We start from the raw sequence: 70380 nt of genomic DNA, 5'->3' as shown, positions 1-70380 counted from the left end.
GCACGAGAATCACTTGAACCTAGGAGGCAGAGGTTGCAGTGAGCCAAGATTGCACCACTGCACTCCAGCCTGCTGACAGATCGACTCTTTCTAAAATAAATAAATAAATAAATAGTAATAGTATAGTTATTTAGGCTTTTAATTCAGTTTCAAAGAGAAAGACAAACTAAATCTTTTTTTTTTTTTTTTGGGTGACAGTGTCTCGCTCTGTCGCCCAGGCTGGAGTGCAGTGACGCGATCTCTGCTCACTGCAAGCTCCGCCTCCTGGGTTCACCCCATTCTCCTGCCTCAGCCTCCCGAGTAGCTGGGACTACAGGCGCCCGTCACCACGCCTGGCCAATTTATTTGTATTTTTAGTAGAGACGGGGTTTCACTGTGTTAGCCAGGATGGTCTCGATCTCCCGACCTTGTGATCCGCCCGCCTCGGCCTCCCAAAGTGCTGGGATTACAGGCGTGAGCCACTAGGCCTGGCCCTCAAACTAAATCTTATACGTACAACCTTTGACAGTCCCTTCACAGTTAAAGTGAAGATCACAAACTGGTAGCACAGTGGGCTAAAAAAAAAAAAAAAAAAATTGGCCAGCACAGTGGCTCATGCCTATAATCCTAGCACCTTGGGAGGCCAAGGCTGGAAGATCACTTGAGCCCGGGAGTTCAAGACCAGCTCAAGCAACACAGCAAGACTCCATTTCTAAAAAAAACACAAAAAAACTGAAGTTGAACTCATTTAGACAGGCCTTGGAAACTCCAGTGTGGCACAGGACCCAACAGATTTACTTGTCTCTTTCACACTGACTACATAGCCTTGAAAAACCTATTTGAGTTTGGAACCCCTGACTCACTTAATGCCAAAAATAAGCAGGATTATGGGGAGGAGAAGAGAAGGAAGAGGCATTTTCAAAACATGCTGAGTTTTGAGGGCATTATAGAGGCTGAAAGTTTCTGCTTTTAATATATTCTCTAGTTTTAAAATCAGAATACAAAACTGGAAGACAAACACTGAACCAAACATTTCTGTATCAATAAACCTCATATAAAATTATTCTGCTGTTTGATTATATAACTATTATGTTCTATGGCAACCTACTGATGAAATACGGGAATACCAAAAATAATTAACTACTTTTCTCCATGTCATTATCTCCACCATATTAAAAAAAACTTTCTTGAAAAAGATGCTATTGTTATTTTAATTACTCACATGAGACTATTTCAAATTCTTAATTTTAGTTCTAGTAGAATACTTATATATTTAATATATGGTATAAATATTAATTATATAGTATAGTCTACTGTATATATATCAAAATCTTTTTTAGGCAATATAGCAAGAAATAAGACACATCTAGAATGGACACAAGTAATCTTCAAAAGCAGTGTGCACCATGCTTTCACATACTCTTTGGTCATTGGGTTAGAAGACCATGTGCCAAGAAGGAAATGGTTCTGGGCTGTGCTTCAAAAGGCAGAGTGAAAGATTTCCCAAGTAACATGAAGATTTTCATGAGCCATGGATAAGCAACAATAAACAACCACCTGACAATAAAAACAGATCCATATACCATTTTGGGGATGAAAATATAGCTAAGGATTAAATGTGATTAAATATATGATATATATGATATACCATATATACATGATGTATCATATAGATACATAATACATTAAGTACAGCTAAGATTAAATATTTCTAATCTAAACTGTCACCTAAATGTAAGAAATCTCCAGCTCTCTTAAATGTCCAGTTGATGTGCATAACTCCATCTGCCAGCCATGCTATCTGGCTGCTCTGAGGGACACATGGTATTCTTGCTGGAGTCATGTAGTTGATTATACTTTATACTCAGGTCATGTCATCTCATTTAAAGGGAATACCAGTTCACTCTACAAAGCTATCAACTGTAATCCATAAGTGTAAGATCTTTAGTATGGTTCTACTGGAGTAAATCTCGCATTCCTACTACAAACCAGGCACTGTATTAGCAGCTGGAGATATAAAACTGCAAAACAAGTCCCATAAATCCCTGCCCTCAAAGAGCACCCAGTTTAATTGAGAAACAAACTAATACAACTTTGACATTCAAAGAAATGTTCACGAAAACCAAACTTTTCAAGTACTATTGGATACCATTATGATTTATTATACAGAATACAATTAAGACAGAATTGACAATGAGATTCCTTCAAATCTTGATAAATGTATAAAAACAGAATTAACGCTAGCTTCCTTCTGAATACCATTTTTCACACGGAAAGTCTTAATCCCTTCAGGAGAGCTGTGGCCTACCTAAAGCAGAAAATAAAGACAGAATTAGATGCTAAGTGAGGCTTGGCTCACTGAACAGCTAAACTGAACTTAGTCCTGCTGCCACTAAACTCAACTGGGTAAATACAGATGCTCCTTGCCCTACAATGGGGCTATATTCCAATATACCCACCATAAATTGAAAATATCATATAAGTAGGAAATGCATTTAATACACTTTACCTACCGAATGCCACAGTTAGCCTAGCCCACCTTAAATGAGTTCAGAACACTTACATTAGCGTACAGTTGGGCAGAATCACCCGGCAACACAGTACACCATGGAGTACAGTCATTTACCCTCCTGATCATGTGGCTGACTGGGAGGTGTGGGTCAATGCTTCTGCCCAGCACCGTGAGAAATTGTCACACTGCCTATCACTAGCCTGGGAAAAGATCAAATTTCAAAATTGGAAGTACAATTTCTACTGAATACGTATATCACACCAGCTTTCCCACCATCGTAGTATAAAAATCATAAGTTGAACCATCATAAATCAGGGACCATCTATAATGTGAATCCATGCTTCAGTAAATTACATACAGTTGGCCCTTTTTTTTTTTTTTTTTTTTTTTTTTTTTTTTTTTTTGAGACAGAGTCTCATTCTGTTGCCCAGGCTGGAGTGCTGTGGCAGGATCTTGGCTCACTGCAACCTTCACCTCCCGGGTTCAAGCAATTGTCCTGCCTCGGCCTCCAGAGTAGCTAGGATTACAGGCACCTGCCACCACGCCCAGCTAATTTTTCTATTTTTAGTAGAGACAGGGTTTCACCATATTGGCCAGGCTGGTCTCAAGCTCCTGACCTCAGGCAATCTGCCCACCCCAGACTCCCAAAGTGCTGGGATTACAGGTGTGAGCCACCGCGCCCGGCCCAGTTGACCTTCTCTATCTGTGGGTTGCACATCCACAATCAAAAAAATAAATAAATAAAACCATAAAATAAGAAACAAATTTAAAAATACAGTATAACAGCTATTTACATAGTATTTGCATTGTTTTAGCCATATAGGTAATCTGGAGATTATTTAGGGCCTATAAAGTACACAGGATGATGTGCATAGGTTACATGCAAATATGCCATTTTATATAAGGCACCCGAGTATCCCTGGATTTTGATCTCCATGGGGGATCCTGGAATCAATCACCCGAACATACTAAGAGACAACTGCATTACTATACCTTTTGGACTATCAGGATCCTTCTGAGACTATAAATGTTTAATCTACACATGCCAATGTGTGAATTATCATATGATGTAAGTGTATGAATTATCATACAATAAGTGATTTGACAGATATAAGCACAGAATCTACACTGGGTCAGACTTGGAGTAGTCAGTAAGGAAACGCTGACTGGAGGAGCTGATCTCTATCTGATAAATTATAATGTCAAGTAAGAAGGAGGGAGGTGGGCAGTCCAACCAAAGACAGAGAGCAAGAAAGAGCACAGCACCACCAAGGATCAAGGGGCAGTGGGCTCAGGGAAAAGATAAGGCTACCAACATTAAGAGGAGTTGGATCATGAGGGCTTGCTCTGTTAAGGAGTTTGGATTTTATTCATAGAATCTTAAGTTGGGAAGTTAAAGAGATCACTTTTGGCAGTCATCTAATCAATGACTTGGAATAAGAAACTAATAATGAGTAGACAACAAGGGAACCTGCAGCAGTCATCTAGGTGAGAAGCAGCCTGAATTAAGGGATAGGAGAAATGGTAGAAAATAGGCAAATTTGAGAAATGTTACAGATGTAAAACAGATAGGAACAGATCACCAACCAGATGAACAACATCCAAGTTTCCAGTTTGGGTCACTGTGTTGTGCCATTCATCAAGATAGAGATTACAAAAATAACACACTGAAAAGGAAGATGAGTCAGTTCTGAGACTGTTGCAGGTACCTGGGAGATAGCCCAATGGAGACCAGCAGGCTGTTGGCTGTCATCCAGATGGGTTCTGAGGACAAAGTTTCTCCTAATTAGCACGGAAGCTGAAACCATGGACATGTGCTTCCAGGAAGAATGTGTAGAATCAACACAAGAGGGCCAGAGATGGAATCTTTGGTAACGCAAACAAGGAGTGGTCAAAGAAGAGGGGCCTAGGGAACTGAGGAGTGGCCACAAAGATAGAAAGAGGAAAACCAGGAGAATGTGTCACATAACGCAGGGAAAGATAGTTCAGGGAATAAAGACTGTAAAGTTGATCACATTTACTCAGTTTTTTTCTCTCTTCCCTCTCCCATCCTTTTCACACTCTCCCCTGTTAAAATCAGAAAGGTAAAAAGTTATTCTGTGATAATTCAAATAATGCTACACTGTGCCCCAAATCAACTACTAGCAAGGGAAGACAGAGAATCAAGATCATTATATTTTCTAACATTTATTAAAGATTTACTATGTGCTAAGAACTGAGCTAAGCATTTACCACGCACTATCTAATGCTTAAAACAAACAAATACATAGAGTACTACAGCTGAACCCATTTACTAGGTGACAAAAGTGAGTCTCAGAAGAGCTAAGTATTTTGCCCAAGTTCACAAAAAGCATGGCAGGCATGGAATATGAACCCTCGTCTATCCAACACCCAAAATTAAAATAACTGTAGGGCCTGATAAGGAATATATAAAAGAAACACAAAATCCAATTTGACCAGGAAAAAAAACTGATTGAAGGGTTATTTTTGAAGAAAAAGCCAGGCATGGTGGCTTATGCCTATAATCCCAGCACTTGGGCAGGCTGAGGTGGGAGGACTGTTTGAGGCCAGGAATTTGAGATCATCCTAGGCTCATAGTTAGGCCTCATCTCTACAAAAAAAAAAAAAAAAAAAATTAGCTGGGCATGATGACGTAGATCTGTGGTCCCAGCTACTTACTCAGGAGGCTGAGGCGGGAGGATTGCTTGAGCCCAGGAGGTCAAGGCTGCAGTGAGCTGTGATTGCACCACCGCACACCAGCATGGGCAACCTGCCAAGACCCTGTCTCAAAAAAAGGTATGGGGGATTGCAAAACAAACTCTGAACATGGATTCCCCCTTTGATGCCACATTCAGGACTCTTAACATAAGGAAGGGCACAGCATCTCTCGAGTAGAATTATCCTGGAAACACAGAGCCCTTAGTTCCCTTTCCCAGTCTCAAATCTCTGACCAATAATAACTTTATCGTGATTCTGTATTTTTAATTTGATAACCATGGCTTTCTGAGATGATAAAACTGTCCTCCTTAATTGGGTAAGTGGCATCACAACCCCAGAAAGAAAAGACATGAGCAATAAAGTGAGGTATGGCGTATCAAACTCATGGTACTACTAGTACTTTTGTATTGTTTGGGACATGTGTTTTTTAAATGTTGGTAATTCAGATTCAGCTAACGAAAAGCATTGGAAGTCTTAACTGAAACCTGCTTTACTATATTTACAAATTTAATTTCTTAGTATCACAGATTGCCCAAGAGCTTAAGAAGATTCTGTTTAAGGTGGTAACTCTGACCTGTCAAGGACTGACTGTGTAAATGTATTTTAAACATCTAAGGAAATTTAATTCACTAAGTAAGGGCCCTGGAGCAATTAAATCTGTTAAACTTATATTAACTTAATTGACAAGCAGGTGAAAATTACTGTTCTTATTTCTATACAAAATGCCTATGCTTACAAGTACAGTAACAAGACTAAAAGAAAACTGGGTTTTAAATTTACCACTTTAATACATATTAACTTAAAGCCCAAGTAATTTTTAAATAGTCCTTCTGTACACAAAAGCCCCTTTCCCACATCAAAAAAACTTACACATATAACTGAGCTGCTCTATTAACCACTACTTGCTCAACAAATGCCCTCTTCAAAGTAGAACCTTTGAAAACTTACCAAGTACAACTGGATAAGTATGGATGGTTTAAGTAATCTCTCCCACTAACATTGGGGAAACCGAATTGAGCTCCACTTAAGATTCCACCCAAAGGTAAGAACATCTCATCTCAATCTGCTATAACATTCACCCCTTTTGATAAACATAAAACTCTCCTATCTTCCCTTATTGTTACTTGAAATACCAAACTTAAGTAACTCACATTTTATGGGCATGTAGTATTTCAGGATGGTTTCACAAATATTGCTCATAGTACTTGTGGATGCCTATGGAAAGGGAAAGCTGGAAGGCAGGGGGAGAGGAAACTACCTTTTACTATATATGCTATATATACTATTAGACCTACATACTTTTAGAACTATTAACATGGACACATATTATTCAAGTATATACATAATTTTAAATTAAGCAAAATTTTGAGACAAACACTAACAAACCTTTTTTTTTTTTTTTCAATGCTTTTTCTTTTTGAGACAGGGGTCTCACTCTGCTGCCCAGGCTGGAGTGCTGTGGTATGTTCACTGCAGCCTTGACCTCTTGGGCTTAAGCAATCCTCCCACCTCAGTCTCCCAAGTAGCTAGGACTACAGGTGCATGCGATTACACCTGGCTAGCTTTTATTTTTCTGTAGAAGCAGGGTCTCACTATGTTGCCCAGGCTGGTCTCAAACTCCTGGGCTCAAGTGATCCTCCCATGTCGGCCTCCGAAAGTGCTAGGATTACAGGCGTGAGCCACCACACCTAGCCTGAAAATGCATTTTCAAACTTACGTCTTCCCCACCATGTCAGTCATATTGAGAATCACTGACTTAGGGGTTCACAACTGCTGCTGATGGCACTACTGCTCACTGGGCATGAAATACAGGAAGAAAAGGGGTTTTCTTTGTCTTCCACCAGCTGGTAGCAAGAACCTAGCCCAGATATAGTCTCCCTGAGCTGCTTCTATTTCTCATCTGTGTTTGAGGGCTTTGAAGGACCATTCTACCTACCACCCCAAACTGGGGAGAGAGAAATACTGGCTGGAAATCACTGTGAAATCTGTCCCTGTTAACAAAGTGGGCAGGCCCAAGAGGTATGAGGCACTGGAAGGCAGTGATCTCACAGACAGCGTGAGCAGAGGCACTGAGTCAGGGACATTCACATCACTGGGGACATGGGGACCAGGAGAGCAGAAGTATCCCTGTAAAAGCTTGGGCCTCCAGTTCCTTTTAGACAGTGAAAGTCCTGGAACTATCCCATACTGCTCTGGTAACAGTGCTGCTAACATTATCAAAGGAAGACATTCTCTTAATTAATGGTAGTATCAATGCATTTACAATATTGTAATAAGCCACTTGTCAACCAATATTTGAAAACTAGTTACTTGTTAAGCTATCTGTCAATCAATATTTAAGAACTACTTGCACAATTCACAGGGGCCAGGTTTCAACTTCTTTCCACACACAAAAGCTCAGTTCATTAACTAGCAATCATCTCTTCCAAAAAGCTAGAAATCTAGAACCCTAACGCCTCTACTGCTTAAATCATACTTGTCCATGTATCTCCATCCCTATCACCACTCCTCCCACCCTAAGCCAATCCAGAACACCATCATCACTGGCAACATTTGCTCTAATAAACACCAAATAAGTCTCTGTACCCTGCCCAGTCCATTCTCCACAAACAAACCTTTTACTGCACATCCACCAATAAATAAGTGACAAACCTTTTGACTGCACATCCGCCAATAAATAAGAGTCTACATCCCCAACACATGTTCATTTATAAACAGAACAGAGGTACTAATACCTATAAATACTACAAAACATTTCAAACGAAATAAATAATGATCACAATAATAGTACTCCCATCAATTAAAACAGTAATATAAAACCCATCTTAAAAATATTTTAGTGTGCTCCATATGATTAAATATTTCTCATTATGTTTGAAAAATCTCATTTTAATATTTTACGATAGAGCAATTTAAAAGTCCTATTCCAAGTCAATCCTTGGTTTTAATGCTATCATAACCAAAAAGAAACATGAATCCAAAGGAAGAAGCACTATGGCTGTGTTTACTAAATTGTGATAATCATTTTTTCGCCCCATTATACAAATATTTGCTTTTAAATATGGCTAGCAAATATCCATCTTCTATGATATAATTACTTTTGAAAGTTAATCAAAGATACTACATTTTTTTTTTTTTTTTTTTTTTTTGAGACGGAGTCTCGCTCTGTCGCCCAGGCTGGAGTGCAGTGGCGCAATCTCGGCTCACTGCAAGCTCCGCCTCCCGGGTTCACGCCATTCTCCTGCCTCAGCCTCTCCGAGTAGCTGGGACTACAGGCGCCCGCCACCACGCCCGGCTAATTTTTTTTTGTCTTTTTTAGTAGAGACGGGGTTTCACCGTGGTCTCGATCTCCTGACCTCGTGATCCGCCCGCCTCGGCCTCCCAAAGTGCTGGGATTACAAGCGTGAGCCACCGCACCCGGCCTACATTTTTAAATTTTTCTTTTTTTTTCTTTTCTTTTTTCTCTTTTTGAGACAGAGTTTCACTCTAGTTGCCCAGGCTGGAGTACAATGGTGCGATCTCAGCTCATGGCAACCTCCACCTCCCGGGTTAAAGCAATTCTCCTGCCTTGGCCTCCCGAGTAGCTGGGATTACAGGTATGCACCACCATGCCCGGCTAATTTTGTATTTTTTTTTTTTTTTTTTTTTTAGTAGAGACGGGGTTTCTCCATGTTTGTCAGGCTGGTCTCGAACTCCCAACCTCACGTGATCTGCCCGCCTCGGCCTCCTAAAGTGCTGGGATTACAGGTGTGAGCCACCGTGCCCAGCCACATTTTTCTATTTCTAACAAATGGACTTGAAATCCACTAAAACTCTTCCCTTACAGTGGTTTCTCTTTTAATTTTTTACTATGGGAATTCTCAAACATATATAACAGTAGAGAAAATACTATAATAAACCCTTATATACCTATTATCCAGCTTCAATAATTATCAACGTATGGCAATTCTTGTCTCATCTGTAATCCTCCAAACACGCTGAATTATTTTAAAGCAAATTCCAGATATCAACATCATTTAATCCAAAATACTTCAGTACTTATCTGTAAGAGAAAGGAGTCTTTTATGTAACCATACTACAATAATACCTTTAAAAAATTAAAATTGTTTAAAAATCATCTAATATACAAGTGGTTTTCAAATTTAAATTACTCCCAATGGGCTCATAAATAACTTTTTACAGTTGGTTTGAATGAAACAGGATCTAAACAAGATCTATACTTATGTTCAATTAATATGTTTCAAGTCTTTTTTATTTTTTCCAAGATGGAGTCTTGCTCTGTCACCCACGCTGGAGTGCGGTGGCATGATCTCACTGCAACCTCCGCCTCCCGGGTTCAAGCAATTCTCCTGCCTCAGCCTCCCAAGTAGCTGGGATTATAGGTGTGTGCCACCACGCCCAACTAATTTTTGTATTTTTAGTAGAAACGGGGTTTCGCCATGTTGGTCAAGCTGTTCTCGAACTCCTGACCTCATGATCCGCCCACCTCGGCCTCCCAAAGTGCTGGGATTACAGGCGTGGGCCACCACGCCCAGCCTCAAGTCTTTTTTAATCTGTAGCAGTTCGTCTACTTTTTTTTTTTGCCATTCTTTTGAAGTAAATGGGTTCATTTGTCCTATAATATTTTTCACATTCTAAATTTGCCAATTATATCCTATAAACCGGTAATCAGATCTACACTAATCAGAGGAAGGTTTGACTCTGTTTGTTGGGGCAAGCAAGACTATTTCATGAATGATATGTTCTTCCTAGTATCACATAGAAAGAATGTAAGATTTGGTTGTCCCAATTTTAGAGATGTTATGATTGATCAGAAGATTGTCAGACTGATCCCTTTATTATAAAGTTCCCTAATGGTTTTAACAGCCACTGGTGATCAATGCCTAGATTCTTTATTTCATTAGATCATCTGGAAATGTTTTTAGAAACACATTTGGAGATTTTTATTAGGTTACAAAACTGTTTCTAAGTTTTTCATGTGTAAAATTATGAGAATTTTATAGATGCAACAAAATCACAGTGAGATCATGAGTCATTAAGGAAATGCAAATTAAAACCATAATGCAATACCACTTTACACCTACTAGGATGGCTACGGTTAAAAAAGCAAACAATAACAAGTGTTGACAAGGATATGGAGAAACTGATACACTCATACACTGCTGCTGGGATTGTAAAAAGGTGCAGGCGTTCTTTTTATTCCTCAACAAAGTTAGTGGTTCCTCAAACTGGGCGCGGTGGCTCACGCCTGTAATCCCAGCACTTTGGGAGGCCAAGGCGGGCAGATCACAAGGTCGAGACCATCCTGGCTAACACTGTGAAATCCCGTCTCTACTAAAAATTCAAAAAATTAGCTGGACGTGGTGGCGGGAGCCTGTAGTCCCAGCTACTCGGGAGGCTGAGGCAGAATGGCGTGAACCTGGGAGGCGGAGCTTGCAGTAAGCCGAAATCGTGCCACTGCACTCCAGCCTGGGCGACAGAGCAAGACTCCATCTCAAAAAACAAACAAACAAACAAAAAAAACCCAACATAGAGTTACCATTTGACTCAGCAGTTCCACTCCTAGATCTACCCAAAAGGATATGCCCACGCAAAAACCTGAACACACAACCCACAGATGGGAAAAAATATTTACAAATCGTATATATGATATGGGACTTATATCTAAAAATATGTAAGTAACTCAAAAATAAAAAGAGCAATAACTAAATGTTAAAATGAGCCAAGTATCTGAATAGACATTTCCCCAAAGAACATACACGAACGGCCAACAGCACATGAAAAGATGCACATCATAAATCATCATGGAAATGCAAATAAAAACCACAATGAGATACAACTTCACACCCACTAAGATGGCTATAATCAAAAAGAGAGTAACAAATGTTGGCAAAGATGGGAGACATTGGGACCCGAGCATTGCTGGGAGAAACTGGACCCCTATTGCATTGCTGCTGGAACCCTTGTGAGTTGCTAGGAATGGGTAGTCACTTTAGAAAACAGTTTGACAGCCCCTCAAAGTTAGTCACCGTTTAATCCAGCAATCCTCCTAGGTGTGTGTGTATATATATACCCAAGAGAAATTAAAACCTATGACTACACAAAAGTTTATACATGAATATTCATAGCAGCATTATTCATAAAGCCAAGAAGCAGAAACAAATAAATGTCCATCAATTGATGAACCAGTTAGCCAAATGTCATATATCAATATAATGGAATATTATTCAGCCATAAGAAGGAATGAAGTACTGATACATGGTACAACATGAATGAACCCCAGAAACATTATGCTAAGTAAAAGAAGCCAGCTACAAAAGGTCACATATTGTATGATTTCGTTTATATGAAATGTCCAGAATAGGCAAATCCAAAGAAACAGGAAGATTAGTAGTTGCCAGGGACTGGAGGGAGGAGAGAATGGGAAGTGAGGCTAATGGGTGCAGGGTCTCTTTTTGGGGTGATGAAATGTTCTTAAACTAGACAGTGGCAAAAGCTGCACAACTCTATGTATATACTAAAAACCACAGAACTATACACTTTAAAAGGGAGAATTTTATAATATGTAAGTTATAGCTCATAACGATTACGTGTAAAAAAAATTACAAGGAGGAAAATGCTCTACCATTGCACATTTCTTTCTAAGAAAAGAAGTAGTTCCTTTCTCATTCACTATTTAAATAATACTTTTACTTGAAGAAACAGATTAAGATATTATTTTTTCAAATGATATTTGCTAGGTTCAGGTTGAGTATTCCTTATCTGAAATGCTTGGGACCAGAAGTATTTCAGATTTCAGGTATTTTTCAGATTTTGTAATATTTGCATTATTCCTACTGGTTGCAAAATTAGCTGGGCATGGTGGTGCATGCCTGTAGTCCCAGCTACTCAGGAGGCTGAGGTGGGAGGATCACCTGAGCCCAGGAGGTCAAGGCTGCAATGAGCCATGATCATGCCACTGCACTCCAGCCTGGGCTACAGAGTGAGAACCTGTCTCAAAAAAAAAAAAAAAAAAAAAAAAAAAAGTGTTGGATTTGGGAGCCTTTTGGATTTCATATTAGGATTACTCAAACTGTAGCCACTTATCGTAACAAAAAGTTGGCATTTTTTTAAAAAAGAAAAATGCAAAACTCATCAACAACTCTACCACAAGATAATTAACAAATAAGTGGACTCAACAGCCTGCCCATAGAGAAGTAATGAATGAATTTCATTCTTTTGTTCAGTCAAAGCAGCTGTTCCATTAATTTACATTCAGTCTATTATTCCATATAGTAATGTTCTTATGAAGGCAATCATTTACTATTAAGAATATGTCTTCTCCAGTACAACTTTCCTCCAGTAGCTCACAAAAGAAGTGGTCCTTATTCTTGGATGTAACTATTAAAAGGTAATCTAGGCCTAGCACAGTTGGCACGGTGGCTCATGCCTGTAATCCCAGCACTTTGGGAAGTCTTTTGGCAGGTGGATTGCTTGAGCCAGGAGTTTGAGGCCAGCCTGGGCAACATAGTGAGACCTCATCTCTTCTAAAAATAAAAAATCAAAAAAAATAGGTATGGTGGTGCATGCCTGTGGTCCCGGCTACTTGGGAGGCTGAGGTAGGATAATCATTTGAGACTGGGAGGTCAATGCTGCAGTGAACCATGATGGTGCCACTGCACTCCAGCCTGGGTGACAGAACAAAACTGTCTCAAAAAAAAAAAAAAAAAAAAAAGAAAGAAAGAAAAGAAAAAAGAGAATCTAGCAATACTGAGACATGCTAGAAGCTTCTGTACTTTTATAACCATATACCAAACTTTCCACACTGCAAAATTTGTTCTAATATTGTTTGTTCACATATTCAGCAACGTTTTCTATACATCTTCCAATGGTATTTTGATTTCCTGACAAAATTATTTTCCATGTAGTACATCAGTCTGTCTTTTGTTTAAATGGGCCTTTTGGAGGTGGGGCAGGAAGAATCTGCCAAGGGTATGTGTTTTTTTTGTCTTTTTTTTCCCCCGAAACAGTCTCGCTCTGTCTCCCACGCTGGAGTACAGTGGCGCAACCTCAGCTCACTGCAATCGCCACCTCCCAGGTTCAAGCGATTGTCCTGCCTCAGCCTCCCGAGTAGCTGGGACTATAGGCACGCCCACCATACCTGGCTAATTTCTGTGTTTTTAGTAGAGACAGGGTTTTGCCATGTTGGCCAGGCTGGTTTCAAACTCCTGACCTCAGGTGATCCGTCCACCTCGACCTCCCAAAGTGCTGGGATTACATGCATGAGCCACTGCACCCCGCCCCATTTTGTCTTTTATAAGAACAATAAACTTAAAAACTGGCCAGGCATGGTGGTTCACATGTGTAGTCCCAGAGCTTTGGAAGGCCAAGATGGGAAGATCGCTTGAGCACAGGAGTTCAATGCTGCAGTGAGCTATCATTGTGCCACTGTACTCCAGCCTGGGCAACAGAGACCCTGTCTCTTAAAAACAAAAAACCCTCAAAATACACATTTTAATCACCGAAGTCAGCAAAATTTTGTAAAGCATCTGATGGAATATCCTTTATCTTTAAACATCACTGCAAAAAAAATGTAGAGGTTCTCTTTTGTTCCAAATTTTTGGTTTTCAAATGCCTTCATACTGGTGATAGCCTCATATTTTATTATTTAATATCTCAAAGTTTTATATACTTTTTTTTTTGGAGACAGAGTCTTGCTCTGTCACCCAGACTTGAGTGCAGTGGCGAGATCTCGGCTCACTGCAAATTCTGCCTCCTGGGCTCAGATGATTCTCCTGCCTCAGCCTCCCAAAGTAGCTGAGATTACCCAGAGGCACACACCACCACGCCCTTGTATTTTTAGTAGAGATGGAATTTCACTATGTTGGCCAGGATGGTCTCGATCTCTTGACCTTGTGATCCACACGCCTTGGCCTCCCAAAGTGCTGGGATTACAGGTGTGAGCCACCACACCCGGTCCTTTTTTTTTTTTAGACACAGTCTCCCTCTGTCCCCCAGGCTAGAGTACAGTGGTGCAATCACGGCTCAATGCAGCCTTGAACTCCTGGGTTCAAGCAATCTTCTGCCTCAGCCTCCCAAGTAAGTGAGACTACAGGCACGTGACACCACATGGCTAATTTTTTATTTTTGGTAGAGATGGGGTCTCACTATGTTGCCCAGGTTTGTCTTGAGCTCCTGGCCTCCTGCACCTCAGGCTCCCAAAACAGTGGGATTATGGGTGTGAGCCACCGTGCAGCTGGGTTCTACATACGACCAAAAGGAATCTTAAAGCAAAATTCCTATTAATGACAGATCATGAAAGTCCATGTTTCTTATAAATTTCCTGATACTTTCCAATTTAGTAAGAGCTGACTTATTTGAATAGCTCACCAAGAATTCATCACAGGAGTTGGACTAGTGTCAGCTCTGACATCTTGTTTGCTTGTGCTTGCATTATTAGTATTTTCTTCGATCACTGGTTTCTCTGCATGTCCATTTTGTAAAGGCTAGTTCAATGAAAACTGGTTAATATAAACTGTTAACAACATGTTGCAATACATGGAGAACAAATGTATAAATATGTCTCTGCTCACTGCAGAATTCAGTCTCTTCCTTCAGGACACCCAAAGGTCTACAGTTAACACTTTAACTGTTTGACCTATAGACCCAAGAAGATGCCAGTGACAATTCCCAAATTAAATGTTTTATCTTATCTTTTAGATAAAAACAATAAAAAGTTCTAAATTTTCTTCCAGTTCCCCTGGATCGTCTTATCTACCTCAATTTGAAAACTACTGCTCTGGACTACAGCCACAGCGAACTTTTTAACAATTGCAAATCAGATCAGTTCACCCTCCTGCTTAAAAATCCTTCAAAGATTTAGCTCTGCCTTCAGGATAAAGTCCAAAATCCTTGCATGCCATACAGGACCCTCAACTCTGCCCCTTGCCATTCTCTAGTCTCAACCCTGTCCTTAGTCTCTAGTTCTCAACTGTGGCTACACATTAGAATCACCTGGGGAGTTAAAATATATATACAGGTATGCATCACTTAACAATGGGAATACATTCTGAGGATGAGTCCTGATGTGATTTCATAATTCTGCAAACATCATAAATGATACTTACACAAAATGAGATGGTACATACAGCTTGCTACATATCTAGGCTATATTGTATAGCCTACTGCTCCTAGGCTACGAACCTGTACAGCATGTTACTGTACTGAATACTGTAAGTAACTGACACAATAAGTATTTGTGTATTTAAACATATCTAAAAATAGAAAAGGTATAGTAAAATTATGGATTATAATCTTATGGGACCACTGTTGTATATGCAGTCTCTCCTTGATGGAAACATCATTACACTGTGCATGACTGTATACACATTCTCAGGCCCCAACTGAGACCAATTAAATCAAAATGCCTGCAGGTGGGGCATTTGCAGCGCTGATTTTTCTAAGTTCCCCAGGTGAATCTAAAGTGCAGCCTAGGCAGAGAATTACTCTGTCACTGCAAGCCACCTGCCCCTTCCTGCTCACCATGGTCAGCCAGTTTTAGGTGCTCACCAAGCTCTCAATTAGGCCTTGCTACGCCAAGTGTGATCCACCCACCAGCAGCATCTGCCTCACCCAGGAGCTAGTTAGTAACACAGAATCCCAAGTCCCACCCCAGACCTACTGATTCAGGACTTGGCATTTTAACAAGATTCCCAGATGGTTCATGAGCACATTCAAGTTAGCAAAGCGCTGCCCTGAGCTACCAAATCCCTTCTCAGCTGAGGGCCTTCACAAATGTTTAACTGCAAATGTTGTTTAGCTGCTGAACTTCTCTGGCACTCCCAAGACACCCTATTCTTCCCCTTTCATCACATCTATAATTACCATAGATGATTTTAATGTCTGGCTACTGCACTAACCCAAAAGTGTCATGAGGACAGACATCACGTCCATGTTACTCTGGGGTGTCCCCAGCTTCCGGCACAATGCCTGGTATTTCCAACTGAACAGCATCTAGTCATGTTTTATACTGCTATGATCCTATTCTAAACTTCCACAATATTTCAATCTCATCAACCAAATCTTTCTTCAACCACAAGCTGGATTTAGTTACATAAATCTTGGAGATAATCTATATCACAGCACTGTACTTCTTTCAAAAAATCTAAATTAGCTACCGGTCTCTTTTTCCAAAGCAACGTAAATTAAACCTAATTCAAGGTATCATTACATCTCTTTGTAATAGCACTAGATGGGTTGTCAAGAAATGGCCCCATAAATTGCTGATAGTGTTGGAAACTAGTTCAACCTTTACAGATTGCAATTAGGCACTGAAACTGTATCCTCTGACTTGGTGAGCCCAGGTTGGGAGTAAGAGTCCAAGGAAATAATCCAAAAGAAGTATTTGAATAAAGGGTATAAAAGTACCATTTATAATAGCAAAAAGGTAGAAAAAAATAAAAGAATAAAAAGGATTGCACCAACTACAGCTGTTGGCTGAGAGTGGTGGCTCACATCTGTAATCCCAGCACTTTGGGAGGCCAAGGCGGGTAGATCACTTGAGTCCAGGAGTTCAAGACCAGCCTGGGCAACATGCAAATGTCTCTACAAAAAATAAAAAAATTAGCTGGTTGTGGTGGCACAGACCTGTGCAGTCCCAGCTATTTGGGTGGCTGAGGTGGGAAGATCATTTAGCCCAGGAGGTCAAGGCTGCAGTGAGCTGTGATCATGCCACTGCACTCTAGCCAGGGTGGCAGAGTGAGATCCTGTCTCAAAAAAACAAAAACAAAAACAAACAAATAAAAAAACTACAGCTGTCGATGCATGCAATACTATACTGTGATTTTTTTTTTTTTTTTTTGAGACAGAGTCTTGCTCTGTCGCCAGGCTGGAGTACAGTGGCAAGATCTTGGCTCACTGCAACCTCTGTCACCTGGGTTCAAGTGATTCTCATGCCTTAGCCTCCCGAGTAGCTGGGATTACAGGCACGCGCCACCACACCCAGCTAATTTTTGTATTTTTAGTAGAGATGGGGTTTCACCATGTTGGCCAAGATGGTCTTGATCTCTTGACCTTATGATCCACCCGCCTCGGCCTCCCAAAGTGCTGGGATTACAGGCGTGAGCCACTGCACCCAGCCTGTGATTTTAAATGAACAAATACTTAAATGAGTAAATATAAAATATTTTATGCTATTCAAGAATTCAAAGATCATATTCTATATGTACTGACTGCTACTATAAAAATTATGTCTTGTACACTGACACAAATGGATGTGAATTTAGAGTAAAATAAATATAGTTCTACATTTAATGGATTCTCTTTTCCATAGAGAATACATTAAAATAAATTTTAATGTTGGGCTATTTTTGGGCCTGCTGTTCAGTTTTATTAGTGTTATATTATTGCTATTTTTGGTGTACTCAGACTCAATAAAAAACCATTTCTTCACCGGGCACAGTGGCTCATGCCTGTAATCCCAGCACTTTGGGAGGCCAAGACCAGTGGATTACCTGAGGTCAGGAGTTTGAGACTAGCCTTACCAACATGGAGAAACCCCGTCTTTACTAAAAACACAAAATTAGCCAGTTATGGTGACACATGCCTGTAATCCCAGCTACTTGGGAGGCTGAGGCAGGAGAATCGCTTGAACCCGGGAGGCAGAAGTTGCGTGAGCCAAGATAGTGCCATTGCATTCCAGCCTGGGCAACAAGAGCAAAATTCCATCTCAAAAAACAAACAAACAAACAAACAAAATTTCTTCAGCTTTGTCATTTGGAAACATTTATTATTGCACTGGAAGTAAAATCACAAGATTCTATATTTGGCCAGTTTCCCTCTCATAACTCAAACTTCACCTGCATCTCATTTTTTTCCATGTGAAAATGGAGAAAAATAATGCAATAATGTTTACAAACTGACACTGAGCACCTCCAATGAAAGGTGCTGGCAAATACAAACATGAGGGGTGCAAAAATACAAAACAAAAAACCCACCACCACCCGCACTGATCATCTTGCACAAGTTACTTTTATCCTTCTGGGCCTCAACCTCTCCCTCTGTAAATTCAAAGAAACCGGCTAGATTCGCATAGGGTGGGGGAGGATTTGTGGAGGAAAAGTAGGCATATAATAGCTGAAAAAGCATCATAGTTGATCCTCCTGAATTCTCTGAAGATCATCTATCCAGCTATACATTTTGGGGGAGAGGATAAATTGGTACAGCCCCCCGAAAAGGGATGGCAGTCTGGCTCCATGTCTGCAAATAAAAAATGCAGACATATCTGTTGACCCAGTAATTCCACTTCTAAAAGCATACTGTTCAGATAACTTTGCAAATGAGCACATAACACAGTATGTACGAGGACATTCATTGCTGTAATAGAAGAACCTGGAAACAAATATTTAACCCAAAGATGTTACAGTACAGCCATACAACTAAGTAAGTAAAAGAATGTCAACAGAAAGAACAAATAACTCTCTATATAAGTTGATAATAGAATGATTTCCTAAATATGTTAAGTAAAAAAACCCAGTAAGGTGTGAGTGGTACGTCCCATGGTGGCAGAAGTATGGATAAGCAGGCACATATTTATAAAGGAACAGTGTCTATGGAAGGCCATATAAACTGAAAACTTCAGCCATCTCTGGGGAGGAGGTTAAGGAGACAGGAGACTTGGGGCCAGGGTAGGAGGGACATTTTTCTCTACATACTCTTTTGTATTGCTAGAACTTTTGAATTTTTCTCTCATCTGCATTAATTATCTTTTCCCAAAATTGAGCAGGATTCTCTCTACACCTTCCTCTGGGTCTAAGAGGCTGTGATTCTACCTCTGTCAGACCCAACCAGTGCCTCCTATATTGCAGGGGCATCTGCATTTGGCCCTATACTGCCCCCAAATGATCTTTCCAAAACTCTTTCAGCCCAAGTCCTTGACCTCCTTTAAATCTTCTAGTAGCTCTCCATTGTCCTTATCTGATCCAGCTGTGATTAACCTCTTCCCTCCTCCCCAAGGACAGTGGATTCCTTCCACCACCAAGTTTGCTTGTGCTGCCTCCTCTTGCCTATGTGTGCAGTCCACCACGCACAAACTCTTATGCGTCCTTCATGATCCGAAGGCCTTCCGTCCCAGGAAAGCTTTCCCAAATCACCCAGGCAGGGGATGCTCCCTGCACAGGCTGGCAGAGGCTCTGCAAATACACTGCCAAAATTCAAATCTTGACTATTCCCTCATTTGCCCACTGTTTGGCCTCAGTTTCCAACCCTGTAGAGTAAGCATAAGCCCTTTTATGACTGTTGAAAAGACTGAGGGAATTCATGGAAAACATTACATAGCTTGTCACAAGGCAAATAAAAAATAGCTATTATTATTATTACAATCTTATAGCACCTGTGATGTATTTATATCCACCTATCCTACATTAGACTCTGAGTTCCTCAAAGGTAAGGACTGACTTCTTCACTTTTGTATCCCAAGCAATTCATCTGGCAAAGGAAAGGCACATGAATGTACTTAAGTCAGAGGGTTGGTTTTTCTGGTTCTGTATTTCACCCAGATGTTAAGTGGCTAAACAGAGAACAGGCCCTGGGATCCTACCATGCCTTACAATGCACGGTATCAGCCAGGCCACTTTAAGCAGGCAGAGGTGAAAAGAGACTGAAGGGCTTTTAGTCTTTCAGAGACAGTTTTCTGGAGGCCAGTGGGATATGGGACTTACCAGTTCCCACCTGCTGACTGCTTATGGGGGCTGGGTGGGATGGACATGAGGAAGTGGGGAATCAGAAATACTAAAAGTCCTGGGCATGTACTCCAAGCAGGCCTTCAAAACACGAAAAAATCTCTTGGCAAGTGGATGCCGGGAAATAAACAGAGCCTAGGCATAAGAGAGAAGAGATTGGAAAGAATCTACAAGACAACTTGGAGGAAGAATTCTCCCACCATGGGAGACAGAAAGGTGGGCAAGACACAGCTCCTGCCCGTAAGAAGTTTCTCAAATGAGAAGAACTTTAAAAGAAAAAGTGGAGCTTGGCAGGTAAAGGTGGGGAAGAAAGAGGATCACATAAAACAAAAACATCCCAACATGTGAGGGGGCAGTCAAGCAGCTCTGAATACCAGCCAGCAAGCGGGATGAGGGGAAGGAGAATTGAAGGATTAGATTAGGCTAAAAGTAAAGGAGTAAAATGAGGCAAGATTGTCAAGGGCTTTGTATGACCTGATAAGGCATTTTAGGCTTCATTCATCCCATGGGAAAAAGAAAAGCGAGGGAGTTTTTAAGTAAACAAGTGACAGCATCAGATCTGTGTTTCTGAAAGGAGTGGCCAGGCAGGAAGATGTTCGCCCTTTCCTAGTCAGTCCTCCTCTCGCCCACCATCTTCTGTTTCTCAGGCTGCCTGCACAGCTAGCAGGTGGCAAACGAAGCCATCTCCAGGGTGATGTGACTGGTTCTAGAGCCGGAATCCCTCTGCTGAGCAAAGGCTTCTGATGGCGTTCACCCTGCAGAGGGTGGATTTGCACATTCTTCTTTTCCTGTCTTACAAATATCATCAGTGATCTCAAAAATAAAAACGAAACCCTCAAGACAGGACTCAGCTCTGCTATTTTTTTTTAATCTTCAGGAGATATAATTAAGAACGAATTTTTTCAAAAAATTTTTTTTATTTACCGAAAGTAAAAAGGGAGGGGACCTGCGTTCTCAATTGGCCTATTCTGAATTCTGGGCAGCTCTCAGCCCTTATTTCCCTTCTTAAACAGCCTCAACAGTTAGGAGAGGGCAGCAAGGAGAGGGACCTAGAAGACGGGCCGGGGGACCGAGGGAGGTGGACTTGAAGGGAAAGAAAAGTTGGTCACTGCAAAAGCAAATTTTCTCATGCCAAGAGTTTTCCTCTTTCCTCCTATTAAATGGACCTGAGCAAATTCTGCTCTCGCCGTTCTAAGTTTCTTCTCTGAGAATGAACTCTGGCAGTGCCCTGGCCTGGTCCCAGGAGGACGCACGCAAAGTTCCTGGGCAGTCGCGAGGGGTCGGCACCTGGGCCGGCACGTTTCCGGGGACCCCCTCCCCGCGACGCAAGGATGCACAATCAAACTGCAGGCGCCCGCAGGCTTCTACCCGGAAAAGAGGGCTTCGGTCTCCGGGCTCCCGGCTCCGGGCTCTGGCCCGGGACCCCTCCCACCGCCCCCGGGAGCCGCCCCCCTTCCGGAGCCCACCCGGGCGCAGCGGCCGCGAACACTCACAGAGTCGGGCGTTGGGCGGGACCGCTGGGGACGAGGACGGCGGCTCCGCCTCGGCTCCGCGGCGGCGTTTCGGGCCGCCAATCGCCCTCAGGGCCGCCGCCCGGCCCGCGGCTCCGAGCCCCGCGGCGGCGGCGGCGGCCTCGCCTCCATGGCGAGGGGAAGCGGCTGAGGGGCTACTGGGCGGGCAGCGGTGATGGCGGCAGCGGCCGGGGTCCGAGCGCGATCGCGCGCGCGCGCGTCTCTGTCAGCGCCGCACTCGCCGCAGCCTCGCTCCCGACCCGGCCTTGGCTGTAAGGCGCGTGTTCATTGGCTGTTCAGAGACAGGCGCTGGTTGGCCGACAGCGAACGGGCGTCTCCGGCCCGTGCGGGCCCCGCCCTTGCGCACCGCTGGGCGCTCACTCGCCGGCTGGGGCGCCGAACCCGGTCGCACGGTCTCCGGGTAGCTCCAGAGGGGTTCGCCCCGGGGCTGCCCAATCCTTCGGGAAGCTGGACCCCAGAAGGACCGGCTGCGAGTGCACCAGTGCCTTCCGCCACTCTACAGTCACAGGCCTCAGGACTTGGGCCTTCTTCCCAGTTTACAGATGAGGAAACCGAGGCCAGGCACAAACTACACCAATGTCTAGCCACCAGGGCGGCCTGGAACTCGACAGCCATCTTCCTAACCCTCTCCAAACGTGATACTGTGGGTCTTTTTTTCCCTCCCCTAATTGCTGCAAGGAACGACGGATCTCACTGGGGAGGGAGAGGAACCTGCCAAGTCCCTAGAACGGGTCTGGCTCCGTGGGTATCGTCTTACATCAAGTCAGCCCACGCGATCCCCACCCGAGCTCCAGGGTAATCTTCCCCGCTTTCCAGATGCGCATGCTGGGGCCCGGCTCGCCACCGAGCTGAGTAGAAGCACAACACATGGTGCTCTGCGATGGGGGTGCCTTTTGCGATAGGCCTGGCGGGGGAGGGGAGGCTCAAAACGCAGAGAGGAGCCAGAGTGCGCCCTCCTCCGGCCGGGGTTGGGGCGCGTACCCCCATCCCGGCGCTCCCGGCACAGCCTCTGGTGCGTGACACCCGCGAAGCAATCTCTCAGTGCATCCAGTGGCAGCAGGTTCCTACGCGGATCCCCGGGGGCGCTGCAGGACCTGAGCGTCTGCGGCTAAAAGCCGATTACGCAGTCGTGATAGGTGGTGGCAAATGCGACATTTCGCCGGGTTGTGATCCCCAGTAGGGACCCCTGGACATTCCGAGACCCGCGCAGGGCGAGCGGCTGGGCGTCTGCAGGCAAAAGACAGATTGCACAGTAGCGCACAAACCGAGCTTGCGGGTAGAGGACGCTTTATCCCAGACCCAGAGTCTGCGGTTCCCGGGGTAGGTGGCGGCGAGTCTCTCCTCCAGACTGGGCAACCCCTGAGTGCCCCTCACGCACCCCAGACCGGAAGGAGTCCCACATTCGGGGCGCCCCCGGGGAAGGGTTTGTGACTGGCGGCAACTCTTCATGGCAGGGAACATTTCGGCGCAAAAGGGGCTCACATCAGCAGCCCCTACCATCGCCAGTCCTAAAATCTCCGGTCCCCACCACTGCCTTCTGTTGGGGCGCCAGTTTAGGACTCTGTGCCCCACTCCTCCGTATTGTAGAATAAGTTAGTCCATGCGAACCAGAGCCATGGCCTGGGAATATGGGTGGGGCTGGCCTCAGGCCGTCCCCTCCCCGGCAAGGAAGTCACTCCTTGAGTGGGAGTTGTGACTCTCTCTCCTCTCAGCAGGGCCAGCTTAGAGGTGTAGGTGAAATGGCCGAACCCGACGCCTCTGACCAATAGACACTCCAGCCCGAAGGCCCAGAGTCCACACGCCTACTCTCCTAACGGTCAGACCCCAGTGAGGGTGGATCCTTCCCCACGCCCAACATTCACATACTCCCTTAAGTCTAAACTCAATCTATCCCACGACACTGAATGGAAAAGTGAAAAGCGGGAAGTCAAAGTGTGAAAACCCCTAACAAGTAATGACTGCAAGCGCAGGAGGTACCTCAGTAGCTAGGATGGCAGCCCTATGCTCTAGAACCAAACCCCACCAGCTTACTTTTGCCTTATATCTAATTTACACTATTATTTCCTAATATGTGTCTTTTAGTTGATTAGTTTTTTTTACTTGTAGTTTATTTGTATTACCCTAGAAGGGGTTGACATGCTACTTATATTTTTAATATAATTGAAATAGTGATTGCAGTAAGTGTTCATCTTTGAGATTATCTGAAGGACCCCTTTTGGATATGACCACACTTGGAAAAACTGTTGTTGGGCGTGGTAGTCAGAGAGCCCGGGGTTTCCAACCCCACCATGTGCTGGGTGACCTGAGCCTCCCTCTGCAACTCTTCCTGGAACTTCCCAGGGCTGTATTGAGAATTAGGCATGTTCAGCTTGGCAAGTAACCCATTCGCAGGAAATGAAAGTTCTTTCTCTCCCCATGAGACAGCTGCACTATGGTCAAAGCATTTGTGGGGTGTGCACAGGGGTGACAGAACTACAGACCAAGAATTACAGACCCTGGAGACCCTGGGAAGGAGGGTTCAGCTCAGCAACCACACAGATGCTGTTTCCATTGGAAGAAGACAGAGCCCCCTCCTCAGCTGCCTGCCTGTAGAGACCTGCCCAGCCCTCCATCCTACTTGGCTCCCAGAGTGTCCTGAGCTCCCTTGCCCATCATCATCACAGAGTAAAGGGTTATCCTGGGAGAGAAGAGAACTGAGGAAGGGAGGGGAGGCAGTCTCCTGTGCCCAAGCCTACCCAAATGGGGGAATGCAGAGCCCTCCTACTCCTAGCCCTGCATTAGTCTCAACCCACAGGAGCACATACCTACAGGCAGGCATTTCTCAGCCACCCCATAGGTGCCCCAACAGTCACAGGGTTTATGAGCAAAGGAGAGGACCAGGAGAGCTGGAGGATGGGGGGAAAGGACTCCTGTTTCTTTAGGCAAGTCATTTCCCCTCTCGGGGCCTCCTTTCCCCTTCTAGTAATGGAACAATGAGTCATTCTTGCAACAAATACTTATTGAGTGCAGACCATGTGCTGGACACAGCAGGGAATAAGACAGAAGAGGACAGAAGAGGCCTCTGCTCTCAGGAGCTTACATTCTGGATAGGAACACAGAAAATAAACAAAGGAACAAGAAAATTTCCTAAATGCTGAAATGAAAATAAAGCAAGGCAATAAGATAGAAAGGTGAAGTAAATGACAGCCAAGTCCCTTTGCAGGCCACTGTTCAACCCCAAGAGTTTTTTTTCTTTTTTTTTTTTTTGAGACGGAGTTTTTGCTCTTGTTGCCCAGGCTGCCCAGGCTGGAGTGCAATGGCACGATCTCGGCTCACTGCAACCTCCGCCTCCCGGGTTCAAGCAATTCTCCTGCCTCAGCCTCCCGAGTAGCTGGGATTACAGACATGCGCCCCCACGCCTGGCTAATTTTGTATTTTTAGTAGAGACAGAGTTTCACCATGTTGGCCAGGCTGGTCTCTAACTCTAACCTTAGGTGATCCGCCCGCCTCAGCCTCCCAGAGTGCTGGGATTACAGGGGTGAGCCACCGCGCCTGGCCAACCCCAAGAGTCACTGGAATTTTGTATCTAAAAGAGACTGGACATACAGCCCCTTACCCTGAGAAGGTGAGTTGTAGGAGTCTTTGCTCTAATGTTTTTTTGTTTGTTTGTTTTTTTGTTTTTTTAAGACGGAATTTCGCTCTTGTTGCCCAGGCTGGAGTGCAATGGTGCCATCTCAGCTCACTGCAACCTCCACCTCCTGGGTTCAAGCAATCAAGCGATTCTCCTGCCTCAGCCTCCCAAGTAGCTGAGGTTACAGGACCCGCCACCATCCCCAGCTAACTTTTTTGTCTTTTTACTAGAGACAGGGTTTCACCATGTTGGCCAGGCTGGTCTCAAACTCCTGACCCCAGGTGATCCACCCACCTGAGCCTCCCAAAGTGCTGGAATTACAGGCATGAGCCATTGCGCCCAGCCTTTGCCCTGATTCTCCCTGCACTGGCTACCACTGATACAAGGAGAAGAAATGTTTCCAGATTCTTTGCCTCCAGCTACACAGTCCTAGTCCTAGCCCCATACATTGGACGAAACTTGGCCCTGCCCATCCCTGTAGGCATAGGCCTGCTGTACAAGCTGCTCAGGGCAGAAGGCATCTCACACTAATTTCAATTGAGTAAGCAAGGATTTGAAAAAAGAAGATCCCAGTTCTGGTTTTTAAATGTCACAATTTATAGGCTTATACATCTGTCAAAACTCAGAAAATTACATTTAAGATCTGTGGATTGCATTGTATGTAGATTTTACCTGAAAAAAAAAATTGCAAACCAAAAATGAACTCTAGTTATTGAAACGCATTCTGAAGTATTTAGGGGGAGGCGTACTGATGTCTGCAACTTACTTTGAAATATATGAAAAATACGATGGATTGACAGAGGAATGGATAGATGAACAGATGTGTGATATAGTAAGATGCTAATGGTAGAATCCAGGTGGTAGTTATACAAATGTTCACTGTAAAATTATTTCTACCTGGCTGTATGTTTGAAAGTTTTTAAAATAAAATGTGGAGGTGGGGGGCAAATCAGTGATTAACTTTACAAAAAAGTATACAAAACTGGCTTTTTTAAGCAACTCTCCCCATAGACAATTCCAATGCTTCTCTACATGCACATACCTTTTATAAAGTTGAAATCACTGTTGATGTACATTTGTCATCACTGCTAAGAGTTATTTCTCACATATTTCTAAAACTTCATGTGTACAGTGTTTGTTTACATAGCCTATGAGTAAATATACTGTATGTTACTTCAGAGATGTGGGTTTTGTATTGTGTACATTCCAAAAGCACTGGCCAAGCCTCCCTTTCCAGAGAGGAAAACTGCGTTGTTTGGTAGCAATCCTTTTTCATTGAGAACTCGAAAAGCTGGGAAAATATTTTTTAAAGGCATCAAAGGCTACCAGGGCAGTGAGGAATTGTGGGGCCAAGACTGGGGACAAAAAAAAAAAAAAAAGCCCAGAATGATGAGCCCAGCATTGGGGATTATTTCCTTTCCTCTTGTCTGATTCCAAAAGGGAAAGCTGATGGGCTGTGCCAGATTGTGATTCCAAAACCTAGCCACAGTATTTCCAGAACCTTGCTACTCCCTATCAGGAGGTGGAGTCCAGGCCAGGTTCAGTGGCTCACGCTGTAACCCCAGCACTTTGAGAGGCTGAGGGAGGACTGCTTGAGCTCAGGAGTTTAAAACCAGCCTGGGCAACATAAGGAGACCCCCGAGACCCCGTCTCTACCATGCAAAAAAAAAAAAAAAAGAGGTGGACTCTATTTCCCCTTGAAATTGGTGGGGTGGGCCTGTATTACTGCTGTGACAAACACTCTAGCAGATGTGACACCATGTAACTTCCAAATCTAGGTTAGGAAGGCAGTCCAGATTCTACCTGGCTCCCTCTTGGGATGCTTGCCCTTGGGACCCAGCCACCATGGTGCAGGTGTTCTGGCAGACCATCCCAGCTAAGGTCCCAGTTAAGAACCAGCATCACTCACCAAGCATGTGAGTTAGCGAACTTTCACATGATTTCAGCCCCTAGCTGTCAACCTTTCAGTCTTCCAGCTGATGCCTCAGACACTATGAAACAGACACAAACCATCCCTGTTATAACCTGTCCAAATTCTTGACCCACATAATAAATGGTGAACACCATAGTTATTTTACCATTTGACTTATATCTCCTTGAAGGACTTTCACAAACTTTCATTTACAAGTCAGATAGGAAAAGGAAAAAAAGAAATACCTTCTCAGGCCCTGAGTCTCTCACTCTCTTTCTAAAAGCATGGTTAGCCCTAGGGGTGTTAAATAGGGAGAGGCCTGAAGCTCCAGTGAGGCCTGCGCTCCCTCTGGCTGTGGTTTCCTCCTTGTAGACAAAGTGGGGGCAACAAAGGAAAAGGCAATGCCCTCAGTGTTGGGTGGGGCCCTGGGCATGAAGCCAAGGTGCACTGGAGTGCAAATGGAAGGCTAGATAGGGAAAGCAGAGGGCCCCGTGGGTACACCTACTGATTGTGGGTCTGGTGTTCGTAGTTCTTTTTTGACAGAATTGAAATCTTCCATCCTCCTTTTCTATTTGGCCCAGAGACAACTTGGAATTGCTCACCACAGTTCAGCGGGCAAGAGTTCCAAAGGCCACCACCCCCTGACCCCTATGGCCTGCAGGCCACACACCTCTCATTAGTCCTCCAATCGCCACTGCAGTGCAAATTGGGGCCTTGCCTCAGGCTCCCTTCTTACAGAGGGCCCAATTCCAGTTCCAGCTTGCACTTGGCCCGGGGTTTCAAATCCCTGTTTTGCCACATATTTGTTATTATCAAACTCCCTGGTCCTCAATCTCCTTTCTATAAAGTGGGGTGATGTTACCTCACAGGGCTGTCATGAATAAATGAAGTACAAGCAGCAAAAGTGTTTAGCATGGTTCTTGCGTGTTTACACGCACACACAGAATGCTTTACAGTGTGTTCTTGGTGAGCTGATGCTTAAGTTTTTTTTTTTTTTTTTTTTTTTTTTTTTTTTGAGACGGAGTCTCGCTCTGTCACCCAGGCTGGAGTGCAGTGGCACAATCTCGGCTCACTGCAAGCTCCGCCTCCCGGGTTCACGCCATTCTCCTGCCTCAGCCTCTCCGAGTAGCTGGGACTACAGGCGCCCGCCACCACGCCCGGCTAATTTTTTGTATTTTTAGTAGAGACGGGGTTTCACCGTGGTCTCGATCTCCTGACCTCGTGATCCGCCCGCCTCGGCCTCCCAAAGTGCTGGGATTACAAGCGTGAGCCACCGCGCCCGGCAGATGCTTAAGTTTTGTGCCATCTCTCCCTATAATCTTCCTAGGAGCTGTGAGCTAGAGAAAGCTTTCCTTGTTAACTGTGGAGAGGACACGTTTCTTGCAAGTATGGCTGGAGAAGCCCCCACCTCCAGTCCCAACACAATGGAACACATGGAGTTTTGCTGTGGTGTCTGGAGGATCCTGTCTTGAGCTTGCCTTTGCTTAGGCTGGACTGTGTAAGACAAGCACTCTAAAGTGTTCCAACTTTATTTAAAACCAGACAGCCCTGCTACCAAGCGCCCCCCTCCTCAGCATTGCTCTAGGGGAGGAGCTGGATGAACTATGGCCCTTCTGCCAAGCCCAGGTGCTAGGGGAGGAACCCCTTGCTCGAGATGTACAGGATGGACTCCTCACTTCTTCTGGGCTTGTGCCCTGGCCCGTTGAATCTTGTCAGCTGTGGCCCCATCTGTGGCTCCCGTGCAGTGGGACAATACGAGGCTCAGCTCAGCCTCATTCCGGTGTTCGATGGCCACATCTGCAGCCTGAGCCACATCGCTGTGGTTTGAGCAAGAAAGGAGGTGGTGTTGGGGCTGCTCAAGGGCAGAAACCCTGCCTCTCACCAGCCCACAGCTCAGCCACTCAGCACCCACAGGCCCTCAGCTGACGCACCCAACAAGAAGCAAAGCCTTGACCTTCTGCTCGGGACCCACGCGGGAAGCATACTTCTTGGCTTCGTATTTGTTGTGTTGTTTCATGCAGATCTCCACAAAAGGCTTGGAGGAGAGGAAGCGGATGGAGGGAGAAGGTAACGCACAGCCCTCCTGTCCTCTCTCTTATGAGCAGAGGTGCAATGGATACATCGTCCATATATATTCTATATGTATACGCCCGTCAGTACATATAAACTCCCAGCCCCCATGCACAGACAGTTGTGATCTCAACATTGTTAGGGCAGAAACCACCTAAACCAAAGCTCTGTCAGAGCCTTGAGACCAAGTATTTCCACGCTTCTGCTCTACCACCCACCGTTACCCCTTGCAACAGGCGTTCCTGCCACCAGCCCTCACATTTCTTGTGTTCTCTTGTGACTGACATTCTCAAACCTGCTCTATACACCTCTGAACTACCCACCACAGAAAACAGCCCTCAGTATCTCCACTGCCTCCCATATGCACCCTCCCCGTCCCCCCTCCACCCTCCTCAAACAAGACTTTCCCTCCAGCACATGGTACTCCCTGTAGCCCTCCCTGGGGAAAGCAGCTCATTCTCCCTCCCCGTAATATCTGCCGGCAAACTTGGACCCATCCTCCAGTGCACCCAACACAGGGGATGGTGCCTGCCCACAAATGTGAATACAGGAAGCACTCGCTAACTATGCGGGCAGCTGAACAGGAGCATGAATGGGCCATCCTATCTGTCTCCATGCCTAGCCCTCTTTCCCGAAGACTACCCTCACTGGAAGTGGGCTGGAGGGAGGACCCTGCCTCACCAGGTAGCCAATGGGTGATTTCTTGCTCTTGGAAAACTTCTCTAGCTCTTCCCAGTCTTCCAAATCTGCCAGGGCAGTCAGCTTCAGCCACCAGAGCCTGCAGGAAAGCTGGGCTTGGAGGTGTTGCAGGAGAGGCAGGTGGTCTTGGGACGCACATGCAGCCTGGGCCCTCACCTACCTCTTGTCAGGGATGCGGAAGTCACGTGCCAGCTGCTCTGCACGCTTGTTGTGACCACCAAGAATGAGGGTGGTAACTGTGTCATGTAGAGACAGGTCTAGGAACTGGCCCCCCAGCTCATCTTCTAGGCGCCGCTGCAGCCGTAGGAGCCGCATTTGATCCTCTGTAGCCTGGGGACCCGGATAATGAGGCATGATGGGGATGAGGGACCAGGAGGGAAGACCAGGAGAGGAGGAAGCTCTTAGAAAAAGGTGGGCCAAACCTTGGCTGCAAATTCATTCTTGGCCTTGTAGAAGGCATCGGCGGCTGTCTGCAGAGCTGCTACTCGCCCCTCAATACGCTACAAAGACAAGAACGAAGGCCTGAACTCACAGCATGCAGGACCCTGGCCCTCCTCACCCAGGCTACAGTCTTTTCCCCCATCCCTGTGCCCAGGGTCGCCACGGTCAGCCTTGCCTGCTAGGTGCACTACTCTGATGTCCTAGAGGGATGGCTAGCTCCTCTGACACTAACCCCCATCCTGGCCCCACGTCAGAGTCTCCCTCACAGTGAGGACCAGATGGAGTGTGCACCCAACATGAAGGCCTAGATTCCTGAAGGATCTGGACCAACAGCCCTAGCCCACATGCCCCACATGCCCCATGGATCTCAGACCTCTTCTGCAGCATAGCTGGCTCGGATGTGGAAGCTGCCCAATTCCTGGTGATTGTCATCCTGATTATAAAGGTCCTTCAGCGTCTCTAGCTCCTGATGCTTACAGAACTGGGGCCACAGGCAGGCAATCAGTCAGCAAGACCAACTCAAGTGCTCAGAGGGCTCCACCACAACCCTGCCCACTACACACACCTGTCGGTACAAACTCAGGGCCGTGGGCTGATTCCGAAGGGTCATGAAAAAATCTCCTCGGTTCAGCTCGTTCTTCAGGTGCAGCAACACCGTGAACACTGCAGGAGAATAAGGTGGAGTGGGAACTCCAGCCAGGCTCCCACTTAGCCCAGGGGCCCCCCAGCCTTGCCCTCACCCAGGTCAGTGTCCCCGCTCTCGATGGCCTTGCTTAGTGCCAGTTTGCTCCTCTTCATCTTTAGGAGAAGGGGTACCTGCTCCCCTGAGCGTGGCTCATACTCCAGCAGCTGTGAGGTGAGAAGGAAGGCACAGAGAGAAGGAGCTAGCATGGGGGCCCTGAACAACCACATCAGAGTGTCTGTGGAGGGCTGGGCACCCACACCTTGATGGCCAGCTCCGTGCGGCCACAACCATAGGCTCGTGCAGCAATGTCGGAATAAGAGACACCAGGCGTGTCCCCCAGCTTCTGGTTAATGGCTCGAGCCACATCCTCATCTGAGACATCCTTCTGTTGCACCTGCAAGGGATGCGGGGTGTCACAAACATCTGAATGCCACTCCTCACTCTCCACTCCTGCAAGCCCTTAGGACCCACCCCTTCAGTTCCCTTCCTCCCTCCCTCCCTTCCTTCCTTCTTCTTTCTCTCTCTCTTTCCCTCCTCCTCCCCCGCCCCCTTTCTTTCTTTCTTTTTTTGAGACAGAGTCTTGCTCTGTCACCCAGGCTGGAGTGCAGCAGTGCAATCTCAGCTCACTGCAACCTCTGCCTCCCAGGTGAAGGCGATTCTCCTGCCTCAGCCTCCCAGGTAGCTGAGATTACAGGCATGCGCCACCATGCCCGGCTAATTTTGTATTTTTAGTAGAGACGGGGTTTCACCATGTTAACCAGGCTTGTCTCGAACACCTGACCTCAGGTGATTCGCCCGCCTCTGCCTCCCAGTGTTGGGATTACAGGCATGAGCCACCGTGCCCAGCCCAGTTCTACACTTTCTATTTCCTCCACCTCACCACAGCCTGGAATCCCCTAAATGCCCTTGTACCCCATCCACATCCTTGCCTTGTAGCAGGCCCAGTGGGCCAGGATCCTGCTGACGCCCTGTACTTCAGGAAGGCGCAGGTACTCGCATATCTGGATGGCCAGGGGGTAAAGTCTCCGCAACACAAGCCTAGTAGACCCGGTGGATAAAGGATACAAGAAGTGAGGTGGAGGAGAAAGGGAGCAGAGTGGCCTCAGCCTGCACATCAGGCCTCCCACATCCTAGATAGGTCAGGAGCAATGACCATAAGACCCCACCCAAGGCTGTAATGCCCACCCCCCTGACAGCCCCCTCACTGCACCCTTGGGCTTATCCTACCTGTCCAGCAGCACCTGGATGGTGAGTTGCTTGTATCTTTATTTTCCTCGGTTAAGGATCCAGTTGGAGAATAAGCCCTGCTTGCCAAGTACCTGCAGACTGCATCTCTAGCCCCTTCCCCTGCCACCCCCTGGCTGTAAGTACCCTTCTGGCGTGCACAGGGATACTGGCTATAGGTGAGCGGGATCCCGATGTGATAGTCCCGAACAGCATTGAGCACACGCAGGTCCTGACACATGTGCACAAAGCTGTCGGGTGGAAATCTGTCCAGGAAACACTTACCGAAGGAGGCGGCCTGAGAAGAGCCAGAGGGCGATAGGAGAGAGCTTCCCTGCTGTCCATCCCACCCCCTCCCAGCCCCGCCCTCCCCAGCCCGGCCATCCAGGCCAACCCTGAGCAGACTCTTCTGCATGTCTGGCTGATGCTCATGTCCTGCAGCCTCAATGCACTGCTGCACGGCCTGGGTCAGCTGGCCCAGCTCCTGGATCTCCCGCAGGTACTCATCCGCTTTCTGGCTCTCTTTCTGGTGGGGAGCAGTCCAGAGCCAGGGCATCATGACAGAGAACACTCCCACATCTGGCCCCTAACCATTCTGGGTTGTGGTTCAAATAAGCTGGGTTGGAGGAGCTGCACAGGCTGGGGCCCCAACTCCCTCAGCCCACTCAATCCACCTGAGGTACCCACAGACATCATCCCGTATCAGCCCACAGCTGCCACTGGAGGGCCTTGAGAACTCCTCCCAATAGTAACCCACACTGGGTGGGGATAGTGGGGATGTCCTGCCCGTCCCTATCACACCACATGGAGGACATAGTATCTCTTCAGTCTACCTGAGCCAGCCCTCCCAGCCCAGACCAGTGTCCTGCCTGAACCCTTCTCTTGACAGGTGGCACCTGGCTATGCTCACACATGCCTACGCAAAGGCAGGGGCAGGAGGAACCATCCTGGGACTGGGAGAGAAGCCCAGGGCTTTACCTCATACTCCTTCTGAGCCTCCAGGAGCAGCGCCCCGGGGGCCATTGAGGCAATTTTGAAGATCTCCTCGCTGGCCGCTGGGGAAGGGAGTTGGTGAGTGAGGGAGAAAGGCAGGGAAACCCTCAGCCCTGCCTCAACACCCTATTCCTGCTCTGTGGCACTGGCCCAGGGCAGCTGGGGTGCTGAGGAGTCCCCGCCTTGGGTTACATGGTGCCCTTGCGAAGGCCTCACCTGGAACCTCATGCAGGAACTCGTGGGTGCTGCGGGAGAAGATGCGGACCCCATCGAGCTCAGGCACCAGGTAGGAGTCCTCATCCAGCACAAACCTGAGCTTGGTTAAGGCTCCTAAGAGCACCTACAGATGGGACGGGGCAGGTGAACCCTCCCCTCCCCTCCCTCCGCACACAGGCAGCCCTCCAAGGATATTGGATGCTCTCAGGTGCATCGCCCACCACCATCAGCCGCCTTTCCCAGGCCACCACCACGGCCCTCTCCTTGCTACGAGGACGGCTGCACCTGTGAGCAGCATATACACACCGGCTAGACACTGTCTGATGGCCATGTCTCCCACATGGCTGCTCACAACCCTTTGTCTCGGGACAGCCTGTATACAGTTGCATCACTGACTGTACACCGACCTCTCCACTTCCCTCGTATCCTTGAGCCCTCAGCTCGAGGCAGATGTGGCCCACAGAGGACAATGTTTTCCTTCAAGCTGTGGCAGAGAAGGTAAGATCCAAACTCCACTAGGCTTGGCCAGCAGACATGACGAATCAAGGAACCGATTGTCCCAGGAAGCAAGCTATGTCTCACCCACACCCCCAGCAATAACACCCCCATCCTCACCAGACCATCTGCTTTGGAGGTGCCCGGATGTTGCAGTTGAACTCACATAGCTTCTCCTGAAATGGTGTGCGCAATGTCATGGCCCTGTCCCAGCAGTCACCATTCTAGTCGAAAAGCCCCCCCTACATCTCCAAAAGATCTTGTACCCTGGCCAAGGCACAGTACCCCTGTGTTGTCCCAGGATCACACCTTGAGTGATGCTGTCCCCATCCAGATGTAGCCTGTGTCTGTGAAGAGTGCCAGGTGTCGGTAGGTGAAGGAGACAGCCATCTGTAGGAAGCTGCTTACTCCTGGGGCCAGGCCAGGGGGCGTCTGAGGCAGAGCCAGGGTAGGGGTGGGACAGATACATATTGACTTTTCAGAGCCTTCCTATTGCCTAACCCAGCCCCTCCACTTCATTCCCACTCAGGGCCCTTACCACTGCAGAGCAGGCTGCATGGTCCAAGAGGTAAAGGTCGGGCCCCACAGCCAGAAGAATGTGTGCCACTCGGTCCTGGCACAGCGCAGCCCAGCAGGAGGGTGCACTTTGCAGAACTATGGCCAGGGAAAAGGACAGTGTTAGGATGACCAAGGCTCACAGTTTCTGCTTCTATGGGTCTCTAGCCACAGCTTCTGTTTTTATGGGTCTCACAGGCTAGAGGCACATCTGTGGGTACTGCTTGGCTATCTCAGCAGTGTCAGGGCTTACCTGGCACCTCTGGCATCCGGCGGAGTTTGAGGTCACCCACATTGGCACTGAGGGTGAAGCGGTGGGCCCCTGTGAGGATGGCCACTCCAGAACCAAACTCAGTGTGAAAGATCCGGGCATCCAGAACCCGGTTCTGGAGCACTTCCTGAGGAAAGGGGGCCATGGGTTAAGGGAGCCACAGGGTCATAAACTCTACCCCGCTTCCCCAGCCCTCTGTGACCCCTACATTGCCCATGCTGAAGTGTCTCCGGAAGTCACCATGAAGCCCATAAACCAGTACAGCACCATCTTCCTGCACACAGAGCAGCTCCTCCTCAGCTGACCAGCCCAGGGACACCACGGGTCCACTCTTCCACTGCAGGGGAGAGAGGTTCCTGAGGCTGTCCTCAGGTGAGGAAACCCTGTCCAGCCCTGAGCCCCAGGGACCGTCAGAAGTGCTCACCAGCAGGCTGGCCAGAGGCATGCCGGAAGCAGAGTATATATCGAGCACTGGCCTCACACTGGCAGCTTTCTCCTTCCGCCAGGGGTTCCTCAGCAGTGCTGCAGTTTGAGAATAGACCTTCTGTCCTAGCTCCCTAGGCCCACCCCATGTGAAGCTGGCCTCACATCCTGGCTCCCCAGGCCCCACCCCATGTGAAGCAGGCCTATAAAAACCAGAAGTAAAAGCATCTCAGCAGGGTGAGTGGGGGGTGGCAACAAGAACAACCTGACAGCAAGGCCCCAGGAGTCAAGGACCTTGAGTTCATCCCAGGGTCCCAGAGCAGGTGGTGGTGGAGGGGCAACATACCAATGGGGCCCCCATAGGGTGCAGCAGCCACCAGGCAATCCCTGAGTTCCTCCTTCAGGTCCCAGTCCATGCTGTACAGCTCATATTTCCTGCCCACACAGAGATGAGCAGAAATTAGCCTCATTACCCTGCATCCGGATGGAGTGAACCCCAGAGGAATTCCTAAAGCCTCCATTTGTCTTCCACAAGGCCGTAGAGGAGGCCTCCACCCCCTACCCCCAGAGGCAGGGAGGAGGGTGATGACCAGAAAGTTGGGTGAACTGACCACATGCATGCCTAGGGACAGCAGGCGAGGGAGCAGAGGGTGTTGGCAGGGAAGGATGTGGTTCTTGGGGCAAGTGTCCAAGGATGGCAGGAGCTCTTGAGCCAGGCAGGCTGTGTGGCCAACATCCAAGGCACAAACTGAGATGAACTAAAGTGAAGTGGCTGGCTCAGGCCAGCTTTAGCAGGAAATGAGACTCTCAGAAAAGGTCTCTCAGAAAAGAAAGCCTTTCTTCTATTTCTAGTTCTTTTTTGAGAGAGGGTCTCACTGTGTTGCCCAGGCTGAGGTGCAGTGTCACAATAACGGCTCTTTGCAGCTTCAACCTCCCAAGCTCAAGTGATCTTCCCATTTCAGCCTCTTGGGTAGTTGGAACTCCAGGGTGCACTACCACACCTGGCTAATTTTTGTATTTTTTGTAGAGATGGAGTCTCCCCATGTTGCCCAGGCTGGTCTCAAACTCCTGGGCTCAAGCAATCCTCCTACCCTGGCCTCCAAAGTGCTGGTATTACAGATGTGAGCTGCAGTGCCTGGCCTATTTCTGGTTCTTAATGAATCAGGGTGTGGGCTTTATACCCAGGGGTTCAGCTCTATGCTTTTTGATGACGAACTTAGTTTTAGAGGTACTGAGTTAGCAGTGCCTGAAAGAAATCCAAGAGGAGCTTTTCAGTGAGATGGTGCTGGGAGGAGTCCTGGATTGGGGATGTTAATCTGCCAATGCTTGGCTTATGGCAGGCAACCAAATCACAAATCACAACCAGGCATGAGACAATTGCAATATGAAATGCTCATGGATCACCGAGTGTGTGCTGCATGGGAAGTCGGAGTAGGGAACTTGAGGTATGTCATCATACCTCAAGAGCGGGGGGAAAGGGGTAGCAAAAGGGACTAAGGAGTGGGTACTATTCCAGGAAGCCAAGAGAAGACAGTGTTTAAGAAGGGCATTTCAGCCAGTATCATTTCAGGGACCTTCTCATTAATGATCAGGCATATGCCCATCATTACCTACTATTTGACATCTTTGTTGTGGTTCTAGCCAACATAATTTAAGAAAAAAAAATAAAGAGATGTTTATATTTTGATGAAGGAGCAGAGTTGTTTCTATTTGCAAATAATGTGATTGTCTACTTAGAAAATCCAAAGTAAGGGGTGAGGTGGCTCATGCCTGTAATCCGAGCACTTTAGGGGGCCGAAGAGGGCAGACTGCTTGAGCTCAGTGGACCGAGACCGGCCTGGGCAACATGGAGAAACCCTGTCTTTACAAAAAATACAAAAATTAGCTGCATGCGATGGCACATGCCTGTAGTTACAAGTAGCATGCCAGCTACTTGGGGGGCTGAGGCAGGAGGATCGCTTGAACCTGGGAGGTTGAGGCTGCAGTGAGCCAAGACAGCATCACTGCACTCCAGCCTGGGTGACAAAGTAAGACCCTGTCTCAAAAAAAAAACAAAAAAAAACAAAAAAAACAAGCAAAAAAAAAAAAACCAAAAAAACCCCAAAGTAGTCTAGGGAACAATGAATATGAGACTCTCACAAAGGGCATAGGGTGATCAACAAAAATCAATCTATTTTATATACCAAGAAATTTTCATACCATAGCAAGAATCGATTGGAAATACAATCTTTTTTCCAAGGTGAGGTGGACAGATCTTTTTCTTTTCAAGGTGAGGTGGGCAGATCACTTGAGGTGAGGAGTATGAGACCAGCCTAGCCAACACGGTGAAACCCTGTCTCTACTAAAAATACAAAAATTAGCCAGGCGTGGTGGCGGGCACCTGTAATCCCAGCTACTCGGGAGGCTGACGCAGGAGAATTGCTTGAGCCCAGGAGGCAGAAGTTGCAGTGAGCCAGGATCATGCCACTGCACTCCAGCCTGGGGAGCAAGAGCAAAACTCTATCTCAACAAATAAATAAACAAATAAATAAAATTAAAATAAAAATGCAAAAATTAGCCAGGCATGGTTGTGGGTGCCTGTAATCCTAGCTACTCAGAAGGCTAAGGCAGGAGAATCACTTGAACCCAGGAGGCAGAGGTTGCAGTGAGCCAAGATTGTGCCACTGCACTCCAGCTGCCTGGGCGACAGAGTGAGACTCCATCTCAAAAAAAAAAAAAAAAAAAAGAAAAGAAATACAACTTTTAAGAGATCCTAATAATATGGTGGCGATAAAACTATAAAATATCAAATAATACATCTAATGAAAATTTTACAAAATCAAATATTTTCCAAGGATATAGAAAACATGGAGCAATATCCAAAATGATCTATAAATATACAGGAATTCCAATAAACACCTTCTGCCAATTATCTGGCCTGTGGAGGGGTAATGCACAAACTGATTCTGAAGTTCAAATGGGGGGCTGGGCACAGTGGCTCACGCCTATAATCCCAGCACTTTCGGAGGCCGAGGTGGGAAGATTACCTGAGGTCAGGAGTTTGAGACCAGTATGGCCAACATGGTGAAACCCTATCTCTACTAAAAATACAAAATTAGCTGGGCATGGTGGCGCATGCCTGTAATCCCAGCTAGTCAGGAGGCTGAGGCATGAGAATCGCTTGAACCTGGGAGGCAGGGGTTGCAGTGAGCCAAAATTGTGCCACTGCACTCCAGCTTGGGTGACTGAGGGAGACTCTGTCTCAAAAAAAAAAAAAAGAAAAAGAAAAAAAAAGTTCATATGGGGGAAAAGATCATCTGAAAGAGGAAATACTACAAAATATTTAAGAACATTTTGAAAATATGAGAACAGATGTATACCAGATATCACACACTATATAAAATTAATTAAAACTATTATTTTGGCACAGGAATGTGCAAATAGATCAATGGAAGAGGATGGAGTCTAGGAAAAGATCTCAGAATTGAGCAAATAATAAAGATAGCATTTCAAATTGGTGCAGATTGATACTTGAAACGAGACCATGGGCCATATAGGAAGAACCACAATAAATGCTATTTCATTATTTTACTTCAGTGTTAATATACAGAAAAATACCCAAGAGACTTCCATACTAAACCAGACACAGCGATTACCTTTGGGGAGGGTGGTAGATGGGGTAGACACCTGCGGAGCTGTCCATTTTTATAATACAAGCATACATTATTTTGTTGCACTTTGCTCTATTCATTTTGCAGTTACTGCATTTTTACAAATTGAAGGTTTTTTTTTTGAGACGGAGTCTTGCTCTGTCCCCCAGGCTGGAGTGCAGTGGTGCGATCTCGGCTCACTGCAAGCTCCGCCTCTCGGGTTCACGCCATTCTCCTGCTTCAGCCTCACGAGTAGCTGGGACTACAGGCGCCCGCCACCATGCCCGGCTAATTTTTTTTTTTTTTTTGTATTTTTAGTAGAAACGGGGTTTCACCATGGTCTCGATCTCCTGACCTAGTGATGCACCCACCTTGGCCTCCCAAAGTGCTGGGATTACAGGCGTGAGCCACCGCGCCCGGCCACAAGGTTTGTGGCAACACTGAGTCAAGCAAATCTATCAGCATCATTTTTCCAACTGCATGTGCTCACTTCATGTCTCTGTGTCACAATTTGGTAATTCTTGCAATATTCCAAACTTTTTCATTATTATTATATCTGATATGGCGATCTGTGATCAGTGATGTTACTACTATAATTGTTTTGGGGTGCCACAAACTGCACCCATACGTGATGGTGAGCTTAACGGATAAATGTTGTATGTACTCTGACTGCTCCACCAATGAGCCATTCCCCAATCGTTTCTCTCTCTCTCTTCAGGCCTTCCTATTCCCTGAGACACACAGTGTGGAAATTAGGCTAATTAAAAACCCTCTAACTGTTCAAGTGAAAGAAGAGTGGCAAATCTCTTACTTTAAATCAAAAGCTAGAAACGAATAACCTTAGTGAGGAAGGCACGTTGAAAGCCAAGACAGGCCAAAAGCTAGGCCTCGTGTGTCAGTTAGCCAAGTTGTGAATGCAAAGGAAAAGTTCTTGAAGGAAATTAAAAGTGCTACTCCAGTGAACACAGGAATGATAAGAAAGCAAAGTAGCTTTATTGCTGGTAAGGAGAAAGTTTTAGTGAACTATGTGTAAGATCACAACATTCCCTTAAGCCAAAGCCTAATCCAGAGCAAGGCCCTAACTCTTAAATTCTATAAAGGCTGAGACAGGTGAGGAAGCTGCAGAAGTTTGAAATTAGCAGAGGTTTGTTCATGAGGTTTAAGGGAAGAAACCATCTCTGTAATATAAAAGCACAAGGTAAAGCAGTAAGTGCTAACAAAGAAGCTGCAGCAAGTTATCCAGAAGATCTAGCGAAGATCATTGACAAAGGTGGCTGGCTAAACAACAGATTTTCAATGTAGATAAAACAGTCTTATACTGGAAGAAGATGCCATCTAGACCTTTCATAGCTAGAAAGAAGTCAACACCTGGCTTCAAAGTGTGTAAGGACAGGGCTGACACTCTTGTTGGGGCCTAATGCAGCTAGTGACTTTAAGTTGAGACCAATGCTCATTTACCATTCTGAAAAGCCTAGGACCCTTAAGAATTATGCTACTCTATCTGTGCTCTAGAAATGGGATAACAAAGCCTAGATGACAGCACATTGTTCACAGCATGGTTTACTAAATGTTTTAAGCCCACTGTTGAGACCCACTGCTCAAAAAAAAAAAAAGATTCCTTTAAAAACATTACTGCTCATTGGCCAGGCGCAGTGGCTCATGCCTGTAATCCCAGCACTTTGGAAGGCCGAGGCAGGCAGTTCACAAGGTCAGGAGTCGAGACCAGCCTGGCCAATATGGTGAAACCCCATCTCTACTAAAAATACAAAAATCAGCTGGGCATGGTGGCGTGCGCCTGTGGTCCCAGCTACTTGGGAGGCTGAGGCAGAGGAGTCACTTGAACCCGGGAGGCGGAGGTTGTGGTGAGCCGAGATTGCGCCACTGCACTCCAGCCTGGGTGACAGCGCGAGATTCCATCTCAAAAAAAAAAAAAAAAAAAAAAAAAAAAAAAATTACTGCTCATTGACAACGTATCTGGTCCCCCAAAAACTCTGATGGAGATGTACAAGGAAATTAATGTTGTCTTTATGCCTTCTAACACAACATCCATTGTGCAGCTCATGGATCAAGGAAAGAGTGATTTCAATTTTCCTTTTCTTTCTTTTTTTTTTTTTTTGAGATGGAGTCTCACTCTGTTGCCCAGGCTGGAGTGCAATGGTGCGATCTCTGCTCAACGCAACCTCCACCTCCCGTGTTCAAGCAATTATCCTGCCTCGGCCTCCTGAGTAGCTGGTACTACAGGCATGCACCACCATGCCCAGCTAATTTTTCTATTTCTTTAGTAGAGACAGGGTTTCACCGTGTTGACCAGGCTGGTCTCGAACTCCTGACCTCAAGTGATTCGCCTGCCTCGGCCTCCCAAAGTGTTGGGATTACAGATGTGAGCCACCACGCCTGGCCTCAATTTTCAAGTCTTATATAAGAAATACATTTTTTTCTTTCTCTCTCTCATTTTTTTTGTTTTCTTTTGTTTTGTTTTTAGAAAGACATTGTCTTGCTCTGTTGCCCAGGATGGAGTGCAGTGATGTGATCATGGCTCACTGTAACCTTGAAGCCTCAAACTCCTGGACTCAAGTGATCCTCCAGCCTCAGCCTCCTGAGTAGCTAGGACTACTGGCGCATGCTAGTGCATCTCGCTAAAAGATTGTGTGTGTGTGTGTGTGTGTGTGTGTGTGTGTGTGTGTGTAGAGATGGGGACTCACTCTGTTGCCAGGCTGGTCTTGAAATCCTGGCCTCAAGTGATTCTTATACCTTGGCCTCCCAAAGTGCTGGGATTACAGGTGTGCACAACTGTGCTCGGCCTAGAAATACATTTTATAAGGCTACGGCTGCCATAGCTAGTAATTCCTCTGATGGATCTGGACAAAGTAAATTGAAAGCCTGAAAGATTTTCAGTGGTGCAATCTCAGCTGGAAAGGAGTCACCATTCTAGATGCCATTAAGAACACTTATGATTCATGGCTGGGCACGATGGCTCACACCTGTAATCCCAGCATTTTGGGAGGGTGAGGCAGGCAGATCGCTTGAGGTCAGGAGTTCAAGACCAGCCTGGCCAACATGGTGAAACCCTGTCTACTAAAAATATAAAACTTAGCCAGGTGTGGTGGCGGGTGCCTGTAATCCCAGCTAATCAGGAAGCTGAGGCAGGAGAATCGCTTGAACCTGGGAGACGGAGGTTGCAGTGAGCCGAGATCATGCCACTGCACTCCAGCCTGGGCAAAAGAATGAGACTTCGTCCCAAAAAAGAAAAAAATAAAAATAAAATACTTAAGACTCATGAGAGGAGGTCAAAATATCAACATTAACAGGAGTTTGGAAGAAGTTGATTCCAATCCTCATGGATGACTTTGAGGGGTTCAAGACTTCAGTAGAAGAAGTCTCTGCAGATGTAGTGGAAATAGCAAGAGAATCAGAATTAGAAGTGGAGCCTGAAGATGTGACTGAATTGCTTCAATCTCAGTACTTGAACAAATAAGGATTTGCTTCTTATGGATGAGCAAAGAAAGTGGGTTTTTTGTTGTTGTTGTTGTTTGTTTGTTTTGAGACAGAGTCTTGCTCTGTCACCCAGGCTGGAGTGCAGTGGCATGATCTCGGTTCACTGCAATGTCTGCCTCCCAGGTTCAAGCAATTCTCCTGCCTAGGCTTCCTGTAGCTGGGATTACAGGCACCCAGCACCACACCCAGCTAGTTTTTGTATTTTTAGTAGAGACAGGGTTTCACTATGTTGGCCAGGCTGGTTTTGAACTCCTGGCCTCAAGTGCTCCACTCACCTTGGCCTCCCAAAGTGCTGGGCCTATAGGTGTGAGCCACCATGCCCGGCTGAAAGTGGTTTCTTGAGATGGCATCTACTATTGTGAACACTGTTGAAATGACAACAAAGGATTCAGAGTATTACATATACTTAGTTAATAAAGCAGCGGTGTGGTTTGAAAGGATTAACTCCAATTTTGAAAGTTCTACTGTGGATAAAATGCTATCAGACAGCATTGCATGCTACTGAGAAATCTTTCATGAAAGCAAGAGCCCACTGATGTAGCAACTTCATTGTTGTTTTAAGAAATTATGATAGCCACCCTAACCTTCAGCAACCACAACTCAGATTAGTTAGTAGTCATCACTATTGAGGCAAGACCCTCCACCACCAAAAATACTACACATTGCTTAAGACTCTGATAATCACTAGCATATTTTAGCAATAAAGTATTTTTAAGTTACATACATTTGTTTAGACATAATGCTATTGCACACCTAATATACTACAGTACACTGTAAACATAAAACTTTTATATGGACTGGGAAACCAAAAAAATTCATGTGACGTGTTTTGCAATATTCATTTTTACTGTTGTGGTCTGGAACTGAACCTGTAATATCTCCAAAGTATGTCTGTATATACTTTGGCATTATTTGAATTTACAACCCATATGCATTTCTTTTGACATTCTATAACTAAAATCATTGGGTGAAAAAACATCTGATAGGAAAATAGATATTCATACAAATCTAGCATGCCAGTTATCAACGCATTGCCTTTCAGCTCCAAATTCACCCTTTAACCCATGTTCTGTGGTAATGGTCAGCATTCCTTTAAACATTTCTCCTTTATAGTGAGCATGTTAAGTTTTCTCAGCAGAGGGCGCTGGAAGGACACTGCACTAGGAGGGGGCCCTCCTGTGCTTCCAGTGTTGGTGGTCAGCCAGCAGTCAGGGTGTGAGAATATCTAGTACTGCTCCGCCCCAGCCACGCACCCGCAAAGCATGGTCCCTCAGCAACAACGCAGCACTTTCCAGATCACCTCAAACTGTCTCGACAGACGCTGCACTCCAGGCTTCCTGCCCACACCAGGTCCCCACTTCCTCTCTATACCAAGATGCCTGGCCACTGGCTGCGTCCTGCCTGTGCACTAGTGTTTCCACCAACGTCCTCTGCACACCTGTACGCCCAGCCACAGGTTTTTTGAGACAGAGTCTCGCTCCATCGCCCAGGCTGGAGTACAGTGGCACAATCTCGGCTCCTGCAAGCTCCGCCTCTCGGGTTCACGCCATTCTCCTACCTCAGCCTCCCGAGTAGCTGAGACTACAGGCGCCTGCCATCACACCCAGCTAATTTTTTTTGTATTTTTAGTAGAGACAGGGTTTCACCATGTTAGCCAGGATGGTCTCGATCTCCTGACCTTGTGATCCACCCGCTTCAGCTTCCCAAAGTGTTGGGATTACAGGCGTGAGCCACCGCGCCCAACCTGTTTTTTTGTTTTGTTTTGTTTTGTTTTTTTGAGATGGAGTTTTGCTCTTGTTGCCCAGGCTGGAGTGCAATGGTGCAATACCGGCTCACCGCAACCTCTGCCTCCCAGGTTCAAGCAATTCTCCTGCCTCAGCCTCCCAAGTAGCTGGGATTACAGGCACGTGCCACCATGCCCAGCTAATTTTGTAGTTTTAGTAGAGATGGGGTTTCACCACGCTGGCCAGGCTGGTCTCAAACTGGTATTGTTAGTAGAGACGGGGTTTCTCCATGTTGGTCAGACTGATCTCGAACCCCCAACCTCAGGTGATCCGCCCACCTGTGCCTCCCAAAGTGCTAGGATTACAGGCGTGAGCCACCATGCCTGGCCTAGCTTGCCAGGCCTCCTGCCTGCACCAGCACTCCCATTCACACTGTACACCCAACACCCCAGGCTAAGAGTTGCAGCTTGCCTACGTCTTCATATCCCTTGTGGCCCCAGAGGGTTGCTTCTTGCTTGTCTGATATTATAGGCTAGCTCTAACCTAGGCAAACCAACTTCTCTGCCATCCAGTGGGCTGCAACTGTATTTTTCCAATGAGGTCTGAACCTAGCCTGAAGACAGGCTCCCTCTTCCAAGTTTGTCATTCCTTGGGTACTCTTCCTTGGCCCCAGGCTATCATAAAATGTTCTTATATCTCATACTTTTTTTTTTTTTGAGACAGTCTTACTCTATCGTGCGGCTACAGTGCAGTGGTGTGATTGGCTCACTGTAGCCATGACTCCCAGGGCTCAGGTGACTCTCCCATCTCAGCCTCCTGAGTAGCTGGGACTACAGGTGTGCACCACCATGCCCAGCTAATTTTTTTTTTTTTTTTTTTTTTTGTAGAGATGGGGTTTCACCATGTTGCCCAGGCTGGTCTCAAACTCCTGGGCTTGTGTGATCTGCCTGCCATGGCCTCCCAAAGTATTGGGATTACAGGCGTGAGCCACCATGTCCAGCCATATCATATACTCCTTTATCACAGTTAAATAATTTTTTTTTTTTTTTTTTTTTTTTTGAGACAGAGTCTCGCTCTGTCGCCCGGGCTGGAGTGCAGTGGTGCAATCTCGGCTCACTGCAAGCTCCGCCTCCCGGGTTCACGCCATTCTCCTGCCTCAGCCTCCGAGTAGCTGGGACTACAGGCGCCCGCCACCGCGCCCGGCTAATTTTTTGTATTTTTTAGTAGAGACGGGGTTTCACCGTGGTCTCGATCTCCTGACCTCGTGATCCGCCCGCCTCGGCCTCCCAAAGTGCTGGGATTACAAGCGTGAGCCACCGCGCCCGGCCCTTTCTTTTTCTTTTCTTTGGAGATGGCGTCTTGCTCTGTTGCCAGGCTGGAGTGCAGTGGCACAATCTCGGCTCACTGCAACCTCCACCTCCCAAGTTCAAGCGATTCTCCTGCCTCAGCCTCCCAAGTAGCTGAGACTACAGGTGCACACCACCACACCTAGATAATTTTTGTATTTTTAGCAGAGATGGGGTTTCGCCACGTTGGCCAGATGGTCTCAATTTCTTGACCTCATGATCCACTCACCTCGGCCTCTCAAAGTGCTGGGATTACAGGCATGAGCTACTGCATCCGGCCTTTTTGTTTTGTTTTTTGAGACAGAGTTTCGCTCTTGTTGCCCAGGCTGGAGTGCAGTGGCGCGATCTGGGCTCACTGCAACCTCTGCCTCCGAGGTTCAAGGAATTCTCCTGCCTCATCCTCCCAAGTAGCTGGGGATTACAGGCGCCCGCGACCACGCCTGGCTAATTTTTTGTATTTTTATTACAGGTGGGGTTTCGCCATGTTGGCCAGGCTGGTCTGGAACTCCTGACCCCAGTTGACCCACCAGCATTGGCATCCCCAAGTGTTGGGATTACAGGCATGGGCCACCGCACCAGGCCAATAATTCTTTATGTTAAACTTTCCATGTTAAGTCTTCTGACTGGACCCAGACTGGTACAGACTTGGTATAGAAGGAATAGTCCCAGAAGATAGACCCCCTAAAGATGGGATTTGGGAACTGGCTTGGTGTTGAGCTCTTTGTCAATGGACAACTGATGCTATAACCCATTGTATGCACTTGCATCACAATTCATCAAGCCTGCAGTTTACTGTGGTGAAATGGTAACTGAAACATGTGCTGTAGGAGCGACTTCTATATTTGCCAGTGTGGCAGTAATGATGACTTTATAGATGGTGGCATGGGATGGATTGTTGTGAGTGCACTTGAACATTTACAAAGAGAAAGTGATCTCAGGTCTGTTAACATTCAGCTTGAGTCACGTTCTGAGAAGCAGAAGGCTTCTCTAACAGCGCCCCCCACCAAAAAAAATCTTATTTCAGCCGGGTGCAGTAGCTCACATCTGTAATCTCAGCGTTTTGGGAGGCAGAGGCGGGCAGATCACCTGAGGTCAGGAGTTCAAGACCAGCCTGGCCAACATGGAAAAACCCTGTCTCTACTAAAAATACAAAATTAGCTGGGCGTGGTGGTGCATGCCTGTAATCCCAGCTACTCAGGAGGCTGACACAAAAGAATCGCTTGAACCCAGGAGGCAGAGGTTGCAGTGAGCCAAAATCGTGCCACTGCACTCCAGTCTGGGCAACAAGAGCAAAACTCCACCTCAAAAAAAAAAAAAAAAAAAAAAGAATCTTATTCCCTGTAGCCACATAGCTGCTATTGCTGAAAATCAAACACAAATTTGGGTGAGTTGTTGAATTATAACAGTTGAATTCCCCCAATCGCACCATTTCTCACGTGAAAATTAGGGTATTGATAGGAAACAATGAGATCCTGAAACTTGGAAGAGGGATATCTGGTTAGATCCATATGAAACTGACGATTTTGAACTCCCAGGTCATTCTGAGCTTCCCTTACCAGAGGGAAGCCTTCCTGTTTCCAAGACTAGCTTTTCCTTGAAAGCCCTGCTAACCTAACTTGGGGTAGCTGTCTCAGAAGCCTCCCAATCCACGTAACGCTGCCAATAGCAAAGACAATATGTGACACCAATATGGCACCATTCCCAGAGGAACCAGCCTACAAGTTGATTATATTGGGTCTCTTCCATTTCAGAGAGGGCAATGACTTATCCCCACTGGAACAGATACATATTCTGAATGTGGATTTGCCTTTCCTGTCTGCAATGTGTTTTCCAGCACCCACCATCTGTGGATTTACAGAATGCTCTATCCAGCATTGTGGCATTCTGCAAAGCACTGCAGCTAATCAAGGACCTCATTTCATAGCAAAGAAAGGTAGCAGTGGGCTCACAGCCAAGGGATCAATTGGCCTTACCCTATACCCCATCACTCACAAGTGGCTGACCTAAATTTACTGACAACTTGGTTATAGCACCAATTGCAAGACAATGTCCTTAAAAGGGTGGGGTTCTTTCTTATAGGCTACAGCCTATGCTTTTAATCAGAGATGATTATATGGTGTTATCTCCTCCATTTGGGGCCTAGATTCAAGAGGTGGAAGTGGGAGTGGCTCTGCTCACTATTACACCTGATAACAACCTTACAAAAATGTTGCTTCAGACAGGCATGGTGGCTCACACTTGTAATCCCAGCACTTTGAGAGGCTGAGGTGGGTGGATCACCTGAGCCCAAGAGGTCGAGGCTGCAGTGAACCAAGACTGCACCACTGCACTCCAGCCTGAGTGATAAAGTGAGACTTTGTCTCTAAAAAATTAAAATTAAAATAAAAAATAAATAGAAGTAGAGCCCTTGTGGTGAGTGAATGCAGGCTGACTCCATATAATAGGATTGTGGGACCCCAGTTGGGTTTGGTGCCTGTGGATGTGTAGCAGTCCCAATCTGCCTGCTGTGTGAACCTCATGGCAGTGCTCATCAGCCTGGGTACATGTACAGAGGTGGTGAGAGGCTGGTGCACTGGAAGGCGGTTCTGCACCGTGCAGGGGTAACCAAAGGACAAAGGATCAAGGTTGCTAGGGAAAGGGCAAGAAAAAAACTGAAGCAACTGACTGTGGCTGTACTCTAAGGTGGACAGAGAGGGAAACATCTACAAAAGGGGGTTCTGCATGTAGACACCAAGAGAACAGAGGGCTCCATGAATGAGGATCCTGAGGAGGCTGAAGGATGGGTATATCATGGGGAGGTATTAGAGTATCGGTGCAGACAGGAGTTTATGGTAAGAGAGGGAGCGGGGTCGGGTGCGGTGTCTCACGCCTGTAATCCCAGCACTTTGGGAGGCCATGACAGGCGGATCACGAGGTCAGGAGATCGAGACCATCCTCGCCAACATGGTGAAACCTCGTCTCTACTAAAAATACAAAAATTAGCTGGGTGTGATGGCGCATGCCTGTTATCCCAGCTACTCGGGAGGCTGAGGCAGATTTGCTTGAACCCGGGAGGCGGAGGTTGCAGTGAGCCGAGATCATGCCATTGCACTCCAGCCTGGCAACAGAGCAAGAGTCCATCTTAAAAAAAAAAAAAAATAGAGGGGGCAGTTTGAATTTAGCATTTCAGAGGTAGAGCAGTTCCGGATGAGCACAAGGGTGGGGTGGGATCCAGGGAGGAGGTGGGTGAGATGGATAAAATCACTTGAGTAGAGGTCATAGAACCATGAAGCCAGGTGGCCACTTAAGTCTCCCTGGAAGGTGGCAAGAGCTGGGATGCCTAGGAGGCTGTGGGCTAAAAGAACAATCAGGGAGCAATGCAGTTGGTCAAGGATGTCGGCAGCGACACAGACCAGGTGGGAAGGAGACACAATGGACCCCCTAAAGGGGTACAAAAGTAAAGGTCAGGGAATGAAGAGCAATAACGTATAAACCACATCCTGAAGCCTTAGAGGTAAAGTGGGCTTCTAGAGGACAGTGAGGTGACTCAAACTGTGCCTGGAGGGTAGCACAGGGTATGGATGGGCAGAGTGAAGGGCAGCTTCTCAGAAAAGCCTAAGGGTGAGGACTCTGTGAAGCGAGGCCACACTTTTAGTGAGGAAGGCCAGCCCCATCTTTCTGCTCCACTCCTAGGTCCCAGAAGTGGGTATCTCAGCAGCAGTAAATGGACCTTGGAATCAAATACCAGGAAATTGTTAAACCTAAGGATGTAGTTAGGTACTGGTAGCCTCAATTCCAGTCCCCTGCTGGAAATAGTGAGGAAATTCCTGTGGCAGGGCAGCTGAGCTGCTGGAGAAGCATGGTCTACTGGGGTGTGAGAAGACCCTTGAGTGAAAATAGATGATCTCCAGCCTGTCCAAGCTAAGATATCAGACCATTAGGGAGGAAGATGCATGTTAGGTATAATCTGGTTGCCTTGGAGTATAATCCAGTAATTCCCAAATCCCAGGCCCTAAAGAGAGTTCACTGTCACTCCTGCAATCCCTTGTTTCCAGCCTGTCTCAAAAACATATATTACTAAAGAACTCCTGGGCATTGTTGCTGGGAATGTAAAATGGTACATCAGCTGCTACGGAAAAAAGTAAACATAGAATTACCATATGATCCAGCAATTCCACTTCTGGATATATACCCAAAATAATTAAAAGTGGAGTACAGAGGCCAGGTGCAGTGGCTTATGCCTGTAATCCCAGCACTTTGGGAGGCCAACGCAGGCAGATCACCTGAGGTCAGGAGTTCAAAACCAGCCTGACCAACATGGTGAAACCCCATTTCTACTAAAAATACAAAAATTAGCCAGGCGCAGTGGTGGGCGCCTGTAATCCCAGCTACTCAGGAGGCTGAGGCAGGAGAATCACTTGAACCCAGGAGGCAGACGTTGCAGTGAGCTGAGATCGCGCCATTGCACTCCAGCCTGGGCAACAGAGCGAGACTCCATCTCAAAAAAAAAAAAAAAAAAAAAAAAAAAAAGCGGAGTACAGAAAATATTGAAGAGATATTTGTAGACCCACATTCCTAGCAGATTATTCACAATAGCCAAGGGCTACCGGCAACCCAAGTGTCCATGGAAAGATGAAATGGATAAGCAAAATGTGGTATATGCATACAATGGAATATTATTCAGTCTCGAAAAGGAAGAAAATTCTGACACATGCTATAACATGGATAAACCTTGAAGATATTATGCTAAGTGAAATAAGCCAGTCACAGGAAGATAAGTGCTGTATGACTCCACTTACATAAGGAGTCTAGAGTAGTCAAATTCTGAGACAGAAAATAGAATGGTGGTTGCCATAGGCTGGAGGAAGGAAGAAATGAGGAGTTGTTTGAAGGTATAGAATTTCAGTTTCGCAAGATGAAAAAGTTCTGGAGACTGGTTGCACAACAACGTGAATATACTTAACACTACTAAAGGGTACACTCAAAAATGGTTAAGAGAGTCAATTTTATTATCATGTATATTTAACCACAATGTTTTAAAATGTTCATTTTTTTTTCAGCCTCCCAAGTAGCTGGGATTACATGCGCGTGCCACTACACACAGCTGATTTTTAAAAAAAAAAAAAAAAGTTCATGTTTATATATAAAAAAACAAAATGAAACAAAAATATAACTACTTAAATAGTTGCCCTCCCTTCCAAAAATAATTTCAGGAGTATATAATGTATCTTAACTCTCCTTTCTTTTACCATAAGATGCTTCTTAGTACCTGAAACTCAATGTGTTTAGAACCAAGCTCACCTCCTTCCCTGCCAAACTCACTCGTCCTTTCTCATGATTTTATTTAAGCCCCAAATCCAAGTCATGCTTGATTCCTTGCTCTCCTTCCTCCCCAAGTGCAACCATTACAAATTTCTTCCACTTTACCTCTAAATCTCTGAGACTGGCCCCTTCTCTCCACCTCCACCATCACCACCCCTAGTACTGGCCATCCTCAACTTTTTCCTGGTCTGTTCCATCAGGCTCCTAACCATCTCCCTTGCTTCTATTTTGCTTGTTCCTTCCAACTTTTCCCCAGCATTGCCTACAAAAGGAACTTAAAACACACACACACATACACACACACACCCCTTGCAAATCCAATTACATCACCCTTTTGTTAAGATCCTTTAATTGAGGCTTCCCATCGTTCTTCAGATAACGGTGGTCTACACGTCTCTGCAGGGTGTGACCCCTACACAAAGGGCATCAACTTCATCCACCACACTGGTTCTCTTTAGGTCACTGTGCATGCCTCAGTCCTTCCTGCCTCAAGACTTTTGTGTATATGCTCTTCTCCACCTCCATCCCACTTCCTACACCTAAATCTACTCATCCCCTGGATAGGGTATTATTACTTCTTTCAGAGTGTCTTCTCTACCTTTGACTCCCGGAGTCTGTAACATGTTCTCTTAGGTTATTTGCTCCTATACCTCTTTATAGTGATTATGATCAAACAAATACTGGGTGATTATCAACTGTCTCACCTGCTGGCTGTAAGCTCTATGACGGCAGGCAGAACCCTTCCGCATCTGTTTTATCATACTGGCTCAGCCTGCCAAAGGTATGGGACAAATTAATTAATTAGATTAGCCCAAGTTGCATTTTTAGGATTAAAAAAATGGCTTAACTTCTGGCGTCCCATAAGAACTGGTCACCGTTTCTCCTCCTTGCCTTCCCAAATTGAGTGGGTTCTCCAGAATACTACTCCCAATGCAAAAGAATCCTGTCAGGCAGATAGGACTTGAAATGCAATGTCTGCCACCTGTTTTATCACTCATTCACTGACTCAGACATGTATCAAGTCCTGCCTATGCATAAAGCTAGGCACATGTATGAACAAAACTAAGTACTTGCTCTTAAAGCATTTCTATTCTGGTGGAAAAGGTGAAACATGCTCTTATATTTTCCTGTTAACCTGCCCACCCCCAAAACCCTATTTTTTAACAGACGTCTAGAACCCGTTTGGGTTCAAAGCCTGACTCCACTACTCAATAGCTGTATAACCTGGTCACTAGTTCTATAACCTGGCCTCTCTGTGCCTCGGCTTCCTCATCAGTAAGATGGTGCCTACCTCCTAGGATTGTAAGGCTTAAGCAAGTTAAAACACATAAAGTACTTAGCAAGTGTAGTACATAAGAAAAGCTTAATAGCTGTTAGCAACTTAAAACATAAATATCCTCCCCAGCAAGCCTTAGACCCCTAATCCTTTCTGGCAGTACACCACAGGTAAGAGTAGGTTAATCATTCAGGTTGTGTCTGTGGCATGCACCCAACACATACATTCTTTTAAAACCTTATTAACATGTCAACAAAGCAAAGACTACATCTGATAAATAAGAGCTCTGTGGTAATGAGGTCAATGTCTGCAGTACTCTTTGATTTAATAAGCCTGGGTAAGCAACAGGTAACTTCAAAATAATACAAGTAAAGTTGATATTTTAACAGTGAATGTCGTATCAACTAGCTGGTGTGTAAATACTAAATGACATGGCTACCTTTGTCAGCTGATATCCCTTCTACGCAGAAACAAGTTGAAATCATTTCCTACTGATTTTATGGATTTTTAACGAAGTTTTTGCAATTTTTTCATATTGCACAGGCATATTTCTTTTCTTTTTTTTTTTCCCCGGAGACGGAGTCTTGCTCTGTTGCCCAGGCTGGAGTACAGTGGTGCGATCTTGGCTCACTGCAACCTCCGACTCCCAGGTTCAAGCAATTCTCCTGCCTCAGCTTCCCGAGTAGCTGGAATTACAGGTGCGTGCCACCACGCCCAGCAAATTTTTGTATTTCTATTAGAGACGGGGTTTCATGATGTTGGCCAGGCTGATCTCGAACTCTTGACCTCGTGATCTGCCTGCCTCAGCCTCCCAAAGTGCTGGGATTACAGGCGTGAGCCACCGCGCTAGGCCAATTGCACAGGCATATTTCTAAGAGAGAATTATAAATAAACAACAAATGCAACAGGTCTCTAAAAACTGCCACAGGGCACTTGTCCATCTAAGAAGTATATCACATTAGGTACCAAAAATTACATCTAAAAGTTTTAATATGTCAATGAGAATGGCATAGTTTCGTTAGCACAAACGTCTTCTATTTAAGTAAGACCCCCATGCAATATCTTTGTGATCTTTACTTGCAATAACATATATATATATATATATATATGTTTGTTGAGACGGAGTCTCACTCTGTTGCCTGGACTAGAATGCAATGTCGCTATCTCAGCTCACTGCAACCTCCACCTCCCGGGTTCAAGCGATTCTCCTGCCTCAGCCTCCCAAGTAGCTGGGATTACAAGCACCTGCCATCATGCCTGGCTAATTTTTGTAGAGGCAGGGTTTGACCATGTTGGTTAGGCTGGTCTCAAACTCCTGGCCTCAGGTGATTTGCCCACCTCGGCCTCCCAAAGTGCTGGGATTACAAGCATGAGCCACTGTGCCCGGCCTAAAATAATATTTTTAATTTTTCAGAGGGAGTATGCTATGTTGCCCAGGCTGGAGTGCAGTGGCTATTCACAGGTTCTATCACCGGTCCCTACACCCTCAAACTTTTAGGCTCCAGTGATCCTCCTGCCTCAGCCTCTCCAGTAGCTGGGACTATATGCACATGCCACAAAGCTTGGCCCAGTAAAATATTTTTAAAAAACTTTAACAGGCAATTATTACATAGCAAGCACTATTCTAAATATGCACTGGTGATAAAGAGAAGCAAGAAACATGCTTTTGGCTGGGATCCATGGCTCACGCCTGCAATCCCAGTACTTTGGGAGGCCAAGGTGGATAGATTGCTTAAGGTCAGAAGTTCAAGACCAGCCTGGCCACCATGGTGAAACCCCCACCTCTACCAAAAAATACAAAAATTAGCCGGGCGTGGTGACGGGGGCCTGCAGTCTCAGCCACTCGGGAGGCTGAGGCAGGAGAATCCCTTGAACCCGGGAGGCGGAGGTTGCAGTGAGCCGAGTGCCCTTGCACTCCAGCCTGGGCGACAGAGGAAGACTGTCAAAAAAAAAAAAAAAAAAATGCTTTCAGCCCTGAAGGAGCCTGGTTTAGCAGAAGAAACCTATATAAATGTCGCCTAAATATACAAATAGGCCATATCTAACAGACCCTAGCACTGGGCCCAGTGAGGCCCACAGGATTCTATTGGGGGAGAATCAGGCACAGTTTCAGAAAGAACCCTTGAACTAAGTCCTGAAGGATGCGCAAAATTCTTCAGTGAGATAAAGAGAGAAATGGCAGTATCCACAAAAACTGCAGACTAGTTAGGGCCTTGTAATTCTGCGCAGCTGGAACGCAAGATTTGGGTAGGAGAGCGGTAGATGAGGTTGGAGAGACAAACGGGCTGCCTTATAGACAGATGTTCCACGAGAAGTTCGTAGTTTTTCCTAATTAGGGAAGCTATGGGAAAATCCTAATCTGGGTAACGATGTAACGGGTTTACACTTTAGAAAGATCCGTGGTTTAGGACTCTACAACTCCCATGGGAGGGCTGCCCTAACCCAGGGGTTCCCACTTCCGCTGTTCCGGGATTCACGGACGACTCGCCCCCTTTTCCCAGCCTTGGTCAGCACTGTTACCCCGCCCGCCGTGCGATCCCGCCCCCCTCGGAGCGCCCCTGTGGTCTGACTTCAGCAGCACTTTCCGGCAGGAGACTGGGCACTCGCTGTCACCCGCGAGCTGCCTGCCTCAGCGAGATCTGAGCATCTTTCCGGAGGCTAATAGACCTGGGCTTCGGGGTTACCACTGTGCTTGCCTAAGTTTCCTTTTCTGGAGCAGGGGAAGGCCCGACTCCCTGCCCAAAGGCGGCTGTGCGCTAAGTGGCAGACGCTCGGGGAGAGCCGGCGCGGGGCGGACTCCAGCGCCAGTAGTGACGGGGGCGAGCGCCGCCGGGAGACTCCAGCCGGCGGGCGAGCAGGGTAAGCCAGGCCGTGGGCGGGAGGGCGGGGCAGCTCACCGGTAAAAGGCGGAGTCCCCAAGTGGGTTCCAGTTCGCCGTGTAGCAGTCCATGGCTGGTGCAGACCGCAGCTGGGAAGCACCGAGGGGACACCCACCTAGAGCGGGCTCCAGGCCGGCACTTCCGCTTCCGCCCGTCCGGATCACGTGGCGAGGCCGCCGCCGCGGCCATCACCACTGTGGGCAGCCTCACTTGGCCGCCGCCGCCGCCGCGACCCCGGCCCGTACCTGGGCTTCGCGCCCGCCAAGTGGGCCCAGCCCTGGCTCCTGCGCCCTGTGGCGGCCACCTCCATCGCCTTGCTTTCCCTTCGGGCACTGGGGGTCGCTAAGGGCGGGATATGGGTGAACGGAAGTGAAAGCTGTGAGCGTCGCAGCCTGAGGCGCCGAGGCCTGAGGCGCCGTCGGGGCCACCGCGACGCTCGCATGGAGAGCGCTGGGCGCTGGGCTGTGCACCGACAGCTAACCGGGACCCACGGTCTCTGCGGGGCGAGAGCTTTGCAGAACCGACTGGCCGACCGGGGCGCGGGAACATGAGGCTTGGCCAGGAGCCCGCTGCGGGCCAGGCGCGCGGTGCGCAGGCATACCCGGGTCGCGGGTGAACACCGCGGAGCCCCGGGACTTGGTAATTGCCGCGAGCGGGCGCGCGCATGCGCGGGACGGCGGCGGGCACGTGGCGAGGCGCAGGGCGGCGCCGCGCGGGAAGCTCCCACTGTCCTGGAGGCCTGCTGGCTGGACGACCTCCTGCCTCTGGTACCAAGTGTGACCAAGGCTGGCGCCACCATGGGTCTGCCGCCGTCACCTCCTACCTTTAGCATTGAGCAGCCCCGGAGGGGCTAGCCCTGAGGCTGACCTGCCCTGAGTCCCCACCTTCGCGCTGCTTAGTGGCCTCTCCCTGCAGCCTGTCGTTGCTGGTGGCGGCATGGTCTTCTGTCTGTCGAGCGAGGAGCCGCACCGCCCGCTGCGAAGCGACATGGTCCACTTCCAGGCCTCGGAAGTCCAGCAGCTGCTACACAACAAGTTCGTGGTCATCTTGGGGGACTCCAGTGAGTGCCTCTTCTAGGGTGACGCTTCCAGTCCCACACCTTGCAGCCCGTTCAGTGTGTCTTGACCATTTATTTCCATCTCACATCTCTTGTCTGTCCTCTGGTCTGTTCTCATCCAGTAGGTTTTCTCTTTTTATGTCCCACACATCTTCCACAGGTGTCCTGACAGGTGTAATAACCTGTGCACTTTTTAGCCCATCCTTGCTCAGCATTTCTCGCCCTGACAGCTCCCCATAATTTCCATCACGAAAACGTTGCATTGTGTAGTGTGTCTCCTGGGTGACTTGGCCGACTTAATTTCTGCCAGGTGATCTTGGGTCACTGTATACTGCTGGCCGGGAGGCATACAGAACAGAGGCAATGCCAGGACTTTTTAACCTCATCTTTTCTCCTGCGTCTAAGTCAACCACAGAGCTGGTGTCGGGCACCTCAGCCCTGGGAAAATGGGGTCCTGGACTTGGAAGGAGCTAGGGCAGGCCGAGGTCTACCTCAGCCTTGGGATCTCTGTCTCCTCCCAGTTCAGCGGGCTGTGTACAAGGACCTGGTGCTCTTGCTCCAGAAAGACTCACTGCTCACAGCTGCCCAGCTGAAAGCCAAGGTGAGGGAAGCTTGGTGGCCTTGTCAGTGGTGGGTGGGCACAGACCCTGGCCTGGCAGGGTTCTCCTCCCTGGCATGGGTCTGACCAGTAGGGTGGGGGGGGTGGGTAGGGGGAGCTGAGCTTTGAACAGGACCAGCTAGTGGCTGGGGGCCAGCTGGGCGAGCTGCACAACGGGACACAGTACCGTGAGGTCCGCCAGTTCTGCTCGGGCTCTGGCCACCACCTTGTGCGCTTCTACTTCCTCACTCGTGTTTACTCCGAGTACCTTGAGGATGTTCTGGAAGAGCTGACCTATGGACCTGCCCCGGACCTGGTGATCATCAACTCCTGCCTCTGGGATCTCTCCAGGTTGGGGCGAGGGAAAGGGAAATACTGGTTGGGGCTGGAAGTATGGCTGAGGCAGTCCACCCCTGTGCTCTTGCCCACCCTGTGTGTTACCCAACAGATATGGTCGCTGCTCAATGGAGAGCTACCGGGAGAACCTGGAGCGGGTGTTTGTGCGCATGGACCAAGTATTGCCAGACTCCTGCCTGCTGGTGTGGAACATGGCGATGCCTCTCGGGGAGCGTATCACTGGGGGTTTCCTCCTGCCAGAGGCAAGTGACTGAGGCCCATCAGGACAAGAGATGGGACGGCAGGCTGGTAGATAGGACACCCTGCTTTCCGACCCTGCTTCATTCTGTGGCTCTTAGAGGCTGCACTTTCTCACTCAGCTCCAGCCCCTGGCAGGCTCCCTGCGGCGGGATGTGGTTGAAGGGAACTTCTACAGTGCTACGCTGGCCGGGGACCACTGCTTCGATGTCCTAGACCTCCACTTTCACTTCCGGCATGCAGTACAGCACCGTCATCGGGATGGTGTCCACTGGGACCAGCATGCGCACCGCCACCTCTCACACCTTCTTCTGACCCACGTGGCTGACGCCTGGGGTGTGGAGCTGCCCAAGCATGACTATCCCCCTGGTGAGCCCTACCATAAGTGGGGAGGTAGTGATGCACTGGGGCCCTCAGAGGACAGGGCTCAGAAACAGAATGGGACACAGCCACTCAAGGGAAGTAGAGGTCCCTTGAAGGACTCCTGTGGCTTCTGCATGCACCTTCCTCAACCCCTGAGGAGGGTTAGATCATCGGAGCAATATTCTTTTCCAAGTTCCAGTTTTCTACAGTCTGGCTGTGTAGTCAATTCTGTGTGCTTGAAGGAGCTTGTACAAGTATTGACCACATAAGGCAGCATGTTGCAAGAGTCCTACCCAACAGATTAACAGGAAAGAAATGGGGCATAGGTGTGAGGAGTGGAAAGACAGGGAGGAAGGGCCATCCAGGCAGTGTGGCAGAAGCAAAGAAGCCCACAGCTGGGGGGCAGGGGTGCAGTCAACTGGCAGGGTGTGGAATAGGGATGTTGCATTGGGAAGGCCAGCGTTATTGACTTAGGCTCAATGGACAGTGTTCCATAGACTTCTTAGTTCAGCCTCAGAGTCCCACTGTGACTGGTGCAGCTTGGTGTAGCTCTCCTCTGGCCCCATCTCTGGGCCATTGGTGGAGGCTTCTGAGAGCCCTACTCCCCCTTGTTTTGAGGCACCACCCCATCACATCTCAACTGTAGCACTCTGCTGCAGAATCTCTGTTTCCATGTCAACGCCCTAGTCGCTGCATGCACAGAAAGAGGGCACCGTGGCTGATTGTCTCCATGGCTGCTTCTCCCCTGCATCATGTCCTTAAAGGGCAAGTTTCCTGCTGCAATTGTTGACGACTCACCCCTTTCAGCCCCAGTGTCTAGCACAATTTCCCTGTACACAGTATCAACAGAATTGGTATTTGTTGAATGGGAGGCACGAGTCATGTTAGAAGGCCGATTAAGGCAGCAAAAGAGGATGTGGGGGCACATAGAGTCCAGGAATATCGTAGAGACAGACCTGTAACACTTGGTAGCCAGGAGTTGGAGCATCAGGGAGGTGAATTCAGATTTTGGTTAAACATCCCAATTTTCTTGTTTAGATGTAATAATTGATCCCCAGGAAATGATGGGATGCTCTGAAGGTTGTAAGGCTAGTTTTGATGGCTTAGGCCTTTGAAATCCAATTTGGAGCTACAGAAGTTAGGGCCATGAAAAGGGAAAGTTGATTTGGGGTGGAAGGATGAGTTGGTGAGTTTGGTCACAGCAGATTTATTTGAGGTACTTTGGAAATACAGAGTAGATTGCGGTCATTGGTACCCAGCAGAGAGATTAAAACTGAGGTCACGTGGGAACTGTGAGGGAGACAGAACGATGCTCACGCTTTAGATTGGCAGGAAAGAGGGGCTATGGCAGAAACAAAAGGAGATGAGGGCGGGGCACTTTTAGGAAGGACTGAGGCTACTGCCATGTCACATGACTGTTGAGAAGAAGGGAATTTGTTAGCAAGTGGTAGCATTTAGTAGGAAAAGTGTTGAGGGCATGGGTTTGGATTAAAAGAGGGAGTGAACAATTGAGGAGGAAATGGAAATTGGGCAAAACATTCCTTTTGGAAGTTTGGATGGTGAAAGGAAGTTGTTGGGGAAGGGAATAACAGGATCTTTATGTTTGGCTTGTTTACTGGTCTGTAGGGGAGGAGGTGGGGAGGAGGTCTGTGGGGAGGAGGTGGGAGAGGAAAAAGCTAGATACAAGACCTGCGCAAACAAGGCACTGGAGGGAAATGTGAGGTTAGAACAAAGGTAGGTCTGAGAGGTAAGAGAGAAGGAACACACCTTGGGCTTGACCTGAAATGAGAGGGAATGAGGAAAACTGGGTAGAGGGCAAGGGTGCTCCAGCCTGGTGGCTCTGCTCTCCAAGAGGAAGGAATAGAGCTTTAGAAGTGTGGATGGCCAGAGTTCAGGGCAGCCTGGCTCCCAAGCCTACCTAAAACAACCATCCCATTCCTAGACCCGTGGATTGAGGACTGGGCAGAGATGAATCATCCATTCCAGGGAAGCCATAGGCAGACCCTAGACTTCGGGGAGCACCTGGCCTTGCTCCCACCCCCACCTTCTCCTTTGCCTCCTCCCATGCCTTTTCCCTACCCACTTCCTCAGCCCTCGCCACCTCCCCTCTTCCCACCCCTGCCCCAGGATACCCCTTTTTTCCCAGGCCAGCCCTTCCCACCCCATGAATTCTTCAACTATAATCCAGTGGAGGACTTCTCGATGCCACCCCACTTAGGTAGGTGCTTCTGCAGCTCCCCTACTCTCTTGTACCTCCCCCTACCCAGCCTCCTATGCCTAGGTGAGCTGAGAGGAGTTGGGTAGTTCCTTGTGCCCCTAGCAGTGGGTTTGGTCACGGCAGTCCCTGAGTCTGAAACATCATCTGTAGGTTCACTAATCAGCTCACTGGTTGTCACTGTTTTACCGTCTGAAGGTAGGGGAAGGGCTATCCCTTTTTTGTAGATAGGGAAGCAGAGAAGCTCACCTGGAGGACAAGAGTTGCTTGAAGGCAGAGCTGTACTCACTCTGGCCAGAAGCCTGCTCTTAAAATGACTGGTTCTTTTGTAGGATGTGGCCCTGGAGTGAACTTTGTGCCTGGCCCTCTGCCACCTCCAATCCCTGGCCCTAATCCCCATGGTCAGCACTGGGGCCCAGTGGTCCACCGGGGGATGCCACGCTATGTTCCTAACAGCCCCTACCATGTGCGGAGAATGGGGGGGCCCTGCAGGCAGCGGCTCAGACACTCAGAGAGACTGATCCACACATACAAACTGGACAGACGGCCTCCTGCCCATTCGGGGACATGGCCTGGGTAGACTGGATCTTGGGCTGGGACTGGATGTGCCAATGGCCCTGCAGGGCCTGCCTGGCACATCAGGTACTGGGCTAGGGTGTCTGCTATGCCTGGTATTGTTCTTGTCCATTGCTGTCACCAATAAAGGCATGGAAGAACAGAGTGACAAATTCCTGTGTGAAGTGGGTGTCCCAAACCATGATCTTAAGAGTGGGGGAGGTTGCCTCTGGGCTTTGTCCAACATGGGGCCTTTGACACCACACTATTTAGAAGTCATTGAATGTGCCCTCCTGTCTCATACGTATTTCTACCCTCACCAGAACATGTGTATTTAACAGAGATCCTGGAGGGGTCCCCTATTGTCAGCATCTCTTTGGGATTGGGGAAAAATCAAGGGCTAAGTGGAAATTGTTAATATTTTGTGTGGAATTTTGGATCTGGCTAGTTCTTACCTATACCTCCCGGTCTCATGCATTCATGTGTATATTCGTTATTCATCTACCTCTACAGATACGAAGACGCATAACCTTATCTTGCATAATTTTTGGCACATAGTGGACACACAGTAAGTGGTTGGAATGAAACCGGAAGCTCCCAAACCCAAGTGGGAGACGTATTCGAAACTTCTTTTTTTTTTTTTTTTTTTTGAGATGGAGTTTCACTCAGGCTGGAGTTCACTCACTGCAACCTCTGTCTCCTGGGTTCAAGCAATTCTCCTGCCTCAGCCTCCCAGGTAGCTGTGACTACAGGCGCACACCACCATGCCTAGCTAGTTTTTGTATTTTTAGTAGACACGAGATTTCACCATGTTGGCCAGGATGAGCTCGATCTCTTGACCTCGTGATCCGCCCACCTCGGCCTCCCAAAGCGCTGGGATTACAGGTGTGAGCCACCGTGCCCGGCCTCTATCCGAAACTTCTAACTTGATTGATGAGATGTGCAATGGAAGGAAAGAGAACACAGACCACCCTCTTTGGTACTGGTGGTGAGGCAAAAAAGGAGCTGAGGGAGACAAAATCCAAGGTGGGTGCCAGGATAGGGGTGGTGGTAGAGACACTGTTTTAAGCTCCATGCAGAAGTTAAAAGCAGGGAGGTACAGGATTTCAGCTTTAACAGGTAGTCTTGATCCCAGGTTCATGACCCTACAAAGAACGTCAGTAGTGGAGTGTGAGCTAAAATGTGGGGTGGTGTGAAGGATGGAGCGTGGCAGTGGACTGGTAAGTGATGTGAGGGCAGAAATATAAGGTAACATGAAGACCCCGTAAATAATTTTGAAGTAGAATGGATAGAAGAGAAGGATGCAGAATTCTTGTATTAACTTTCCATACTTATTAATGAAATTCTACCTTGTTAAAGGACATAACATCTCACACAAAAGGAGATGGAAATAGCAACCAGAAAAGTGTTGATCCTTGCTAGCCATCTACTAGACTAAATGCAAATGAAGGGAAACTAATGAATCAACACACTGGTGCTGGAAACTGACGCAGACAATGTGACTTAATAAAACCCTTTAGAGGAACCAAATGAGACAGTGTATAAAAGCATCAGCACAGTTCCTGAAACTAAGTTCAGCTTTCTCTGGTATAAACAAAAAGGAGAAGGGACATACAAAAATGAAAGAAAGCTTCTTGTTAGATAAGATTTTTAATCATTATTTGCAACATTTGATTTTTAAAATTTATTCTTTCACTTTTTTTAAAATGTAAAAACAAGGTCTTTATATGTTTCCCAGACTGGCCTTGAACTCCTAACCTCAAGCAATCCTCCCACCTTGACTTCCCAAAGTGCTGGGACAACAGATGTGAGCCACTGTGCTCAGCCCCCAAATTGATTTTTTTCTTTTGTTTAACAAAAACCCATCCTTGGAGCAGCTGTCTTCAGCTGTATCCAGTTTGGCCAATCCCTTGTCACTCTGCCTTTCCTTCTCAAAACGCTTTTCTCTCTTCAGACACCTTTGTACCTCTGATTCTGGGGCTTCTTGGTATTGCTGGAGAAAACTGTTACACCTGGATTGATTTGCAGGAAAAAGTAATTTGAGTGACGCAGCCTCAGTGAGATCTCTATTGTTTGCCATCCTGTTCTCCAGGAATCCTGTCACCTTCCCTACCCAAGGCTTTTTCACCTGCTTCAAACCCCATCCCAGTTCTGGAGCTTTCACGCTAAGAAACCTGGAGACTCCTCAAATGTGCTCAATATCCCCTTCATTCTGTTGCCATACATACATATTTATATATATACATATAAATATATTATGTATATGTATATACAAAATATATAAATATAATGTATAAATATATATTATAGAAATATATACATTATATTTCTATAAATATAATGTATAAATATATATTATAGAAATATATACATTATATTTCTATAAATATATATTATAGAAATATATACATTATATTTCTATAAATATATATTATAGAAATATATACATTATATTTCTAGAAATATAATGTATAAATATATATTATAGAAATATATACATTATATTTATAGAAATATAATGTATAAATATATATTATAGAAATATATACATTATATTTATAGAAATATAATGTATAAATATATATACATACACATACACACACACACACACACCACACACACGCATAGAGAGAGAGACAAAGTATCTGTTGTCCAGGCTGGAATGCAGTGGTGCCATCACAGCTCACTGCAACTTCCGCCTCCCAGGCTCAAGTGATCCTCCCACCTCAGCCTCCCAAATAGTTGGGACTACAGGCACACACCACCATGCCCAGCTTTTTGATTGAATGATTGATTGGTAGAGATGGGGTTTCACCATGTTGCCCAGGCTGGTCACGAACCCCTGGGCTTAAGTGATCTGCCTGCCTCAGCCTCCCAAAGTGCTAGGATTATAGGTGTGAGCCACCATGCTTGGCCCTGCCTCCATATTTTTAATTTCCAACCCATTTTACTATGTGGCTGGCCTGGCCCACGGTGAGGTTTCATAACCTTTATTGCAATGTGCCAACACTTTTGTCCTTAAAACTTTCTTACATTCCTTTAAAATTTATGGAAATAGCCTAATCTCTTTAAACTTGAAATTTATCATAAGAATAGAATAAAGCTGGGCGTGGTGGCTCATGCCTGTAATCCCAGCACTTTGGGAGGCTGAGTCGGGCAGATCATGAGGTCAGGAGTTCGAGACCATCCTGGCTAACATATGAAACCCCGTCTCTACTAAAAATACAAAAAATTAGCCGGATGTGGTGGCGGGCGCCTGTAGTCCCAGCTATTCAGGAGGCTAAGGCAGGAGGATGGCGTGAACCTGGGAGGCGGAGCTTGCAGTGAGCCGAGATCTCGCTACTGCCCTCCAGCCTGGGCAACAGAGTGAGACTCCGTCTCAGAAGAAAAGAAAGAATAGAATAAAGGAGGTAAATGTTTCTCAGTTTGTTGTCATATAAGCATATGGTACAAAATGCTTAAAATTTTGACTCCTCTATTGTAGATTTTATTCAGTCCCGACTGGGAAGCAAGAAACTTACAAATAGCCTTATATGAGTCATCACTTATATGAGTCATCACTTACATTTAAATTGTTTCCCTTTTTTTCCTTTTTTTTTTTTTGAGATGTGAAGATAATGGAAATCTTAAGTTGCCCTGGTATGTAGGCCCACTATTTGCTAGTTAAGCAAGAGAGAACTCAAACTTCATTCTCAAAAACCATTCATATTTGACCATTGACAGATCATTTAAGAAGACAATCTTACATTGACTTCCTCTCATTCATGGAATTGGTTTTAAAGAATGGACTCCGTATCCATTCATTTGCCATACCAAGATATTCCTGAAAGGAGTAAAAGATGCATGAGCACTTCAGTTGTGATGTCAGCACTTATTTTCCAGGAAAAAAAAAAATTCTCTTTAAGAAAAGTAAAATTTCAGCCAGGCGCAGTGGCTCACACCTGTAATCTCAGCACTTTGGGAGGCCGAGGCAGGCGGATCACCTGAGGTCAGGAGTTCGTGACCAGCCCGACCAACATGGTGAAACCCCGTCTCTACTAAAGATACAAAAATTAGTCGGGTGTGATGGCGCATACCTGTAATCCCAAGATACTCGGGAGGCTGAGGTAGAAGAATCACTTGAGCCGGGAGGCAGAGGTTGCAGTGAGCCAATATCATGGCGCTACACTCCAGCCTGGGCAACAAGAGCGAAACTCTGTCTCAGAAAAAAAAAAAAAAAAAAAGCCAGGAGTGGTGGTGCATGCCAGTAATCCCAGCTACTTGGAAGGCTGAGATAGGAGAATCACATGAGCCCGGGAGGCAGAGTTTGCAGTAAGCTGAGACCACGCCACTGCACTGCACTCCAGCCTGGACAACAAGAGCGAAACTCCGTCTCAAAAGAAAAAAAAAAACAAGAACAACAAAAAAATATTAGCCAGGCGTGGTGGTGCGTGTCTGTAATCCTAGCTACTTGGGAGGCTGAGGCAGGAGAATTGCTTGAATCTGGGAGATGGAGGTTGCAGTGAGCCGAGATCACACCACTGCACCCCAGCCTGGGCAATAGAGCAAGACTCCATCTCAAAAAAAAAAAAAAGAAAAGTAAAACTTGGCCAGGCGCAGTGGCTCACACCTGTAATCCCAGCACTTTGGGAGCCTGAGGCAGGTGGATCACTTGAGGTCAGGAGTTTGAGACCAGCCTGGCCAACATGATGAAACGCTGTCTCTACTAAAAATACAAAAATTAGCCGGGTGTGGTGGCACACACCTGTAATCCCAGCTACTTGGGAGGCTGAGGCAGGAGAATCACTTGAGCCCAGATGATGGAGGCTGCAGTGAGCCAAGATCACGCCCCTGCACTGCGGTCTGGGTGACAAGAGTGAAACTCCATCTCAAAAAAAAAAAAATAATAATAATAATAATAATAATAAAATCGGAAGTTTCCCAGCAAAAGCAGATAACTTGCCATCTATTGCATTACCCAGTTCCCTGCCTAGGTTGTGTGTTCAGTACAGTATTGAAATACATCTAAACAGGTACATCAGTGAAAGATAAACTCTCATTGCAAGGAAATGAGCCTATTCTTTTCAAAAAAAAAAAAAAAACCTGCTTGGGCCAGGCACAGTGGCTCACGCCTGTAATCCCAGCACTTTGGGAGGCTGAGGCGGGCGGATCGTGGGGTCAGGAGATCGAGGCCGTCCTGGCTAACTCAGTGAAACCCCGTCTCTAGTAAAAAATACAAAAAAATTAGCTGGGCGTGGTGCTGGACACCTGTAATAGTCCCAGCTACTCGGGAGGCTGAGGCAGGAGAATGGGGTGAACCCAGGCGGTGGAGCTTGCAGTGAGCCGAGATCGCACCACTGCACTCCAGCCTGGGTGACAGAGCGAGACCTCTCTCAAAAAACAAAACAAAGCAAAGCAAAACCTGCTCAGCCAGATGTGGTGGCTGGCACCTGTAAACTCAGCGCTTTGGAAGGCTGAGGTGGGCGGATCACTTGAAGGCAGAAGTTTGAGACCAGTCTGGGCAACAAAGTGACACCCTCTCCCCACCTTCAACTCTACAAAAAATAAAAAATTCTCTAGATGTAGTGGTGGATGCCTATAGTCCCAGCTACATGGGAGGCTGAGACAGGAGGATCACTTAGGAGGATTGCTTGAGCCCAGAAGTTTGAGGCTATGGTGACCCATGATTCCACCACTGCACTCCAGCCTGAGTGACAAAATGAGACCCTGTCTCTAAAAAACAAAACAAAAACCTTTTTTACTGAAGTGGGATTGACATGTAATAGACTTCACATACAAGTATATATATATATACACATCTATGAAATCATCACAATTAAGATAATGAAATTTATTCTTCTACCTCTTTATAATTCCTCCCTCTCATTCCTCCCCATAGCTTCCTCACGTCCCCCTGCTGCTGTCCCCAAGCAATCATGGGTACTTATTGCTTTCTGTTACTATAGATGAGTTTGTATTTTCTAGAATTTTATATGGATGGAATCTTTCAATAGGTACTTTTTTCTTTCTTTATTATTATTATTATTTTTTACTTTAAGTTCCAGGATACAAGTGCAGAACATACAGGCTTGTTACATAGGTATACGTGCACCATGATGGTTTGCTATACCTATCAACTGGTCATCTAAGTTTTGAGCCCTGCGCGCATTAGCTAGTTGTCCTAATGCTCTCCTTCCCCTCGCCACCCACCCCCTGACTGGCCCTGCTGTGTGTTGTGTCCTATGTAACAAGCCTGTGTCCTCATTGTTCAACTCTTACTTATGCATACTCTTTTTTTTTTAATCTGGCGTCTTTCACTCATCCTAATGAATGGGATTAATGGAACAACTGGAAATTCATCCATGTTGTATCAACAATTTATTCCTTTTTATAGCTGAGTAGTATTCAGCTGTAATGATATATCAACATTTATCCATTCACCTGTTGATGGACATTTGAGTTATTTTCAGCTTTTGACTATTATAAGTAAAGCTGTTATGAACATTTATATACAAGTCTTTGTATGGACATATGTTTTCATTTTTACCTAAGAATGAAATGGCTAAATTATATGGCAGGTGTATGTTTCACATTTTAAGAAATTGCCAAAGAATTTTTCAAAGTGGTTGTACAATTTTACATTCCCACCAACAATGAGAGTTGCAATTCCTCCACATCCTTGCCAGCACTTGGTATGATCAGTCTTTTTGATATTAGCCATTCCAATAGATGAGTAGTGGTATCTCCATTATGGTTTTAGTTCACATTTTTCTAATGACCAAATATGTTGAACATCTTTTCATGTGCTTATTTTTCATCTATATATCCTCTTCTGTTAAGTATGTTTTCACATTTTTCTCTTTCCCTCTATCCCCCTTTTTACATATTGGACTTTGAGAGTTCTTTATTCTGGATACAAATATTTTATCAGATATGATCTGAAGATACTTTCTTCCAGTCTGTGGCTTGTCTTCTTTTTTTCTTAACAGTGTCTTTTCAAGAACAGAAGTTTTTAATTTTGATAAAGTACAGTTAATCAAGTTTTTCTTTTATGGATTGTGCTTTTGGTGTCATATCTAAGAAATATTTTCCTAATCCAAGGTTACAACTATTTGTTTTCTATGTTTTCTCTTAGAAGGGTTATAGTTTTTGGTTTTACATGTAGGTCTATGATCAAATTTGAGTTAATTTTTGTTTATGGTGTGAAGTATAAATTGAAATTCATTTTTATATGAATATACAATGGTTCAGCACCATTGGTTGAAGACTATACTTTCTCCACTAAATTACCTTTGCACTTGCATTGAGACTCACTTGTTCATATATGTGTGGATCTAATTCTGGACTCTACTGTGTTCCACTGGTCTATTTGTCTGTCTTTATACCAATACCACACTCTTTTAACTGTACCTTTATGAAATCTTGACATTGGGAAGTGTTAGTCCTTCAACTTGGTTCTTTTTTTTTTTTTCTTTTTTTGAGACAGAGTTTCGCTCTTGTCTCCCAGGCTGGAGTGCAATGGTGTGATCTCAGCTCACTGCAACCTCCGCCTCCCGGGTTCAAGCGATTCTCCTGCCTCAGCCTCCCGAGTAGCTGGGATTACAGGCACACGCCACTACACCTGGCTAATTTTTGTATCTTTAGTAGAGACAGGGTTTCACCATGTTGGCCAGGCTGATCTTGGACTCCTGACCTCCTCCAAGGTGATGTGCCCGCCTCAGCCTCCCAAAGTGCTAGGATTATAGGCGTGAGCCACCGTGCCCGGCCTCAACTTTGTTCTTTATCAAAGTTATTTTGGCTATTCTAGGTCCTTTACATTTCCATATGAGTTTTAAAATCAGCTTGTTAATTCCTATAAAAATGCTGCTGTGATTTTGATTGTGATTGTATTGAATATGTAGATAAATTGGGGGAAATTGACATCTTAACAATATGTCTGATCCATATCTGACCCCATGCACAAAGTATATCTCTCCACTTATTTAGGTCTGTAATTTTTCTCAGCAGTATTTTGTAGTTTTCAGTGTACAGGTCTTTCACATATTTTGTCAGATTTACCCCTAAGTGCTTCATATTTTTCTATTCTTGGAAGTAGTCGTTTTAAAATTTTTTCTATTCTGATTGTTCATTGCAAGTACAGAGAAATACAATTGATTTTTGTATATTGACCTTATATCACAGTCATGACTGTGTACACGTGTTAACTACCTTGTTAAATTCACTTCGTCCTAGTAACTTTTTTATAGATTTCTTTGGATTTTCTACATAGATGATTCCTTTGTCTACCAATAAAGATAGTTTTACTTACTGCTTTCCAATCTGTATACCTTTTATTTATATTTCTTGTGTTATTGCAGTGGCTAGGACACTTAATACAACATTGAATAGAAGTAGTGAGAGTGGACATTCCTTGTTTCTGATCTTAAGTGGAAAGTATTCAGTTTTTCCACCATGAAGTAGCTGATGCTACTACCATGATACTAGCTGCAAGTTTTTCATGGATGCCTTCTGTCAAGTTGAGAATATTTCCTTTTATTCCTAGTTTGCTGAGAGCTTTTATCGAGAATAGATGTTGTATATTGTCAAATGCCTTTTCTGCATTTATTGAAATAATCATATAGTTTGTTTTTTTTTTTTATAGTTTGGTGGATTACATTAGTTGTTTTTTGGATGTTAAACCAAACTTGCATTCCTGGTTTTTAAAAGGAAAGAGGTTGTGCAGTTTGAAGATGATACAGTATTTCCTCTTCCTGTAAGAAATCACCCGAGCAAGTGAAAATGAGAAACAGAAATGCAAATATCATGTCTGATGAGACCTTGGAGAGCAGAAACTCCAAACGAATTAGGTGGACATGTTGCAAAAAAGCAGTGGAAATTGATATAAATTGATATAATAACTTTGGAGATGATTGGGCAACATTTACTAAAGTTGAACATTTGCATACTTTATGACCCAACAATTCTGGTGCAAAAAAAATGAGTGACTCTGTCCACTGAAAGACTTAAAAATATTCGTAGATGTTTTATTGATAGCCAAAACCTGGAAACAACCCAAATGTTTGTCAACAAGAGAACGGATAAATTATTGTATTTTCATCCAATGGAATAGTACACACTAATAATAATAATTAAAAAAAAAGAACAAACTGGCCAGCCACCATGGCTCACACCTGTAACCCAAGCACTTTGGGAAGCCGAGGCAGGTGGATTGCTTGAGTCCAGGGGTTTGAGACCAGCCTGGGCAACATGGCAAAACCCTGTCTCTACAATAACAACAAGAAAAAAATAACAAAAAGTTAGCTGGGCATGGTGATGGGTGCCTGTAGTCCCAGCTACTTGGGAGACTGAGGCTGGAGAATTGCTTGAATTTGGGAGGCAGAGGTTGCAGTGACCTGAGATCATGCCACTGCACACCAGCCTGGGCAACAGAGAGAGACTCCATCTCAAACAAAACAAAACAACCATAAAACCAGTTTAATAAAAGAAACAAAAATGTAATTCACTGAATAAACAGAATACGTAGAATAGTTCTCATAATATAGATAGAAAAAGCAATTTTATAATTCAACATCCATTCTTGACCAAAATTGTTAGTAAACTAGGTCTTGAAAGGAATTTCTTTAACTGAATAAAAGTTAACTACCAGAAACCTACAACAATGCACATAATTCTTAATGGTGGAAACTTAGAAGCAAGTAGTTCATTTTAAATCAATATCAAGTCAAAGAGATCTGTGAACCAGTTCAATTTGCCATTGTCTGGGAATCCCAGCTTGCACAGTAAGATGAGCACACAGGAAGAGGCCCTAACCTGATAACATCTGTCTTTTAGATTGATGTGGTCTCTCGGTTTAAAGAGGTTCATAATTTTCATACGTTACAAATATTTTGCAAGGATACAATATCACATATTAAGTTTAAAAACTGGTATTTTGGGAGTAAGACATTTGAAGACGCAACCTGGAAAATATGATAGAACCAACAGATGTTAAATCAAGTTCTTTTAAGATGGAAAATATTTTCAAGGTAGGGAATTGTCACCGCAGAGTAACCCCAAGTCTTTCAGCAAGCCCCAAAACCTGTGAAATTAACCGGTGTTCACAGCTGTGCTTGCTTTAAAAAACGGAGGCTGGAAGCCAGTAACCACAAACAAGCCACAAGATGAGAAAGGAGCTCAGCAGTGCTACCCTGACCTGAATCCTCACCTCATTATCACATTGAAATCTCCGCCCAGGGGGTTGGGGGATTGGGGGTGGAGGTGTACTTTGCCGGGGCACATACAGTGCTGGAGTGAAGGAGAGACTGCACACACTCCAGT

The 70380-nt window shown here is 46.1% G+C and overlaps 3 protein-coding genes across 21 annotated transcripts in view; 1 reads left to right on the top strand and 2 right to left on the bottom strand.

Moving 5' to 3' along the window:
• The window catches only part of PTPRA (protein tyrosine phosphatase receptor type A), a 172721-nt gene extending 151005 nt beyond the window's left edge, over positions 1 to 21716 (bottom strand). For 4 of the 11 annotated variants that reach the window (XM_055264896.2, XM_055264901.2, XM_055264904.2 and 1 more), the window contains exon 1: positions 21420 to 21700. The gene's annotated coding sequence lies outside the window, so the exon portion shown is untranslated. Of the gene's footprint in view, positions 1 to 21419 lie in introns of all 11 variants that reach the window. The other 7 variants (XM_063633477.1, XM_055264902.2, XM_055264893.2 and 4 more) reach the window with 4 other exon arrangements.
• Positions 21717 to 28493: 6777 nt separating this feature from the next.
• VPS16 (VPS16 core subunit of CORVET and HOPS complexes) lies at positions 28494 to 54906 on the bottom strand. Of its 6 annotated transcripts, none has more exons than XM_055264876.2 (24): positions 54721 to 54906; positions 35399 to 35487; positions 35054 to 35151; positions 34838 to 34966; positions 34612 to 34756; positions 34342 to 34457; positions 34113 to 34235; positions 33924 to 33979; positions 33482 to 33593; positions 33309 to 33408; positions 33078 to 33154; positions 32494 to 32625; positions 32270 to 32397; positions 32103 to 32138; positions 31805 to 31913; positions 31135 to 31269; positions 30931 to 31039; positions 30756 to 30853; positions 30564 to 30671; positions 30172 to 30249; positions 29910 to 30079; positions 29732 to 29828; positions 28912 to 29015; positions 28494 to 28797 (listed from the first exon to the last, which is right to left on the bottom strand). In XM_055264876.2, the coding sequence occupies exons 1-24, from the start codon at positions 54771 to 54773 to the stop codon at positions 28653 to 28655; spliced, it is 2547 nt and encodes an 848-aa protein (XP_055120851.2). In that variant the 5' UTR covers positions 54774 to 54906; the 3' UTR covers positions 28494 to 28652. The 6 variants fall into 6 exon arrangements, with proteins under 6 accessions (XP_055120851.2, XP_055120850.2, XP_055120849.2 ...); XM_055264875.2 differs by adding an exon at positions 51252 to 51319 and having other exon boundaries at positions 32270 to 32625; positions 33309 to 33403; positions 33504 to 33593; positions 54721 to 54828; XM_055264874.2 differs by having other exon boundaries at positions 32270 to 32625; positions 33309 to 33403; positions 33504 to 33593.
• PCED1A (PC-esterase domain containing 1A) lies at positions 54367 to 60257 on the top strand. 4 transcript variants are annotated; one of them, XM_055264882.2, is made up of 8 exons: positions 54367 to 54682; positions 55618 to 55762; positions 56281 to 56360; positions 56470 to 56708; positions 56806 to 56956; positions 57074 to 57320; positions 59257 to 59532; positions 59862 to 60257. In XM_055264882.2, exons 2-8 carry the CDS (start codon positions 55639 to 55641, stop codon positions 60107 to 60109), a joined length of 1365 nt encoding a protein of 454 aa, XP_055120857.1. In that variant the 5' UTR covers positions 54367 to 54682; positions 55618 to 55638; the 3' UTR covers positions 60110 to 60257. The 4 variants fall into 4 exon arrangements, with proteins under 4 accessions (XP_055120857.1, XP_055120859.1, XP_055120856.1 ...); XM_055264884.2 differs by having other exon boundaries at positions 54396 to 54682; positions 56623 to 56708; XM_055264881.2 differs by lacking the exon at positions 54367 to 54682 and adding an exon at positions 54881 to 55341.
• The last annotated feature ends 10123 nt before the right edge of the window (positions 60258 to 70380 follow it).

This window comes from Symphalangus syndactylus, chromosome 24, assembly GCF_028878055.3.
Source record: "Symphalangus syndactylus isolate Jambi chromosome 24, NHGRI_mSymSyn1-v2.1_pri, whole genome shotgun sequence".
Taxonomy (NCBI): domain Eukaryota; kingdom Metazoa; phylum Chordata; class Mammalia; order Primates; family Hylobatidae; genus Symphalangus; species Symphalangus syndactylus.
Note: the sequence above shows the minus strand (reverse complement) of the source record. Positions and strands in the feature narration are given on the sequence as shown.

Coding starts and splice junctions, on each gene's coding strand:
- VPS16 (XM_055264874.2), bottom strand. CDS start 54,773: ATGGACTGCTACACGGCGAACTGGAACCCACTTGGGGACTCCGCCTTT. Junction 34,236..34,341: donor ATGCAGCCTGCTCTGCAGTG/GTAAGGGCCCTG, acceptor GCTCTGCCTCAG/ACGCCCCCTGGCCTGGCCCC. Junction 29,016..29,731: donor AATCACCCATTGGCTACCTG/GTGAGGCAGGGT, acceptor CTCTCCTCCAAG/CCTTTTGTGGAGATCTGCAT.
- PCED1A (XM_055264882.2), top strand. CDS start 55,639: ATGGTCTTCTGTCTGTCGAGCGAGGAGCCGCACCGCCCGCTGCGAAGC. Junction 55,763..56,280: donor GGTCATCTTGGGGGACTCCA/GTGAGTGCCTCT, acceptor GTCTCCTCCCAG/TTCAGCGGGCTGTGTACAAG. Junction 56,957..57,073: donor GGGGTTTCCTCCTGCCAGAG/GCAAGTGACTGA, acceptor TTTCTCACTCAG/CTCCAGCCCCTGGCAGGCTC.